Raw genomic sequence first — 72,089 nt, 5'->3', positions numbered from 1 at the left:
TTCTTTGAAGTGTTTTGCTACAATGAAATAATTATAAATTACTGTCATTATAATAACGATGCTATTATTGTTTTTCTTGCTATATATTTCTTCTTTGAAATATAATTACATATGGATACAAGGAGACAGAAATACATCGACACAAAATCCATTAAACACATATGAATAAATGAATATGTATGTTATTATTGGAAATTAAAGTAAACATATTCCACTAAAGTATTTGTTTGCAAGTAATATAGATTAATAGACAAATGAATAGAGAAATGCAGCAAAGTTTCGACTTTTTATTAATTTGAATTAAAACTGAATATTTTGTTCCGAGTTTGATGTAAGCTAAAATAGTCTTTAAAGAAGTAGCGTAGATCACCTATGATTTAGATCAATTGGTCTGAAGGATATGATCGTTTCAAATAGGGTTAAAAAATAGAGTCGTTCGGTAAATCAGCATTCAAAGTTGATCACACTTACCAAAGTTATAGGAGCAATTTAAATTTAATATTGTAAAAAGATATCAAACAAATAAATAACAGGGCGGTATAATGAAACATACCTTTACAAGTAGCACCAGTAAAACTCGATGTGCATGCACAATTATAAGTGGTAGCCCCAGTGTCAGTACATGTCCCTGCATTGTAACAAGGAGTTGGAGAGCAAGGGTTTGCTAAAACACAACCAAAGACATTCTTCAATCAGTTTAATTGAAGTCTGGAGCTGGCATGTCATTTAACTGCTATTAGTCTTTTGTTATTTATGTATTATTGTCATTTTGTTTATTTTCTTTGGTAACATCTTCTGACATCCAACTCGGACTTCTCTTGAACTGAATTTTAAATGTGCGTATTGTTATGCGTTTACTTTTCTTCTTTAGCTAGAGGTATAGGGAGATGGTTGAGATCTCATAGACATGCTAACCCCGCCGCATTTTTGCGCCTGTCCCAAGTCAGGAGCCTCTGGCCTTAGTTAGTCTTGTACTATTTTAATTTTAGTTTCTTGTGTACAATTTGGAAATTAGTATGGCGTTCATTATCACTGAACTAGTATATATTTGTTCAGGGCCAGCTGAAGGACGCCTCCGGGTTTGGGAATTTCTCGCGTCACTGAGGACCTGTTGGTGACCTTCTGTTGTTGTTTTTTTCTATAGTCGGGCTGTTGTCTCTATGACACATTCCCCATTTCCATTCTCAATTTTATTTATTTGAAAATATATATGAATATAAAGAAAAATGAATTTGAAAATTATAAAAAATCATCGTTGTTTTGTTTTGCGCAGCTTGTCTTTTTATTTGCTTATGGGCATAATCTATAGAGTGTCTACATGTCATTTTGTTGTTCTTTATTGACATTTTCGGTGTGCAGCAATAATATTACAATGTTGTATTCTGTACCCATATTTCTTACCCAATTTACCTTTCACGTCTGCTTGGTTTTTTTCAAACGTTCTCAATACACTGTCATACAAGTAAGATGTTTATCTAGCGATAAAAACCAGGTTTAATCCGTAATTTTCTGCATAAGGAAATGACGGTACCAAGTCAGGAATATGACAGTTGTTTCCATTCGTTTGATGTGTTTAAGCTTTTGATTTTGCTATGTAATTCTGTTAGGAATTTTCATTTGGAGTTTTGTAATTTTGTCATTTTAATTTTTATACTTACAAAATTTACGCTATACGTCAATGATTCTGGAATACGTTTCAAATTGACGATGAAGCAATGAACAACTGGTCTAAATACTAACTAGAGGCTCACGTTGGTCTATGTTCATATTAAACAAAGAACACAGATGGATTCATGACAAATTGTGTTTTGCTGATTGGTGAAGTGTTTGTAGATCTTACTTTACTGAATACTCTTGGTACTTACAATTTTCTCTATCTATAATAAACCTGACCCTTTAGATACAGAGGAAAATGTTAAGTGAAAATTGTTAAAAATTGACTATAATGGGCAATTACTCCTTAAGGGGTCAACTGATAATTTTGGTCATGTTGACTTATATTTAGATCTTACTTTACTGAACATTATTGCTGTTTACAGTTTATCTCTATCTATAATAGTATTCAAGATAACAAACATGTGCTTTATCTTTTTTTTTTATAATTCATATAAATATTTTAAAGAATACTTTCAAATTCTGTTCAATCACATCAAAATTCTTTAAGTCAAACTATAACTTATTTTCGCAATCAAACTTTAAAATATTTCCAGTTTAAATCAACACATGTTATATATGATATACGATAGTGATTTTATACACTGATCTTATCAGGTGTGAAAATCAATTGTATTGGTTACTTTTAAAAATATAACTATGCATGTAAAACTATTGTATAAACTCATTTGATATTTTCCCTGTGTAAGTGAGGCTGTTAAAATACAGGGGCCTAAGTATGCGACCTCGGCTACTTAGGTATTTATATATCAGGAAACGATTGAATATAATATTTGTTATCGTTAAAAAAAAAAAACGGCAAAATTTCTTTAAAATTACCAATTTGGGGACAGCAACCCAACAACATCTGAAAATTTCAGGGCAGATAGATATTGACTTGATAAATAATTTCGTCCTGTCAGATTTGCTCTAAATGCTTTGGTGGGAAAGTGTTCCTTTTTAGCTCACCTGGCCTAAAAGGCCAAGTGAGCTTTTCTCATCACTTAGCGTCCGTCGTCCGTCGTCCGTCATTGTCCTTTATAATCAATTATTAACAATATTCATAAAATTTGTAAATTTTTACTAACATTTTCCACTGAAACTACACGGACAAGTTCATTATAGATAGAGATAATTGTAAGCAGCAAGAATGTTCAGTAAAGTAAGATGTACAAACACATCACAATCACCTAAACACAATTTTGTCATGAACTGTCTGCTTCCTTTGTTTAATTCACATATACCAAGGTGAGCGACACAGGCTCTTTAGAGCCTCTAGTTTTATTTTTCATAGATTTATCATCGACAAGTTAAAGTTCTTAAAAACTATATAGAATAACAAAGGTTTTATAAGACTTTTACAGATGGCTTGTAATTGTACATATAAAAGATTTATAAAAATAAAAATGGTTGTTAATGGAGAAAAAAAATTAAGGTATTCAAATGGATAAGACCAGAGAATTCCGAAATTCTAACAAAAATCCCGAAATACGACAAGCGAACATCCTTAAATCATATTACTCTACTGTGTATATATCTTATTAAGAAGAAATAGTATTGTGTTTCACTAAGTTTTAATCTTAATGAGTATGAATGTATAATGTATTTCAAATTTAAATGTGTAAAAATGTGTTTATTATATTGCGTCTTAAAAGTCTCTAATAAATCTTTTTAAGATTGGTGCATACAATGCAAATGTTTTCATGTGAATCTTTAATAATTTAGACTTGACACTTTTACCTGAAAGAGTATTATTTAAAGATCAAATTAAGCTATAAAATATTGATAGGTCATGCAGCTCCTTTTCGAGGTATTTGATTTATAGAATATGGCGGGAAAAGCCTGACTCGGACTTATTCCTTATATTTGCATTGGTTTTATTTGAGTCTTGAATTAAAAGAAAGAAAATCAAGAATCTGCTTGATATTTGTCAAATGACTTTTTATGAGCTATTAATTATTATATTAAAGATAACAAGGTGTTATGCGGCAAAATATTTTACATTGTATCATATTGAAAAAATACCAAGGAGTCCGAACATTTGACACAAATTCCAAATTGACAAAACTTCACCTAAGTACATCCTTAACTAGATTGGTGGTAATTATAGCTAAGAATATCAACATTATGAATATGAACATAGCATGCTAGTATATATGCATTGCGGGTGCAAAGTGCCCGGCAAAACAAGTACACAGTCACGATTTCTTATGGTTTAAATAGTTTAAACTGTATTATTCTGTTGTGTACCTGATGACACGTTCAGTTATTTGGACTTGATCTGAAATGGAATACTCACAGTTACACGTTGATCCATACCATCCAGATGAACATGTGCAGCTGTAACTCGATCCACCAGTAGATGTACAACCACCTCCATTTAGACATGGATTTGGTAAGCAAGAGTGAGCTGAAAACCAAATGCAATAACAAGTATAAACTTTAAAGCTTAGATCAAACTAAACTTTACATTACGAACCTACAAATCTTGAAAGACAACTTCGTACTTTGTTCTTTTCCTGTATATTGACACAGCTAAACATTATTAAACCATGATAGAATATAAGTTAAAATTGACAATTTCAACTTTCCAACTTTCACTTCATCAACAAAAATCTAAATATCATGTTTTTTCCTTCTTTATCTTGCTTATTTGAGCAAAAATCAGAAGATCGGCAGTTAGAAAGTCATTCAAAGTATTGAATTGGTAGCATGTTTGTGCTACAACAGAACACATTACAATAATCAAATAACCTACTATCATTATACATGTTTATAAATCATATATTGAGCATTTATATCATTAGGATTATTCTGATGTGACAATATTGAATTTTTAAATTAGAAAAACACAGTTGCATTAGATAATTCATCGTCAAAAAGAACACGTATCGGGAAAAACAAAATATCAACGAATATCAAAGAATGAGTTTCAGTTATTGAATATGATATCAATATATAAGTAGAATAGTATTTTGCTGGTCAATGTGCATTCTGGTTCAAAGCGTCCGAAAAAAATTACACATAATTTAGTCTACTTAAACTAGCTTGGTAGTTACAATAGCAAACAATATCAACATGAATATCACAATGATATTATTTAAAATAAAGATAACATGCTAGGCTATATAAATCGCGGGTGCAAAATTCCCGGCAAAACATAATTACAGAGTCCTGATTTTGTCTACTTTTACCCATTTATTATCAATTTGACCAAATAATACAGGCATTATGAAAATCACTCGAAAACTTGAATTGCAGTGGTATTTTGTTGTTCACAATTGGCCATTAAATAAAGCCAACAGTAGTATACCGCTGTTTGAAACTCATAAATCCATGAACAAAAAACAAAATCGGGGTAACAAACTAAAACTGAGGGAAACGAACTAAATATAAGAGGAGAACAACATTAAAACGTAACACACACAGAAACGGATTAAGCATTTATTTAGACAAAATCCTATGAGAATAACAAATATAACATCACAACAAAATACATGAATTTGGGATAGATAAGTACCGTGACAAGTCTTATAGTAATGTGAATTAACACTAAAAAAAATAAGGGAAAACAAACAACACAACGGAAACACAACGTTAAAATGTAACACACACAGAAACGAAACTATAATATAACAATGGCCATATTCCTGACTTGGTACAGGATTTTTTTAAAGGAATATGGCGAGTTGAACCTGAATTTATGGCATGCCAAACCTCCCTCTTTTATGGCCATGTGAAATATAACATTAAAATGACAACACAACATTACAGAACTACAATAAAAAAAAAGGAGAACACAATTGACAAAGAAACACACGAATAATAGCTAACAAAAGACAACACATTTAAAATTTTAATACGCCAGAAGTGCATGTTAATCCATTTAAAAAAAAATTCTAAGAGCAACAGCTAGATGCTCCTAAAAAATATTACATGGATTTATGACCGATTGTTAACAACAAAATACCACTTCAATATTTAAGGTTTTCGAGTGATTTACATGATATAATTTAGTTATATCTATCTTTATTAATGGGAATTGTTGAATAGGTATCAATAGACGCGTCAATATGGTATCATATACAAGACAGTAGGGGTCCGAGTCATTGTTCCAGCTTATGTTGACGAAACGCGAGTCTAACGTACTGAATTATAATCCTGGTACCTTTGATAATTATTATTTGCACCACTGGGTCGATGCCACTGTTGGTGGACGTTTCGTCTCCGAGGGTATCTCCAGCCCAGTAGTCAACACTTCGGTGTTGACATGAATATCAATAATGTGGTCATTTTTTTTAATTTCCTGTTTACAAAACTAAACAGGCATAGATTAACTTAGCCGTAATTGACACAACATTTTGGAGTTTTGGATCCTCGATGCTCTTCAACTTTGTACTTGTGTGGCTTTATAAATATTTTGATATGAGCGTAACTGATGAGTCTTCTGTAGACGAAACGCGCGTCTGGCGTACTAACGTACTTAATTATAATCCTGGTACCTTTGATAATTATTTATTCAACCTTATGTAAATGCATTAACAAAAGATGATGAGCACAGTTATATTAGTGCTATCGCTGTGCAAGTTCATGAAGTGGAAATTTACGTGTTATGAATATTTTCATATCTATTAACATAATTCTTTTACGATATTTAAGTGAAACCCATCTCAGTTACTTAAAGTAGACAACTGTTTAATTGGGGTTGTGCATGTCCAGAGTCGGTCTTTTTCATGTATATTTAGTTTTTTTCTTGAAGAAAAATATTAATGAACTGTCAATAAATTCATTTAGAATTGGATCGGGATGCAGCAAAATGGAAACACTTTATGCAGCAAATATAGGTAATTACTGGCGTAACAATTGTATTAACTTACACTGGCATTCTGTACCGTAATATCCGTATGTGCATGCACAAGAGTAAGTGGTTCCAGAGAAGCTGCATGTTCCTGAATTTAAACATGGGTCCGACGAACATGGTGTTGCTGAAATATTAAAGTATATCATGTTCTCGTACAACAAGCAATTATTTCAAACTCCTTTTCAAAAAGAAATTCAGTAAAATTGTAGTTACATGAAAACTAAATAAACTGTTTTTTAAATAAAGATATATTTTTCATTTGAAGTTTATTATTTGCTTTAATGTCTTTAAATGTAAGCAAACGAAAAAAAACATAAATAAAAGAATGATATAATACTTTCACAGTACGTTCCAGATATTCCAACTGTACACTGACACACAAAAGAAGAAAGGCCATTTTTACACATGCCACCATGTTGGCAAACTATTCCTGTGCAAGGTGGTACTGTAAAGAAAGAAGAGAATGCTTATAGAAATAATATTTTCGCTATCAGTTTATGACTGTGTCAAGAATAAACAATTGGAACACCATTTTATAAATTGCGTGCGACCGAATAGCTTTTGTGGATTTGCCTTAATCACTAACGCTGAAACACAAATATTTGAAAGCCAAGCAAGAAAAAGAACAGAGACAGTTGCTACAGAAAATAGTAAAAACCGAAAGTTCTTCTTCGTCAAACGTGTCAAAGTCATTGCACTATTGGTTATATTTACCCTATTTTTGATATTTTTACATATTGTGTTTGCTTGTTTTGTTCACGCATCGTTGTCAATATGATTGAATTTAATGCGACTGTCATACAAGTGAGAGGTTTAGTAAGCTGGCTTTAACACCAGGTTCAATCAACCATTTTCTACATAAGAAATTCCTGTACCAAGTCAGGAATATGACAGTTGTTATCTATTCGATTTATGTATTTGAGCGTTTAAGTTTGCTGTGAAATAAATAGAAAAAAATCCACATATTATAAAGTTTTTGTAAGAAACTATTGAATATATTTTAATATATTCTATTGATACATTCAATTGTTTAAGTACAGACGATCCCAGTTTATTAGGGATATGAATAATAGAGTAATACAACTCTGTGTCATTTGTTATTCTGCAATCTTTCTAATTTCTTGAAAAGTTTCAAAATCGACGTTAAAAAGTTCCTTATTAATATACAAATGATAAAAGACATTTTTCTCCGAGCACGTATATCTTCCTATCGCGATCTTCTCCGCATTAGAGACGACAACAAGTCATAGACACTAACCATTAAGTAGGAGCACATAAAGAGAAAAGATAAAACTCTATTAGGTAAGTGTGCTTCATAAGGAAATAAAGAATCTGAATGTTGCACACGGTTTGGTGTTTTTGTTTTGCTATTTGTATTGTTAAATCCGGAAAAGCGCTTCGGACGCATGAGACAAGTTAACGTGTTGTTATCAATTTTCATAGCAAATGTAGTTTTTAATAACGAGTTCTTTTATGATATTATTGTTTTCTTTCATTGCAAATTAATTATTTTTAGTTTCAAGTGATGACTAGTATAAGGAACTTACAGAAAAAGAACAATGCGGATAAATTAGTCCTGTAGTCGACCCTCATTCTGTGTCAAAATGAATTATCATTGATTTGGTAATATTTATAAAGTAAATGATTACCAAGAAAAATGAATTGCTGGGAATAGTACGGATTTTTTTTCAATAATTCAGCTCGGGCGTTCATGATGAAGGTAAATGCAGAAAATTGCCACGGAAATATGAGATCATAAAGTGATAATTTTTTATCTCACAAAGAAGCCTAATAGTCCGGCGGCTTTGTAAAAAATTGTGCACATCCTGTTACAAGCATGAAATTTGGCATAGACCTTCCTCAACTATTACTCTTTTATTTCAGATAGGGAGGCATTTGAAAAAAATGTCTCACTTCCGGTAAAATCCAAAATGGCGGACGTTATACTTAAATCAGCACAATATCGAAGGCTAGCGTGTAAAAATGTCCTATTATCATGCTACTATCATAATATTTGGTACAGACCTTTGTGTTTTACTACTTTTGGATAAATTAAATAGATTAGATGTCTTCAGAAACCCCACTTCTGGTTAAAATCCAATATGGCAGACATTGTACTTAAATAAGCTTATTTTTTAGGGAGGGTAATTGAAATGTGTTTTAACGTATTGCTACTATAATTACATTGTGTATGAACCTTTCTTTGGTGCTTCTGATGAAGACAATGTATAAGACATATGTCTTAAAAACCCTTACTTCCGGAAGTATCCAAAATGGCGGACAGAGAAATATCAATTTTTTATTCAAATTTTCAACTTTCTTCAAAATGTAAAGAAAATGATTTTATTTTGTGCTGGTCATTAAACTTTTGGCTTTAAGTTATCCCCAAAACCACTTATTCTAGCATGTTGTAAATGCTAAAATATAAAGTTGACACTTCCGGTAAAAATATGACGTAAATTTTAAAGATGAGTCCTCAATCTATTTCTTCGATGTAGAGTTTTGTATAGATTGATTTAAACAAAATAAAATCACTATAGAACTGAAAAATATTTAAAACTACTTCTATTTGGCCAAGAATACATGCTTATTCACAATCACCACCACATGCACACAAGGCAGTGCACGGGAGACCCGATTTTACACATTAAAAATAACCGCGGCATCCTTTCTTACATCCATAATGTACAAGCTTCTGACAAAATGATGAGGTCTCAGAAAGAGTTTTTGTTTAAAGGGACCCTCTTTGTTCCTTCGCAATCCATTAGTGACAAGACTAGGTAGCATAAGAGTCAATCCATAGCTCGTCTCACTAAACACCTGCATTAGTATATTACACGTTTTACATGCTTGAAAAGACTAGAACAAGTCGTGGGAAAAGCCTCACTTAAAATGAGATTTCCCATTTGTGCAAAAATTGACTTTCTTGGTTCGTTAATCATGTTAGATCTGATAAGTTTGTACAGTACAACCCCGGTGATTTAGGCTGATCAATCATCATTCTTTATGTTAAAGTCACATCTTCAAATACCATTAATGTCTCCCACGCAGTCTTTTTTTTTCTTTTCAAGCAAAGAGAGAACAATATCACAACCCGTCATAAGGTATTGGTCAGAAATAAAAGTGTGTGATCACTCATTGCCTAGTGCATTTGAAAGGCCATTGATAGATATTAATCCAAAGATTTTTGCCTCCCCAAATACAATCAATAGTTCGTCTGCCCCTTTGTTACGGAATAGCGAAATACTGGTAGTTTTAAAGCTGCTAAAAGAAGCAAGGGCAACATTTAGGGGAAAGGGAATACACAGACTAACCCAGGATTAAAAACATCCTCAAAGATGGGAAAGTTTTCTGAGAGATGACGACAGTAAGAAAGAACTTTTAAGTTTTCATTCACAGGAGCTTGCTCAATACAATTTTGAGTACAAGGTAGTTGAAGCAACAAATGCTCAGGATGTTTAGTGTTATCCACCACTTGATGATGTTTCAAGTTTATCACCATGTTTACACGAAGAGACTGACACTAGAATCAAGATAGATGTGTCTGATGCAGTGAAACATAGACTTAACTGAGTCATGACTCAAACAGTCGATACTGATGTCATTGCTGTTTCGTTATTCCGTGACATAGGGCAGACAAACTTTGGTTTGCATTTAGAAAGGGAAAAGTATAAGATATATATCAATCAATGACCTTTCAAATGCACTAGGCATTAAAAGATAACACGTTCGCTGGAAAAGGAACTGCGTTGGTGACATTAATGGAGTTTGAAGATGTGACTATAGCATTTAGAATGATGATTGACCAGCCAACATCACCATATGGATTTGATGTTTAATGTCATTGAAAACGATACGTGGTTTTGTTGGAAGATAAAAAAAAAAAAAGAAACAGATTAGGTTAAAAAGGCAAGAAAATATGTGTTTTTGCAGAATTTATTAAGATGTGAGAAACAATACCACAGTCTTTGTAAATGTTGGAAATCAGCTCTCCGATTGAGAATTGCAGCCTACTGAGTATGCTGATTGGGTATTATGTCCTTACCTAAATAAAATACCTTGAAACTGAAATACGAGTGGATGAAGTCTTGGATGCGTATGGTAGTTATAGCAACAAATGGTCAGGATATTCTATCTTATCCACCACGTAATGTATTTCAAGTTCAGCACCAAGTTCACATTTAGACGCAGACACTAAAATCATGGTGCATGTGTCTGATGCAGTGAAACACGCACTTAAACGAGTCATGATTCGAACAGTCGTTAATGATGATGTTGTCAATACTGTTTCGCTATTCCGTGACATAGGAGTAGACGTTGTGTTTGGGAGGGCAAAAGACTTTGGATTAATATCTATCAATGGCCTTTCAAATGCACTAGGCAATGAGTGATCTGGGTGATCTGAAACACTTATTGTTATCCATGTCTTTACCTGTTGTGATATGGTTCTCTCTTTGCTTGAAAGGGGGGAAAAGACTATGTGGGAGACATTGATTGCATTTGAAGATGGGACTTTAACAAAAAGAATGATGATTAATCAGACTAAATCACCGGGGTTTTACTGGAAGATCGCACAAACTTAGCAGATGGGTATAACATGGTTAACGAAGCAAGAAAATAACTATTTGCGCAACAGGGACGGCTTTTCGAGGCTATTCCCTCAACTTGGTCTAGTCTTTTCCAGCATGTAAATAATGCAATATACTTAGGCAGGTGTTTAGGGAGACGAGCTTGGGATTGGCTCTTATGCTACCCACTCCAGGCGGGGACAAAGAGGATAACTTTTGAAAAAAACTTTTTGAGGCCTCATCATTTTGTCAAAAGCTTATACATTGTGGATGTAAGAAAGGATTCCGCGGTCATTTTTAATGTGGAAAATCGGGTATCCCGTGCACTGCGATGTGTGCATGTCATGGTGCCTGTGAATAAACATGTATTCTTGGCCAAATAGTAATAATTTAAAATTATTTTTAGTACTATAGTGATTTTATTTTATTTTGTTTTAATCAATCTATCCAAAACTCTAAATCGAAGAAATAGATTGAGGACTCATCTTTGAAATTTACGTCATATTTTTAACCTGAAGTGTCAACTTTATATCTAAATATTTACAACATGCTAGAATAAGTGGTTTTGAGGATAACTTTAAGCCAAAAGTTTAATGACCAGCACAAAATAAAATCATTTCTTTACATATTGAAAAAAATGAAAATTTGAATAAAAAATTGATATTTCTCTGTCCGCCATTTTGGATATACCCGGAAGAAAGGGTTTTTAAGACATATGTCTTATGCATTGTATCCATCAGAAACACCAAAGAAAGGTTCATACACAATGTAATGATAGTAGCAATACGTTAAAACACATTTCAGTTACCCTCCCTAAAAAATAAGCTTATTTAAGTACAATATCAGCCATATTGGATTTTAACCGAAAGTGGGGTTTCTGAAGACATCTAATCTATTTAATTTATCCAAAAGTAGTAAAAAACAAAGGTCTGTACCAAATATTATGATAGTAGCATGATAATAACACATTTTTACACGCTAGCCTTCGATATTGGGCTGATTTAAGTATGACGTCCGCCATTTTGGATTTTACCGGAAGTGAGACATTTTTTTTCAAATGCCTCCCTATCTGAAATAAAAGAGTAATAGTTGAGGAAGTTCTATGCCAAATTTCATGCTTGTAACAGGATGTGCACAATTCGTCTGAAATATGCTTGTAGCCGCCGGACTATAAGCTTTATTTCGGATTTTTTTACTAATAATCGTACTGCTTCTTTTTGCTTTTTTATTCGAATGTCACGGATGAAAACGCACTTCCGGTGTATAATGTATACGCCTTGTATCTTGTATGAGTTAATTTTAGGTTAGCGGAACAAAGACTATATAATCTTGAATTTGTTTCTACATACAAGGGTTACTTTCATGGGGCATGGGTTGTTTTCATACGGCATCGGTTGTTTCATACGAAATGAAAGCATACGAAGCAATCAAATGACTCGTCTTTCAGTCAATATGGCATCATTTGGCCCGTTTTAACTTTTTTTTATTCAAGCGTCACAAATGAGTCTTTTGTAGCCGAAATGCGTCTGACGCAAACACAAAATTACAATCCTTGTATCTATGATGAGTTTATTTGTATGAATTGAACACTTACACTTATTATATCGTCATTCATATCTAAACGCGAATTGGTTTGAACAGATATCTCAATTTAATCTTCTGATTTGTTAAAAAGTTTCAAACGTAACTTCTGTGAACGTTTACTCACGTAAGGAGTGACAATTGTATCCACCACTAACTGATAGCATGCATTTAGACTCCTCTGTACACGGGTTAGGATTGCAGGGATTAGTATCCTATATTCAGATGAAAAAAACAAGTTACTATGAGTGCATTTCTTTCTATCTCAAACGAGGCAAACGACTAAGCGCGCACATGTTATGATCATTTGTTTTTAACATACGTTAGCAAAGTTTACATAAACTTTGACAGCCTATACACTGGCTCAAATACGTGTCACATGGGTCGTTAATGTTGATGACGGAATTTCTACATCATTTATAAAACTTGTAAAGTATATTAGGAACTATGAGAAACACTTGTTACAATTATCGATCAACGTTTATAAGCAAGCAAAATGATACTTCATATGCAAAGATTAAAGTGTTTAATGCAAGTTCACCAAAACTTAATATTCGTAGTCTTTTTCACTTGATAAAAAATAAAAATACACGTGATATTTGTTAAAAAGAGCCTGAAGTTTCTTTAAACAAATATACAATTGAAATGGTTATGTTAACTTATTACCCTTTTTGATTACCTCCCTATATATTTTGCTTCTAAACCTAACATTATGTCACACAGTCTAAACATAAAAAAAAAGACAAAAGCATTATTCATAATAGAACACTGCACAAGAGTAAATATGACAAACAGCAACTTACGACAGCCTTGAATAATTATCTCCCGACTAGGGATAGGTCTGATACAACATGGCTAGATAAAACACTTTTGTGTGTGCTAGAATGCACATTAATGATGTAAAAGCACAACATAAGAATTTTAAAAAAAACAAGCAACGTTTTAACTGTAAGCAATTCATTGCAAATAGAATGAAAACCTCAATAAATATACGGCGTTTGTTTATGGACAGAACCGAACTGGGGGTTTGTTATCTACTTAGGTCTTTCCACTTTTCTGTGGAAAGATCTATTGTATTTTTTCTGATTATTTTTTTCTTCATAAATGTGACATGCGACATGTTGTAACACCTGAATTTTGGTTGAAAGGGTTAGCTTACATTGAATAGGAGTTTTCTCCCCTCTTATATTAAAAATTAGGCATATAGTGATATAACTCATTAATCATATATTAAAACCTATGGTGTTTTAATTTGATGCCCTTGGTTGATGACCTTCAAATTGACCTCAAGGTCAAAGGTAATTTTGGCGTTCTAGATTTTGACCTCATATGTATACATGATAAAGCAATGGGACTTTTTGCATTACGTTGCTAGCCATTGACCATGGATTAGTAAACCAGGAGTGACCTGGTGTAAACCGGAAGTAGATATTTTTTGTACTTATTTAATGTAAAAGTATATTGAACAATATATTTTTGAATCAGTATCAAGTAAACTATCAAATAAAACCGGAAGTGACATATTTCTCAAACCGAAAGTAACAATTTATCTCCCTTAATAAAAACAAATGTAAGTTTATATTTTCCTTAACTAAATATGCTGAAATAATCATAGCAGATTGACCTTTTCTAGATTCATTTTTCAGTTTACGAGTTTTGAATTATGAATTTTGAATTTTGAATTTTGAAATTTGAATGGCTTCTCGGCTTTCGTGCTCGTCTACTTTATTCGTTCTTTTGACCATTATCGTCAAAGTTCAAAGTTCAAAGTTTAAAAGTTTCAAAGTTCATGTTATGCTATTAGAAAAAATAAATATAAAATATAAAATAGGAGATGCTCAATATGTTTTGTCAATGAATACAGAACTTAGTTGAAAATCAAATGTATGAATTAAAACACTATAGAGTATAGTGCACATTATGGTTTCATATGAGGCAAAAAAAACAACAACTTTGAACTTATAAAATATTATCTTCTAACTAAATTGGTGTTTAAAAATATCTGATATATATTCATATAAAGTCCTCATATCTAATGAGAAAGTTAAATATGCTGAAATAATCATAGCAGATTGTCTTTTTCTAAATTAATTTGACTTGACCAAATTGAACCAAATTTGGCGATAACCATTATTGGGGTATCTAGTTTAGTTTAGTTTAATAATCCCGCCTATCAAGCAAATTGGCCGCCATATAAATATAGAATGTAGGGATAACAAGTAGTTTTGTGCTAATATCTCTGAAACTAAGGCATATTTAAAGGGGCACTAGCTGCCAAATTCATATTCACCGATTTGACTCAAATTCTCATATTTTATTTTTAAAAATATAATTTTTTTTCTTCCAAACTATCAAAAGTATAAAATAAACCATTGACAAAACATGGTCTTAATTTTAAAGATGTAGCTTCGTTTCATGTGAATTTTAGCCAAGACGACATCTTACTTATAACTATCTAGTTGACCTTCTATGACCATATAAGCAATGTAAACATAAACATAGCTATAGAAAGATTAAGCAACTCGTGGAATTGGAGTTTCATAGGTCTGTTTAATTTTGTATTGTAGATTAAAAACTTATGTTGATCTTCATTTGATCTTTATAAGAATGATTTTTTGTGGATCGAATCAGTTAATCAAATTATTTACCTAGTTCCACTTTCAATGTTGATATTCTTTTCTTTAAATACCCAGACACGGACAATGCATGCGTGAATCTATCTCGTTCTACGGGGTTAAATTGGAGTTCACTTGAAAACGGATTTAATGAGGTCGAGTTATTCACTTGTAAGTGAAAAAAAGTGTTTGCTAAGCCCGCCTGCCAACGTGGATAAACATAGAAAATATGGTGAAAATGCAAGTTTTGTCTTTTAGGAGTTGTCCTTAATGTCAAATTGTATCACTCTTGAAAACTATTATATTTAAGTTTGAATTGCAAAATGATCAGAAGGATTGATTTTGCAATCTGTTCTTATATCTAAGAAAAAACTTATTACAAATAGAAAGAAAACTTAAATAAAAACAAAAAATTTAGTATTGATGTTTGGCTGTGACTGCAGAAAAATTATTTCAGACATAATAGCACATCTTAGCGTTTGGGCCCGTTAGTTTAGATACGATACGTACTATTAATTCGACACTTTGAAGGTTACCAAGGTCGTCACTGTAATACGGTAGGTAAAGTGTCCGGCTAGGATCGAGGTTTTTCGAGTGATTCGGTCCATTTTTTTTCGAGTGTAGCTTGGGCTTTTTCGAGTGATAACCCATGCGATAAGCTCAATTAACTGCTATTTCGTAATTATATTTTTATTCAAATTACTACTCATCTTATATTGAATACTTTACATGTTTCGATCAACAAAGAAGCACAATTTCCTTGTATTTAAACCGAAAATTTAGTGTTTGGTATTGTCCGGGTTTTCTCGAGAGCTGTGAAATTGTCCGGGTTTTTGGATAAATGGTCCCGTTTTTTTACAGGAAATTTGAATACGAAAAGTGTATTCTAGACTTTAAAAATGACTTTTCTAGATTATACCTGTAATTGAATGAATAAAAATATTATCTTTTCCCTCGTGCTGTGACACCAGTAGATCAAATTAAGATTTTCGTATTTTCATATCACACTCTGTGCAGTGATGATACGAGAAATATTCATTCATGCAAGAAATAGATAATAAGACACAACCATGCATAAGAGAAATGAACTTTGAAAACGTGGCAGGTGTATAATGCGACAATGGCGCTGCTGTTTATTAAAAAACGAGGTAAGCACCCTCAGTACTGGAAAGCGAAGAAGAATCAGAAAAATGCATTAAAACACATTTTACTAATGAAGGCCTGACACAAAAAAAAACATGAATGGAAAATAAAAATAAAAATACAGGACCCAATTAATCCGCTTGATTTTTATTCCAATTGACAAAATCAGTTGAATTAGATTTATACATGTACGTCTCAATCCAAATTATGTAGAGTACTTTTTATTGTTGACATCACGGGTATGTACTGTACATGAGAGTTTTAAAATATGTCAAACAGCAAAATATATAAAAATGAACGAATGTTTATAACATGTAAGTGTTAAAAACACCATTATTAAACTGACGAATGCATAGGTGCATGCCTGGAAAAGTGAAACTTTATTATATGTAATCGTAAATACACTGACAAAAAGCATTTTAAACTATAAGCAATTTGTATAATCACTCGAAAACAATTGTACGCACTCTAAAAAAAGCCCGGACTGTACTCGAAAAAAACCTAACATTAATAAATGAATTTAGTCTGAAAATTTCGTTTCAATGCAAAAACAAGAATTTTTGTAAAGTGTCTGTATTACTAAGGATATATAGATTCCATGTATGCATTTCCTTCAATATTATCAGTGTTATGTTTATAAAAATGGCTTAATTATTTATTTTGGAATTAAAGAATTTTAAGGCTTATTTTAACTTTTTTTAACAAAAATAATGTCGGGTTAGTAATATCTTTCTATATCAAGTACTATCATACAAAATATAACTTTATATATTAAGCACAAGCGTCTATATCACGTCTTGTTAGAGATGAAGTCTGTTTGTTTACATTTTTGTTCATATTTACTCGAAAAAAAAGTGGTCACACTCGTAAAAGCCCGATCCAATCACTCGAAAATCACGATCCTAGCCGGACACTATACCTACCGTGTGTTACCGATCTTTGAATATTGTTTTTATATCGGTATTAATATTTATTTCATTATCAGTTAATTGAAATTCAACTTTATACATTTAAAACATATGTACCTTTACAGTCTTATAATATGTCGTCATCTGTATAATATGTCGTTACCTATATTTTTCTTTAACTGTTAATGATGTCTTTACACACAATCCATTGCATGTATTTTGATTGATATTTAAGTCTTCGATAGAATATTCATGTTTTAGTTGATATTGGCTTTGAAGTTGTTATCAGTAACTGCGATTAATCTCAGATCTGAATTGTGATTCTTTTTTATCAAATTTTTTTTTTAAGCTTTGTATCGATCTAATTGGTTTAGCCCTCCTCGACTGATTTTTTTTATAGTTTGTATGATGTACTGTTACACTACTATCTAGGGTAATTGTAAAATTGTTAAACCCTTTCTGCATGTGTGACGAAGTCAATAATGATTAAATATATTTTATTACGTAATTACAAAGGCAAGAATGTTTCTAAAGTTCAAATGTTCGAATGTTCACAACTGTCTTTAAAGTAGAAAAGTTCGAATGTTCAATATCTCACACGGGCACGTGATCGTATAGTTTCAATCCTGATGGAGTACGTTTGGATATTAAGCGCATATGTTCCAGCCTACCCATGATGGGGGAGACCTTGGCGGAATCTCCGGTACCAATCTCTTGTACCAATCCGTCCTCCTCAAGTCCAAAGCTGGATCTTATATAGTCCAGTAGTCATTTATTGGCTGCAGGGTATACATGGTATGTCTATAATATTTGAACAGATCGTTATTTAAAAGTGTCCAAAGCGTACATGATTGTCATTGAATTATTTAATTCCTTTTTAATAAATTCCTAATTAATACTCCTTGATAATTAATGATATGAAACACAATTGTGTTACATTTTCCTTTCCTCCTAAATAAAACGAAAGTTCAATAAAATACGGTAGTTTTTCTTCCTGTAGGTTATTGTGATAGTTCATTGCAAAGTTTCCGGTAACCATCATCACACATCTAAAGTTTATAATAAGTTCATTACATTCACCAAGTCCAATAGCTGGATATATTTACACATAGTTCATTTGAATCACCAGTTAAATAGTTCGATATACATAGTTCATGTTTTATTTCCGTCACCATCAAAGTATAAAGTTCATCAACTGCTGGAAAGGGCGCACATCTTTGTACAAGTGTCGTCATCATCATCTCCATTACGTAGTATTTGACGCATCTAGCTGATTGGTTCGTCCTTCTTAAGAGGCTGTTAACATCGGCAATCAATTAAGTTTTGTCCATGACCAATGGTGCGGAGGAAGACATCTCTCTGTTATCAGTAACATCTATTCCAACCAATTGCGAAGACACCATTTGTTTTTACCCAATTGTTCGTGGCATTAGAACCAGAACTCACAACATTCTTTTTGGATAACCAAGATATATTCTTAATTAATTAACAGTACAAAAATATGGCTATTCCAATGAAGATCGCACCTAAACCCCACTGATAAATTTATCTCAATTTGGACGAACTAAAACTTTTTTTTACTTCCACTTATTTCTTTTTTTTATTATTATTTATCATCTATCAGATTATTGATAGTTTGTTCACTCGCCTTGAGTTCGCATGATTGTCCAAGCCTAGCAATATTTTGTACAATTTCTACATATAAATCAATACGTTCTTTTTTTTATATCGAATTATCCATTAAAACAAAAGATAAATAAAATCGGGAATCTGTCGTATACAACTTCTACAAGTTTACAAATCCTACATAATAAAAAACAAAAATATGTGTATTTACACAAGACGTAAAAAAAATCATTAATTTACGATCAAAATAGTTCAATTCGATCATGTTATATAACCCCTACACCTACACCTACATGTACATGATACCTATAACAAAAAAATATATACTAAAAATTATATGTGTTACTTTGTTCCCAATTGTAATACTTTTACAGTTTGAAATTGTGTTTCATTAATTAATCTTAACGTTAAATATAGACCACAAATTTATCTCCTTACTCTAAAAAAACCGTTTAAGATTCCATTAATAAAATTTTAACTACCTCTTGCGCAATTTGTTACTGACTCTACATTTCATATTTGACAACAAAAACACCTTATTGCGAAAAATTGTCGTTCTCTGTAATGTATTACATTTTTCTAAAATTAGTATATAGTTTCCTTATCATATTATTTCCTTTCTTTTTTATATATCTATTTTTCATTTGTTTTAAAATTCCAAACCTACTGCCTATCCCTTTTATACATTTCAATACGACTTAGTGTTAGGGTATATGTTGAGATCTGAGTTTAAAAATATTATATACATTTAAAACTTAACTAACCTCTTAAAAACTAAAACAATTAAAAAAAAAAATCTATGCCTACTTATGAACAAAACACATCGTTAAGATTTTTTTTTTTAACTCCTTAATTTTAAATTATTTCCTTATTTTTAATTTCTGACAATGATCCTCATAATTGTTTACTTTTCAATTTCAATTTTATTTGAATGCTAGTTTTCCCTTAATATCAATTATCTATTTCACTTAAATTTTGTCATTAAGTTCTGAAGTTCATATGTCTCTTATTTTTTCTTTACAAATATCAGTCTACTAAAACAATACTAGTAAATCCCTAAGGGCAAACATATCCATGTTTTTCTTTAATGTGCTACTTTATGAAGATACTTCTCTTAATCTATTAACAATATGTAAATATGGCATAATCTAACACCATAAACAACTTGCACCATTTAATAACTTAACATCACTTATGTTAATCATCCGAAGAAGGGGTTGGAATCTAAAATTATAGACTATTTGTTTTCTCTTAACAAATGTGCATACACACTACCCAACTGCATAAACCCATTAATCATCAAATGGCTAGAATACGCAAACAATGTATCCTAAGTGTACCCTTAACTTCATCTACCAAAGGTTCTAAATCAACCTTAATTTACACCGGTGCTCTACTAATTTTACGTAAAACATATGTTTTCTAGAATAATTGAATGTATCTTCAAAAAAAAAATAACCCATCATATGACCAGAAACCACCATTAAATACGGAAAAAATGCTAATGTATCAGACATTTTATCTTTTTACATATTTACTTTAAACGAAAAACTAGCTTCTCTAAACTTCACAAAAAACAGTTTATTTTGAAGAATCATAAGTTTAATCTATCCTATCCCTTAAACAACACCTACAGCATAAAAAATAACACAAAAAAAATAACCTTTCATTCTAATGAACAAAACATGTGTATTCATAATTTTTAAATTGACCTATATATATGGTACCTAAAAATACCTAATAACAAAAATCGTGCCAACCACATCTCGTGAACAAACATCAGATTTTAAGCCTTTTAAAAGTACGGCCTCAATCCCTTTAAAATCAAAAACTTTACTTAATATGTGTGCCATCCCTTGAAAAGTCTTTTCTTCTTTTTGTACTGACATAGAAATATCTTGATTTTCCATTAAGAAAAATGAAAGTAACTGAGTTCTTACCTTTTGTATTCCTTCGCGTTATTTTAGACAATCCAAGTCGATCGTGGTCAAACGGCATCAAAACGTGACTTATGTGACGAAGTCAGTAATAGGATAAATATATTTTATTACGTAATTACAAAGTCAAGAAAGATTCTAAAGTTCAAATGTTCGAATGTTCACAAACTGTCTTTAAAGTTGAATTGTTCGAATGTTCAATATCTCACACGGGCACGTGATCGTATAGTGTTATAACTGTTCGTTTCTGTTAGAGTATTTCGGATATTAAGCACATTTGTTCCAGCCTACCCATGATGGGGGAGACCTTGGCGGAATCTCCGGTACCAATCTCTTGTACCAATCCGTCCTCCTCAAGTCCAAAGCTGGATCTTATATAGTCCAGTAGTCCATTAACAACGGCCCATAGCTGATGGCCGGTTACTTAATAGTCTGGATGTTAGATAATTCTAGTCTGTGGTTAATTGTCAAACTAACCCCTGAAGGATACATGTTATTTCACAGTAGACATGGTCATTTATTGGCTGCAGGGTATACATGGTATGTCTATAATATTTGAACAGATCGTTATTTAAAAGTGTCCAAAGCGTACATGATTGTCATTGAATTATTTAATTCCTTTTTAATAAATTCCTAATTAATACTCCTTGATAATTAATGATATGAAACACAATTGTGTTACACATGTGCTAGTCGCAAGTCACTGGATTTGATGCAGTATATGATACTTGATTCTCGTTTATTATATTGTTCATTAATAAGGCAGTTAATATCTCCTTTCATTATTTGTTACTTTGGGGATGTTTATAACTTATTTGCGGTATGGGTTTTGCTCATTATTTAAGGCTTAACGGTTACTATAGTTATTAACGTTTACTTCATTTGGTCTCTAGAGAGTTGTCTAACTGGCAATAATACCACATCACCTTATTTTCACACAGAACTTAAATAAAACGTTAAGAAACCTACCATCGACCAGCTGGAAATATCTGAGCTATATAAGTTACCGGCTCTTGTTATACTAGTTCCACCTGCCTTCAAAAGCTCACACACCAGAGTCTCTGGGTTATAGTTGATACTAACACAAGATTCCAGAGTTTTACAGTAACGTCCACACATTTTTAGCCCTGTTTTGTCGTAAACAATTATAACGTAGGCATCTCTGTATGTATTACTTGTAAGCGAGCCTACTTCGATGTTCGCTGTACAAACAGCAATCAAAGTTATTAAAACAATATAACTTGTCATCTTATTTTTGTGTATTCCTTTTTCGAAATAAAAAAGAAGATATATTTGATCTGGTCTACAGAAATAAAAGTAGATGTTGCAATCATATGTTCAGGTTTTGAGTGACGCAAATCGAAAAAAACAATTGTGTTCAAAGTCATTTTTATCAATTCGAAATAATAGAACTTGCATTTTCAAAGAAAACATACATTAGCTTATCTACAATAGATAATTATTAGCCTTTGCATTTTACTTTTTCTAAAGCAAATCATAAGTGGTAAATTAAATATTAAATATTAATATGGATCAACTAAACAAAGAAGTTGAGAATAATTACTTCTTATAATCAATTCAGTTTCCTAATGGATTTTACGTTCTGAGAACTGTTTTTATTTGTAGACAAGACAAGACAAGACAAGACAATATTTTATTTAAGTCTCACCTCTTCATTATATAAAACATACAAACAGTTGATAAAACAAAATCATAAAACATACAAGAGCCACTCTAAAAAGAGTTATGAGAGACTATCTAAAAAGTATATACAGTATTTACATTAAAATTAGCTATATAAAATACATTTTGTACGTAAATAGTTATCAAATATACTAGGCTTATAGTTAAATACGCCAGACGCGCGTTTCGTCTAAATAAGACTCATCAGTGACGCTCAGACCAAAAAAGTTATAAAGCCAAGCAAATACAAAGTTGAAGAGATTAGAGGACCCAAATTCCAAAACCATACGCCAAATACGGCTAAGGTAATCTATGCCTGGGATGAGAAAATCCTTAGTATTTCTAAAATTTCATACTTTTGTAAACAGGAAATTTATAAAAATGACCATATAATTGATATTCATGTCTGACAACACCGAAATGCTGACTACTGGGCTGGTGATACCCTAGGGGACGAAACGTCCACTAGCAGTAAACAATAGATAAATTATAAGTTATAGATATTTTAAACATTTGAATGTCATCCTTGTTTGTCATCGTTTAATTACATGCATGTGTAAACATAGTTTTAACAATTACAGTCATATTCTTTTTTTACTGTGTGTAAAATTTTATAAATGATATAATATTCTGCTATTAAATCAAGGGAAATGTGCCAAAAAAAATTATATTTTATAAAGTTTTTTTAGGTTTTGCAAGAAAATGTCTTAATTTTGACCAATTTAAAAAAAAGTGTATTATTTTTATGATTTATCAACAAATAGTCTTTGTTGTTAATAGAATCTGAAGAAAGTAAAAATTAAAGTAATGAAATAAGAATAAATTGTCATTTGAATTTCATTTATTTAACTTCTATTTTTTTAATCTTAACAAAACACTTTCCTGAAAGGAGAAGGTTTACAGTAACTTCAGTAAGACCCCTTTTTAGCCCCAAAATATAGCAGTTTTAGAAAATTGTGAAAACTTAATCTTTAGGCTAATTTTTGGAAAGTAGAATGATTCTGCTACATTAATACGAGCTGTTTTTTGACAATACAATGCACAAATATCGCATTCTAGCATCATTAAGTCATGCTAAATTACTGAAATCTTCAAAATTTTAGCATTTTGGTTAATTTTTAGACGGTTTCCGTCTAAAATGAAAGTGGCCGCACTCGGGTTCATTCATGATATTGAAATGTAAGTTGTATTTGATTATAATACAAAACATATATAAAGGTTGAGGTAAAAAACGGATGCGGCCCCTTTCATTTTTGACAAAAACACATCTGAAAAGTGACGTTTTTTGCATATTTGATAGATTTTTCATATCTAAGCTTAAATCAGAGCGTTTTTAATGACTAATTGAGTTAAAATCTTTCACATAAACTAATCGAATCAAATGAAATAGACACTAAAGTGTTTAAAAAGTGTTTTAAAACTTTCGTTAGATGAACCTGAAATTTGAGGCAAAAATCGGCCCTTACCGGACCTACTACTTTGATATAAAAATTATCCAATAAATTTAAACAATTTTTCAGTGGCCCAACTAACAAGTACCACAATTTGAACAGTAAATCTGCATCAATTTAGTAGTTTTATATCTTGATATTCTACCCCACCTTGTTTATGATGTTTGGCTAAAAACTAAGAAGACATTGGGGAAGCTGACAACTTATACGCTACACCATTATTTTCTGATTACGTGATAGGGTTGAAGGATTATGTAATCACTTCTACACAGAATAACCACGCATCACCTTGAAGGATGGCTTAGTTATCAAAGGTACCAGGATTATAATTTAATACGCCAGGCGCGCGTTTCGTCTACATAAGACTCATCAGTGACGCTCATGTCACTTAAGTTTTTGCAGCATTTAAGAGTGGGACATATAATAGATCCTTCTTAGTAAATGATGTAATGTAAACTGTTTCAAAAAGACTTCTTTTTAATGTATATTGTTTACAGAGTTACTTAGATCAAGTTTTCTTATAACAGCCCAATATAGAAAAAAAGGTCAGAAAAAAGCTTCAGAAAGCACTGGCTTGCACTATCTTCTAATATTCAGGTAAGAGACCTATTTCAAGGCAATTTTCCCACAAATATGTTTTGGACTCAATCCGCTGAGAATATCCATGTTTTGCATGTTAAAATTTTGGCATGTCTAATAGAGGGGGATCACATTTTTTAAAAGGTTTTCAAGGGGGGATCAAATCAAATAAATGAAATATTATGGGGGGATCAATAAAATATTCTATGTTATATTTCAAGTCGTACTTTATGAACTTATTAATGGTTTTATTGACATGTTTCTGATTTGGTTAATAAACACAAATACTATAATTGCTGTGCATGACAGGTTATTTTCTTTATTCATTTTTCGATTGACACAAAAAAAAAAATACTAGCGAAGCACATAACCAAGGATCAGGACATATTTTGTAGTCATACACTTTGACGTTAAAGATTTATCTGAGTACTCTAGTACTCGCGAGTATCATGACCGAGTGCACTAGTATTAAATTTCAGATCTTTTTTTACATTTCTAGTGTAAATGAAACATCAATTGAAACCAATTCCATTTAATTTGAAAACCTGCTAGTAATGAAATTAAACCAGTTAAACATAAGACTGTTTGAAATAATAACAAACATAGATTATTGATTTTGTCTTTAATTTATGTATATAAAAAATCATCATAGATACCAGGATGAACATTTTTTGAACGACAGACGCGATTTTCGTCTTCACAACTCTCGAATAAAACGGAAACAAGCCAAATAAAGTCTGAAGAGGTAGAGTATTGAAGACGCCAAATTCATTAACGTTTTGCCAAACACAGCTTGTATATTATTGATGTCATGATGTCTTTTGATTATTTGTTTCTGTTAATATTTTTGATTTCCATTACCATTTCATTCGCAGATTTTATTGAAAATGATCTCTTCACCATTTGATTGTGAACAAATGGTTAGAAAAGCAGTATACTATACTCTCTGTATCAACAATTTGTTCATCCGAAACATTTGAAATTCTGCAAACATTTGCTGAAAGTTGAAAATTCTACACCTGATTTTATGATATATGGAGAATTGGGCAGATATCTTTTAGAAATTGATATAAAACTCCGTATAATTAACTACTGGACAAAACCATTGTCTGGAAACAAGAAAAGCTTCCTCCAATTCTATACAAGTACTCATTTTATAAATATATAAAATTGATATTACTTGGACAATAAATGTCAAATCCATTCATGATGAATCTGGTTTGTCATTTGTGTGGCACCCAATATTTTTTAAGTAATAAATGGCTAAATGATATTGTTAAACAAATTCTTGTTGATCAATTAAAAACGGAAATGGCATACTGACGTGCTAGAATGGCTAAACATTTAAACTATCGTATGTATAAAGAACACTGTGAATTTGAATATTATTTTGAAAATTTAGATGGTAGAAATATAATTACATTACGTAATTGAACACAGAAAATCATTGATTTCTTATTGAGAATAGTAGATGGCAAAATGTTGCTAGAGAAAATACAGAATGCTAAATTTGTAACGCTGGCGATATCGGAAATGAATTTCTTCAAAATTTATATCCTCTGTATTTAATGATAGTCGTGACCAGATACTGAGAAAAAGATATACATATCAACCAAATTCGCTGACATCTAATGAACATGATTGATACTCACACAATTATGGAAAGTAAAATTATTTCTTATCTCAACAGTTTGTGCAAATTTATAAGACTTGTCAATATGCATGTCGTCTCTCCTGGGTGAATCATAGTAGTACATTTTGTACTTGATATCATATAGTTCAATATGTATACTGTAATTTATGATATTTGTTTCTTTCTTGCTTTCGTATATCTTTTGTATGTCTGTACATACATATTATGTAATATTTATTTTGTGTGTCTCTGTACCCATGTAAATAGATTAGAAATAAAGATAACTTAAGGAATTCTCTGTATGCATGTATTGGCCTCTATGTCTCTCTCTCTTTTCTATGGTAGTTCGATAATTCTGATGTTAAGGAGAAACAATTCCTTGCAATTAATAAACAAATCTGTCGAATGCATTATTAATTTGTTTTAAAAAAAGGTTTAGATGTAAATATGTAAATTTGTGAGAATTATTTCCATTGTGTTTCATATTTTGTGTCTTAGCTCTCCTAACGGAGGTAAATCAATAAATGCGCCTCCAAAGAACCAAATTCATTAAGTGTTATTTTCATTTAGTTGAAATTCTGCTGTGGAATATTTGTGTAGATAATCATCACCATCATGAAATTTTATGATTAAAGGTCAGAATTTATTTTGGTTAAAAAAAATGCTGCTTCATACAAACATTATGAATTTAACTAGAAAAATATTATTACGAGTTTTTAAAAATAACGAAACTCGAATTGAATTTCACCACAAGCGCTCAGTCAACATACTGACGTACCCGGTAGTAGAACTAAACAAAACACGTACAGTATGATTTATTAACGACAAATATATCTACTAGACAAATAAATCCATTCAGTATATATTAAAGTTTTGGATAATATTCATCAGAAGAAAGGGTATGTATCTATGCCAATGGAATACAGGTTTCCCGTGGTTGCAGATTTACTTAGTACGGGTGAGGGAAAACTTGGCTCCCTGTATTGTTAGATAAGGATTGATTTCCTTATTGTTGCAATATTATTATGTGCAACTCCATTATTTTCCACGAAACGGGGTTTAGGGTGTATCCGTTTACGTTTTCGTCGATTAGTTGCCGCTCCACACAAACACCACCAACAACAAGCTGTTGCTCCGACTAGTGCTGCCGCTCCGCAAACGGAAGCAATCACCAATGGCCATGTTTCTGAATTCTGCAAAAAAAAAAGCTAGTTAATCAAGTTTTTGATATTATGAATAATCGATTTATAAACATTTATATATTAATATCATTTAGTTTGTCTGTTTACTTCAGAACTTCTACAGGGTTATTTTCTCGATTGTAATTTCACAGAACGAGTTTTCGAACAACAGAATTTGTAATTTCAAAGAGCAACATGGCGAATGTCACTAGTGGAGCAGGATGTGCGTACCCTTACGGCGCAAATGAGATTCGAATAATTTTTGGTAGGAACAATGTTGTTCTGTTTTTTATATTCCATATAGTTGTTTGCGTACTTGTTTATCGATTCGTCTGGGATTGTTTTTGTTTGTTTTTTGGTTGTTGTTTTTTTTTTTTGGGGGGGGGGTATTTTTGTCATTACATTGTTATAGTGTACCTTTTGATTGTAATTTATCAGTGTGTAATTGTGTAAAGATCTGTTAAAAGAGACATTGCTTTGGAAATTAAGTTACCAACAAAACGGAATAGCTTGTACAAACAATTACATAAACCTTTTAAAAAATCACAAACAGTACATGCAATGACGACAATATTATGCACATACCATATGTTGTTGCTCTGGATCTGAAATGGAAAATGAACAAATATATTTTACTTATTTTCATCTTTCTCCTAAAATGCTATTTTTCTCTTGAAGCACATATACCGTCGGGTATTTGATTTAGAATTCCAATCCTTTTCAATAACATTATTAAATGTTCAGGTACTCAAGTTTAGAAGATATCTTCATTTCATAATTTTTTGGTCGACACTTAATTTTAGTAACTTGTTGTCATTAAGACTTAATCATTAAGCATTATATCAATTTAATTTGCCTTTCTGTTATTTAATATTGGATATTATTGAGGCATTGACGATGAATGCTAATTCCGATCGCCTGGTGATATATTGTTGAATTGTCCTTTTAAAAAAAAAGTCAAAATTCAAACTTACTATCTGTGTATTTTATTATGATTATTAAATAGTTTGTCTTACATTTTTTCTACAACGAAGGTAATCTGGAATCGTTTGAAATGTTACGAGGTAATAAAGTGAAGGAAAAGCCCATATTTTAAATGATTTGTACCTATTATAACAGAACAAACAAAACATTAATAGCTATCCATTATTGTTTTCAATAATTGTCTAGATATTGAGTTTTAACAATAGAAAACAAGTTATTGCCTTGTCCCATATACATTTTAATGCTTACCAAAATTGCATGTTTTCCCGGTATAATTTTGGACACAGGAACAAGAAAATGTGTTGATATCATTAACACATCTTCCCCCGTGTTTACATGGGTTGGAAGAGCACTCGTCTATTTCTGTCTCACAGTCAACACCAGTATAACCTAAGTAGGAGTAAATACATCATGTTATTGTTGTTACAGGCAAACTTTAGCTGCAAAATAATGCGTTCCTTTTTAAGTAAACGATTATTTCGGCAAGATTTGAAATTTTAAGCTATTTCCCTAAAAATATATAAAAAAAATACTTTCTATAAAACTCATCCATCAAAAAGGGGCGAAAGATACCAAAGGGACAGTCAAACTCATAAATCTAAAACAAACTGACAACGCCATGGCTAAAATGAAAAACACAAAAAGACAAACAATATTACACCTGACACAACAATAAAGCTTCGTTTGGTTTTTTTTAAATTGGTATTTAGAATGGTCAATAGATCAAAAATATCTTTACAAAATAATGGCATGATCATTTTCCTGTGTACTGATACCTGTTGTTGTTTACTTTAACATGTAGGATGTTTGACAAAAATAATTAAAAAATTAATAAAATATAGATGCTTTTATTGCTACTAACGTATAATATGCGCTCAATTCAATAATACCAACAACAAGAAAGACATAAACACAACGATAAGTAATCAAAACTAAAGGATAAGCTATTACATTGATTCATTGATTCGTTGTTGTTTGCTTAGCATTTTTTAAGATACTACTAAGGTACCAGAGCCGATGTAAATGTCTTTTATAAACTTACGCATTTCCATTATGTCCTTCATTTGAACAGTTGTTGTGACGTATTTTCCTAAGTACAATTATTTTCTTAATTGCGCCATTTTATCAATAAGTTAGATTAGCTACGAATTTCTCGTCAACTATGCACTGACAGAAACAAGGAATTAGTACATTGAAATCTTGATAAAAAATATTAAAACAAAACCGTACGCACTTGAAATAACAATTAGTTCACTAAATTGGAATTTCCGTTGATTGGTTTTACAAGACATATATTATTTACATTCACTAGATACAGATATGCGTTTGTAAGTATACTGTTTAGAAACAGGTGAAGCTCCAAATAAAAATTCGATTCAAAGTGTAATAAATTTTTAAAAAAAACAAACGAAATATAAAATAACAACAAGGTAATTATGTTCGATCACCAGAAACTATGTGTATTTTTAACAATGGCCAAACTTACTTACTAACATTAAAGTCTTGAATAAAATTAATGACTGAAATATATGTTTTGTTAAATTCGTTTTCTTCTTTTATTTTCCCTCTATTTTCTACAGTTGTTGGAAAAATTTAAACAAATAAGTAAAAATAGTCATTCATTCAATGAGAAGTAGACATTCTTTGCCTATTTTTGGATCATGTTTAACTGATGTTTGCTGTTACAGTTTGTCCTTTAACGTCTGTGGTTTTGTACAGTTGGTGGCCAACATGTTTCATCGATGTGTTTGGTTTCAACCACTCATTATGGAAACAATCATCATGCTCATTATGTAGACAAGATGTGGTAGGGAATTTACCAAGCTCTCTTAACAAAACACAAAGTGCATATCCGATAGCACTAACAGTAACAAAATCTTGTTCAAAGCAAAAAACAATTAAACAAAATCATGTACTAGTATTTCAGACTAAAATATCAATACACGTCCAACATACAATGGAGTTAGTGAAAAGACTCATCAACATTCAGAAAATTTCAAAAACATAACCTTATGTCTACCAAGATACAGACATCGACTGATGGATTCCCGACTGAGAAAACAAAATTGTTTTAGACAAAAGCATGTATTTAAACTTTTCCATTTGTGATAAGAAATCAGTTAGTTAGCCAATTCAGACTGAAACCGATGACCATGTTGCCTAAGTAGTTGATGAACTATGTTTATGAAAACATTCTAGATCTCATTTCTTGATTACTGCAGTTTTTCAATAACTAATCTTCTGATATTTTAAAATAAGAAGATAGTTCCCTCCAAGCAGAAACTTCTTTAAGTAAAAAGAAAAAAGAGAAATTCTATTCTCTGTGTATATAAGTGTACTTAGATGACGGATACTTGGGAAGTCTAATTTAACAACGAACAGTTGACGGAAAATGTGTCTCTTGCTTGAAATAAGTGTAATGTCATAAAGGTAAATAAACAGACTTGACTCACACCACATCTTGCTATATCTATTGAACTGTTTTGACTTCATGGGTTTGTTTCCGCAGGAAAAACACATAAATATGAAAATAACGAGATTTGGTATGATTACTATTGAGACATGTATCCATCATAATTCAAATGATGTGGATATAGTAGTACTAGAGGCTCTAAAGAGCCTGTGTCGCTCACCTTGGTCTATGTGAATATTAAACAAAGGAAGCAGATGGATTCATGACGAAATAATGTTTTGGTGATGGTGGTACATCTTACTTTACTGAACATTCTTGCTGCTTACAATTATCACTATCTATAATGAACTTGGCCCAATAGTTTCTGTTGAAAATGTTACCGGTAGTAAAAATTTACAAATTTTATGAAAATACATGAAATAGTTAAAAATTGACTATGAAGGACAATTACTCCTTAGGGGGTCAATTGACCATTTTGATCATGTTGACTTATTTGTAAATCTTACTTTGCTGAACATTATTGCTAATTACAGTTTATCTCTACCTATAATAATATTCAAGATAATAATCAAAAACAGCAAAATTTCCATAAAATTACCAATTCAGGGGCAGCAACCCAACAACGGGTTCTCTGATTCATCTGACAATTTCAGGGCAGATAGATCTTGACCTGATAAACAGTTTTACTCCCTGTCAGATTTGCTCTAAATGCTTTGGTTTGAGAGTTATCAGCCAACAACTGTGTTTTACCATTATGTTCTATTTTAGCCATGGCGGCCATCTTGGTTGGTTTGGCTTGTCACGCCACACATTTTTTAAACAAGATACCCAAGAGATGATTGTGGCCAAGTTTGGTGTAATTTGGCCCAGTAGTTTCAGAGGAGAAGATTTTTGTAAAAGATATATAAAATTTAGGAAAAATGGTTAAAAACTGACTTTAAAGGGCAATAACTCTTAAAGGGGTCGACTGACAATTTTGGCCATGTTAACTTATTTGTAAATCTTACTTTGCTGAACATTATTACTGTTTACAGTTTATCTCTATCTATAATAAAATTCAAGATAATAATCAAAAACAGCAAAATTTTCCCTAAAATTACCAATTCAGGGGCAGGTGAGCTAAAAAAGTGGATAGTGGGCTATAAAATACTTCTGCATGAAAAATATCAGACAATTCAATTGAGACAACTACATGTAATGGCATATTCTATAATAAAACATTTACGAAAAACAAAATTAATATGACAGACATGAACCAACGACAACCTCTGAACTACTCGGACTTTGGACTTTGGACAGACGCATAGAGAATGTGGATGTGTTAAACATGTTTACTGGCACAAAACACTCCCATCAAACTTGTGACAGTGCTGTAACGGAACAGCGTAATACAAACTATAAAAATCAGTTGAAATTGACCTAAATAGTCAGATAGATACAAAGTACAAAAATATTAATAAAAAACACAGAACGGACTTGGCATGGAAGTTATACATCCCTTGCAACAAAAGACAACAGCCAATAACAAAATCATACATTTAAGATAAAATATCGATCCATACACATCCACCATCCAATTCTCAATGAGTAGTTGTACATACTACATTTAGAGAAAATGCCAAAATAGTAGTATCGACAGATTTTAATTTACGGATACATTATAAAGACAATAATAGTGCATTGACTTGACATAGAAACGATATAATGATGAAGCTTATAAACAAGGAAACGTGTAGATCTGTCGTTTGAGTATGGACTAAATTATCATTAATAAGCATAAAATATGGTGGCCGGTTTAGGCCATTTCGCGTTTTCGCCTTTCATATTCTATAAAGTAAAAACGCGAAATCGCGAAGTCATATACTCGAAAAGGAGAAAAAGGCGATAACGCGAAGTCGAAAAGTCGAAAACGCAAAACCCAATTCGTGATTTCGCGTTTCACGTTTTCGCGATTTCGCCTGTTTGCTTTTTAACGTTATACATGTTATTTTACATAACAATTTAAATATAATTAGAGACTTGACAACAAAGTATAAATCATTCAAATGATTGTCATATAAATTTCATATCTGTGGTTTACTTCAAATATTTTCATAAATTAGACAATTTCTTTACATTCTTTGTTGACAATTACTGAACAAATTTTAAAACAGATGCATTTGTATAAAATGCATTTGAGTATGCAGTTTGCTGGAAGTTATAGTTTTGACATTTTAAAATAAATGAAATTAAGCATTGTTATCGCTATGGTTATTTAAATTACATAATTTTTCAGTTAATGCTCTTGTTGTGAATATCAACATTTTAATATATAAACTAGCTTGTGAGAAAAAAGTTTAAAATTTGATACATTGTGGAGATAAGACTTTTGTCAAATAAAGGAGTAAGTTCCGTAAGACTCCTTTTTGGCCCAAAAGTTTTACAAAATTGTGAAATTGTAATCTTTGAGTTATTTATTGGAAAGTAAAATGCAACTGCTACATAAATATAGGCTGTTTTTGACAATACAATATACAGATATCGGGTACTGGCATCCTAAAGTCATGCTAAATTACTGAAATCTTCCCAATTTTAGTATTTTCCGTCTTAAATGAATGTGGCCGCATTCGTGTTCATTCATAATTTTGAAATGTAAATTGTATTTGATGATAATACATAACATATAAAACGGTTGCGAATGAACACGGATGAGACCACTTTCATTTTTGACAAAAAAACATCTAAAGAATGACGTTTTTTTTGGCATATTTGATAGATTTTTCATTTTTAAGCTTGAATCGGAGCGTTTTCAATGACTCAATCGGTTAAAATCTTTCACAAAAACTAATTGAATCAATTGAAATAGACGCTTAAGTGTTTAAAAAGTGTCAAAAATCTTTCTTTAGATGAACCTGAAATTTGAGGCCAAATTCGGCTCTTACCTTTGGAACGGTTTCGCGAAGCTATCATAAGACCTGTTATTAGATACTAGAATATCTTATGACATGTCATTTGATCCTCTTAGGACTATTCAAGACCTCGCCTCAACACTGTCGTAGGTTGATCTAAGCAACGATATCATAAACCTGTCGCATGTTCTTTCAATTTAAACAAAAATTAACCTGGGTTTATGGGAAATTCATGTAATCAAATTTTCAAAGATGAAAATTTGTTCATCTACAGGAGACACCAAAGGTCAAGGGATATACGATATACTGTTGAATGCAGTAGACAATCATCACCGTGTCAGAACCAGATTAACAAAACAAATAGAGAAACTGAATCTGGTCAATTAACAAATATATTTTAAAATGTCAAAAATATGATTTCAAGCAAATTGTAAACAAATGCATCTGTTTTTAAACTTGTTCAATAATAATAATAATAATAATAATAATAATAATAATAATAATAATAATAATAATAATAATAATAATAATAATAATAATAATAATAACAATAATAATAATAATAATTAAAAACCAATTAATCAGAGAACAATTGAAGGTCTTTCCACCAAAAACCATGTAGTTTAAAATGGAAGTAGTAAAATTAGGTTTAAAATGTCATTTCGATCGTCAGATGATAGGTTATTGTATGCTGATGCCAAAAATATATGGATTATATACAATATTTTATTTAAATAAGGGAGATAATTTGTTACTTCCGGTTTGAAAAACGTTACTTCCGATAATATTGAATATTTACTTGCCACTGATTCCAAAAATATCTGGTTCTATATACTTTTATTTTAATGAAGTACAAAAAATAGCTTCTTCCGGTTTACTCAAGTTCACTTCCAAGGTTTTTTCAAGATTAAATGGTTTGATACCTTTTGTCAAAAGTCTCGCGGCTTTATCATGTATACATATGAGGTAAAGCAAATGTCAAAATCTAGAACGTCAAATTAAGCTATGACCTTGAGATCAATTTCAAGGTCATAAACCAAGGACCTCAAATCAAATGAGCATACATATATGGTTAATGAGTTATATCACCATACGCATATTTTTAAATACATAAGGGAAGCAAACTCCCTTTTACTTTCAACGTACCCTTGCAATCAAAATTTACGTGTTACGACATGTTGCAACTAGCAATTTAGAAAAAAAATCGTCGATATTTTTTACGGATTTTGGAAACAAGTGGAAATAAGCCAAATTCAAAATTTAGAATATGACCTTGACCTTTGACTTTGACCTAATTTTCATTTTTTTTTTACCATTGACCTCAAATCAAAAGATCCTAGGTCTCTATTATTTATGATTTACAAGATAGAAATGCATATAACTTATATCAAATGCATAAGGGAAAATAAAGGAGAAGGTTCAGTAAGACCCCTGTTTGGCCCCAAACTAAAGCAGTTTTACAAAATTGTGATAATGTTATCATGAAGCTATTTGTTGGAAAGAAGAATGATTCTGCTACATAAATATGGGCTGTTTTTGACAATACAATGCACAAATATCGGGTACTAGCATCATAAAGTCATGCTAAATTACTGAAATCTTCACAAAATTAGAATTTTAGTTAAATTTTAGACGGCTTCTGTCTAAAATGAAAGTGGCCGCATTCGTGTTAATTCATAATATTGAAATACAAGTTGTATTTGACGATAATACATAATATATATAAAGGTTGAGGATGAACACGGATGCGGCCACTTTCATTTTTGACCATAACCATCTGAAAAGTGACGATTTTTGGAAATTTGATAGATTTTTCATATTTAAGCTTGAATCGGAGCGTTTTTAATGACTTAATCAGTTACATTTTTTCACAAAAACTAATTAAATCAAATGAAATAGACACTTGAGTGTCTAAAATATATCGTCAGATGAACTTGAAAATTGAGGCCAAAATCGGCCCTTACCGGACCTACTCCTTTGTCGTAATGTTTTACAGATGCGAAGGAGTAGTGAACACAAGGAAAACAGCGTTTGGGGAATACCTCCCACAAAGAAAAGTATTCGATTACGCAGGGTAAATGTCAAAAGCGCATAAACTGTTCGATATCATATACCAAATATCTAAACAAACTAATCATAGACACCAGGACTAAATTGATACTTCAAAAGACTCATCAGTGACGCTCGAATCCAAAAAAGTTTAAAAGGCCAAATAAAGTACGAAGTTTAAGAGCATTGAGAACCAAAAAAAGTTTTACCAAATACAGCTAAGATGATCTATGCCTGAGGCAGAAAAGCCTAAGTATTTCATAAAAAATTTAAAATTTTGTAAACAGTAAATTTATAAATATAACCATATCAATGACAATTCATGGCAGTACAAAAAGTGCTGACTACTGGGCTTGTGATACCCTTGGGGAAATAAATCTCCACCAGCAGTGGCAACGACTCAGTTGTAAACAAACTCATCATAGACACCAGGACTAAATTTAGTATATACCCCAGACGCGCATTTCGTCTTCAAAAGACTCATCAGTGACGCTCGAATCCAAAAAAGTTGAAAAGGCCAAATAAAGTACGAAGTTGAAGAGCATTGAGAACCAAAATTCCTAAAAGTTTTGCCTTTATATCTTTGTTTAAAGAGAGTAACTCATTTGGATTAAACCAATTTTAAATAAGGCACTCTAAATACAATATCAACTACATGACTAAAACATAATTAATCTACTAATATACACATGTAAACAATAGATGTATATGAAAAAAATAAAATTACAACAACGAAAACCGCGTATAGTTTACATTGTGGCTTAACCAATTCCTTCATAGCTATCTTTTATTTAATACTAAAATTGAGAATGAAATGGGGAATGTGTCAAAGAGACAACAACCCGACCATAGAGCAGACAACAACTGATGGCCACCAATGGGTCTTCAATGCCGCGAGAAACTTCAACACCCTAATCAAATATCAAAAATTTTACCTAATCAAATATGTATACTAATTCAGTAATATTTGGCATCATACTAAACTCCGAATTATACACAAGGAACTAAAATTAAAAATCATAAAATACTAACAAAGGTCAAGGGCTCCTAACTTAAATGCTGCGGGTGACTTGTTTTTTTTTTAGATCTCAACCCTATTTTTGGTAACAGCATACGATTTAATACTTACTTCATCAAGATATAAATATGATACCATAAAACCTACTTCGGTATACAAAAAAACCAACATTATTTAATCGTTGCTAAGCACTGTTTTGGTTGCTTATCTTTTTATCAGCATGATATCCAATTGGCTTACTTTCATTTCTTACTTCTAGTTATTTTGGCATGTTTAACCTTTCTATAAACCTGGTTTCACTCTAATTTGTACAACTAAAAATCAAAAGGGTTTTTCTGTAGTTCAATCTGATTTCTATCGTTTTCGGCTGTTGCTAAGCAACTTTTAGGTTGTTATGGTCAATTTCATTTTCTTGAAAAATAATGATGACTCAGACATCATATATACGACAGAAAAATCATTCACGGTAGCTAAAAATATTTTTAAATATTAAATATTGCTGTATTTATACCTCATATGGCCGAAATTACAAATTTTTGAACCGTTGCTAGGCAAAATTTTTGTTGCTGGGTTGTTATTAAGCATTTTTTTAAACTGAAATTGAAGTGACTTTTCCTTTGCAAACTCAAGTTATTGTTAAACAAACAATACTATTTTAAATTTTGCTATTGTGCGGAGAAACAATGCATATGTGATAATTTGGTTATTTATAAAAACCGTTGCTAGGCAACCTTCCTTTCACCGGAACATAAAAAAAATCACAGTTTTTAAGACTTTCTATCCTAAGACTATCAATGATGTATATATAAACTTATTTGAGAAGGGGGGCCAAAAACGCCTCTTATCATACCTTGTCCTTTGGCACTTTTAAAAAGATAATGTCTTGTTTATAGCGAATTTGAAACCAAGAATGTCAATTATATTTAAAATATTATTTTGTAATAACATGTATATCGTAAATAGGTTTCGCGTGTTCGACTTCACGTAATCGCGTTTCCGAGTTTTCGACTTTGCAATTTTGTGTTTTCGCCCTAAAGAATATGAAGGCGAAAACTTAAAAAAGCGAAATGGCCTTTACCGGCCACCATAATAAAACATGATAATTTATAGGTTTCAAACAAAAAATATTAACAAGTGAAATATAGTAATCTAAAATTTGTAAAAGAAATAAGTTCCATGCTTCGTTGTATACATTGGAAACAAGAACACGTTGAAGAAGTCCTATGAATAATTAAATATAGTTTCGGCAACTTCTATCTAAATATTTCATAGGAAAAGTGATATCTGGTCATTGACTGTATATGACATAGAAATATACATTCAACGCATTTTGACTGCTCAAATAGAACAATTGCAGTATAAAAATATTTATACCATTTACGTTAAAAGTTAGACGTCAAAGAAAATTGTATTTGCGTAAATCTTATCAACTGTGTGTTATATGTATTATTGGTAGATTAAATATTTAAAGGAATAAAATGAATATATTTTAAGCCTTCGAAATTTATTCACCTGCCATGCAATCACAAATAAATGCCTTTCCAGTATCTACACATGTACCATTGTTCTTGCATGGAAAATCAGCACATGTCACTCCTGCATAATAAATTTCATTCGAATTCAAATCAAATCTACTCATACACAGTTCTCTCAAGGTGGTTCCTATTAAAACACTACAGGGGATAACTCTGTAAATCAGCTAAACGTTTTATTTACGTTGTGTTGTTTAAGAAATATTAAGCTTATCGATGATCAAAATAAGTGTGTGTCAAACTGCTATATAACCAGCTGTGCAATTTTCCTGATAAAACGGTTGATTCAATTTGTTTTGAAATTTTTATGTTTTTGTCAAAGGGTCAAAGTAAGTACTCTGTCAAAATTTTATGAAAATTAAACGAGCCAAATTATGTTTAGTTGAGGTGTTTGGTAGGCCTACCACCATAATTTGAAAAAAAGTTTTTGTAATATCAAAGTTCTGAAATCCTATTCTAATTCAATTTACCAGACGAGGAAAGTAAAACACATGTGTTTACCATAAACAACATGAATATCTGTGAAAGAAATAAAAAAAATAGTTTATATTGGGACTCTTTCTTTTCGTTGTAGTTTCCTGTGTGGTAGTATCTTTTTTCTTTTTCGACCGTTTTGCCTTTTTGTTAGTTTTTCTTTTGGTCATTTGGTTGTTTGTTTTCTTTTGTTAATTGTTTTTGAACGACAAGGGTACATTCTTCCCCTTTTACTGTGATATTAATAGGATATCTTCCATCCGTAAATTCTCTTGGTTTTTTAAAGCCATGTTGACATTGCTTTTGATTGTTTTACAGTGATGACTAAATAAGGATATCTAAAATCCGTAGTCTTTTGAGTGGCACTGATATATACCCCCTGTTTCACAGTGATGAGTAAAATAGGATATCTACTATCAGTACCGTCGTCTGGTTTAAACCCATGTTGACATTTTATTTATCGACATTGATATCTTCCGCTGGTATCACAGAGATAAGAATATGCTACTTACTATCAGTACAGTCTTTTGGTTTAAAGCCATGTTGACATTTACATGTTGTCCTATGCCATAGATTGACGCATGTTCCATTGTTTTTACATACAATATGCTTTCTGTCACAGTCATTAAAATCTTGGAAAAAAACGTAACATCATAATTTCTATATTTTGTTAGTATATATCTCATACATTGACGAATATAATATGATGACTACATGTACTTTGTGTGTGAATATCTACCATTCTTTGACATGATTATTATATCCTACAGAGCTAATGAAAACATAAACAAATAAACCGATACAAAATTTAAACAATCGCAAAACAGCTGGACCTAGCTATCACTGAAAAAACATATAAGCTACGTATCCGCCTTAATATCACAAAGTCTAATTATTACATAAAAGTCGTAATAATTAGAAAAAAATCATTCAATTAACGAAAATAACTGTGTATACGTATGTCGTTTGAAGGCCTTCAGTAAATATTTCAACAATTATTGAAAACATAAGAACTGAGAGCAATGCGTTTTGTGAAAAGCTGAATGATTTGGAAATAGTCTTCATTCGGCATTGTTTTGTTTTCTTACTTGAAATCCTTTTCATGTGTTATCATATAAATAATAGTGAGATCTGGTATATAATATTGAACAAAAGTATATATTTCGGACAGATCCAATTTATTGCATATTGAAACTCTAAATATTTTACGTGAAATTCTTATTAAACTCAATTCGTCTCAAAAAGTAAACTAAACATATCAAGACTGGACCACGCCAATTTTCAAGTATTTTTCATTCTCCCTCATTAGCAACTCTGCAATACCACGTTATATGTTATTCATTATTTGTATTGTTTCCGTTTACATATGATAAAATGAACTTACCATTTATCAATCCAACTACACATCGTGTATCAGATGTTATTCTAAAAGTAAAACATGACCTATACATGTAAATATGATGTGTATGCATTGCAGAATAAGTATCGTCATAATACGCAACACACACTTGGTAAACATAAGGCAAGAAAAGGTCTTTTTAAGGTAACAGGTACGTAAATGGCTTGTCCTGCGATTGTTAAAAGAAATTGTATGCACGTAGAACTTTTAAAAATATAATGAAAAATTGAAAAATTTCATATGGTAACCGATCTAGTTTCCGAGTTCCAGTCATTTGAAAATGGTAATGATACAACATAAAGTTCATAGACATAATGTCAAATTTGAACACAAAAAAAGAAAAGTCAAGCTTAATTTATTCTGCACTTAAAACCAATCCCACGATTTTTCTATAAAAATTAAATGTTTTTGAGGTATTATTTTCCTTTCTTTTGATATATAATTTTGAAGGGGTCACCAAACTCCTTTTTCATATATCAGCCGTTGAAAGGGTGTTGCTGACGGGAATAGAGGGGGAAAATCATGACGTCGCCGAAAGGATTACGCAACGTCAAGGCAATCAGCAGAATTGTCAAGACAACGACCGCTTCATTATTCTTTTCTTCAGAACTACTAATGCGCTTTAGAGAATATTATCATGTCTGAAAAAAAGGACGAATAACCTATTTTTTTCAGTTATTATACAAGATCCTTTGTATTTATAACTAGTTCAAACTGATTTATTAATTTAAACTTAATCTGTGTTAAGCATTGTGTATAAGTTTCCTAACATTTGGTTGAGGCAAAGTAAAGTAAAAAAACGGAAACCAATTTTGGGGCGGACGGACTGACGGACAATGTAAAACTTAATGCCCCTCTGCTACGGCGGGTGAAAAATAAAATACAAAAGTAAAATTCTATTCACCCGGTACTTGCAGAAAATCATGAATATAAAATATATAAAATTATGTTTCAATGGCACAAGAACGGAACACATACCCTAATCACAGCAGACTAGTACTTTAATTGATGTGTTTAATTTATGACACAAAAAGGAGATGCGGGATAAAATTGAATTTTAGGCAAAAGCCGAACAAAATAGTTTTTGAAGTTTAAAGCATATTATCCCTACATTTTTCCCTATCGTCGGTTTTGTTCCATTATTATATTGACAGCAATGCATAGATATGAATACTTAAAATCAAATGTATTTACATTCCAACTTATTTATCTTTTGATATTTTTGTTAGTCGGGGTTTCCGTAAAACTGTACTGTGCGCTATTCGTGTACACCCTCAATACCTCCTCTTTTTCCTGGAAGGATTAGATTTTTGCAAAAAAATACACTTTGAAAAAGTATAGTCAACCTTGGCTTCTCCGAGGTTGACACTGTTTCCTCGGGGTAACAGTCTGCTCTATCCCCCTCTCAGCTATGTGTTGTTTACATATTGTTCAACGCGGACTTTGAATACACATTAGATGACCTCTCTGATAAATGTACTAGTATCCAGTCTAAATTTGTTTGCCAAATTTCATGCTTGTAGCAGGATGTGCACAATTTTTCACAAAGCCGCCATACTATTTGTTAGCTGTAATGACTAAGCTAACAATGAACTGAATAGAAATGCTGCATGTGATTTGAAGAACCGTCTTCGATGGAGCTTTAAAGTATTAACTATCTGTTGCAGCGTTTTGACATCGCCAACGGCATTATGTGCCTCGTAATTTTTGCCAACAAATTTTCTGTTCATACTTCAGAATTATTTGTTTTAAATATTGTGAAATTTTAGAAGAAAATACGTATAGCAAAATTAAAATCTCATATTCTTACTTTTAATAGCAGCATTTGCACTGTGCCACATGTATACAAACAACATCAACTTTAATCGAAATAAGTAACTACGAAATTTTGCGCTTTTTAAAATGAATTGATTGATGCACGCAGAAATTTCTAAATCTTTAGTATAATATTTATATACTTTGCAAATTATTTCATCTTTCAAGTGGAATTAAAAAGTGATTTTCATGCAGCGGAGCTTTATTTTTCCCTTATTACCGCGTTTTCATGCTAGAAGCTTGTAATTCACAATGCTCCATTCAATTCAACTAGAGTGAAAAGCAATGTGTAACATTTTTTTACTAGTACTTTCATTTTCAAATTCTATTTATAGACCATATCGCGGACGTGAAAGAAAGCACTATAAAGAAAGTTTTTTTGTTTGAATGAACATCCATATGTTTATATTTAAATGCGAAACTAGTTATACAACAGGAATATTAAAACAAGAGGATCAGAACTAACCTATTGTCGAAGATTGAATACGTGCTAGACGTTTTCACAATTGCTTTGAGAAATAAATTTATTTCTTTGAATGCAAGTGCATTCACTGAATGTAAGTCTGTGACTACTTTAGCTATAGAATTTCCAAATGATAAAATGACATTTTAATGAGTATGCTTTAAGTTGTTATTGTGTGAGTGTATGTGTGTAATGCATCACGGTACATGTTTGTAATATGCTTATCAATACTACATTTCGTTTTCACGTCCCGTATCAACATTCCTGATTTTCAAGTTAAGTCTCAGTCTGTCTGATCTGTGCCGATTACCGGCGTGTAGTAAGTTAATGTATGTACAGTTACCCCAATGCATATAAAAACTACTTCCGAGACCGATTCTTTGTTCTTTTAAACAGTTTTGTAGTTCTAAACGATTATGGTAATTAATCTTCAATCTTCAATCTTTGTCGTGATGACAGAGTAATCCCTCTTGTAAATTATCCTCTCTTGTAAAATAATTATCACAAATGTAGTTTCTCCTTTGTACTTATATATTGTAGGTGGCGCTTTAAAAATATTATAGAATTATTGTTTATTAAATTTAAAAAATGGTTTATTAGGTTATTGAAATGGCATGAAAAATTAAAAATATAAAAAATTTAAAGAAATTTGTATCAAATTATCCACTAAAACGGTTTGTTTCCTCTATGTACTCCGCTAATAGTTGATTGATATTTTCTGCATTTGGCAAATTGATTGTTGATAAATTGTCTAGATCTGTTGGAATTTGTCCTGTTATGAAGTATATTTGATGAAATAATTTGTCTCTGGCATCTGAATACAGGTCACATTCAAAAAGGTAGTGTTGTACATTTTCTTTTTGTTTGCAGTGATGACAGGTTTCCGAGTTGATGTGCTGGTTTATTATAAATTGGTATGCATTTAATTTAGAATAACTTGTTCGTAAACTGTTGATTATGTTGTACATTTTTTTTGACGGGATGTCTTTTTTAACTTTATCTTTAACTTCAGGATGAAATCTGAAATAGTGACGTCCAGTATCACTATTTTCCCATCTGCGTTGCCATTTTTTTGTAACAGAATTTCTAGCTGCTTTTTTTTACATCTTGTTTTGTAAACACTATGTCATCATAGGCTAGGGTTTCTGCTTCTTTAGCAGCTTCTTTTGCCAAGGAGTCTGCCTCGTCATTTCCTTTTATGTTGGCATGTCCTGGTGTTCAGTTTAAGTTTATTAAAAATCCCTGTTCGTTTAAATTTTTTATTTTCCCTTTGATTTCGTTAATGGTTTGATGATAGCTGTCACTTTTCCAATTGAGAGTTAAGATACCTAAATTATGCGGTCTGACTGTCCGAAAATAAAGTTAAAGTATTAATTTGCTCTTTTGAAAAAGATTCTATGTAATCCAGAACCATTTTTTTGCTATAAGTTCAGCTAGCAAGATTGATCCTTTGTTAGAGACAGGTCTTTTTAATTTTTCTTCTTTATCATTAATGTAAATTATAGCTCCTGCACCGCAGGGGCCTGGATTTCCTAAACATGACCCATCTGTAAAAGCAACTGCTGTGTTTGGTGTTTGAGATTGGAGTTGTTCCGAGATGATTTGTTTTCCTTCCTCTATTTGGGCTGTTGTTCTGGATTTTGAGCTGCCTATGTTACGCCAGTAGTCAGGGGCTCTAATGACTGATACTAGACCTTGGTATTCATACTGCGGTTCTATCTTGTCTATGTCAACCAATTCTGTATCTTTCATATCTTCAGTTTGTTGGTACATTTTTCCTAGTGGTGATATAAATTTTTCTGGATTTTTCTCCTCTTTCCAAATTTCAAATTTTCTTTTAATTGGGATATTATTACTATAAGAATTAATTTTTCCTAACTCTCTGATGACCATTTCCTCTCTTCTTAAATCTATTGGTAATGTTCCACTAAGTACTTCTAATGCTTCAAGGGATGATTGAGATGGTAGATCTAAACACAATGCTAACCCTTTTCTTTGTATTTCATTTAATTTGTCCAGATGACTTGAAGTGCTGGATTGCCAAATACTACTAGCATAATTAAAAATTGAACATACTAAGCTGTCATATATTTGAATAAGTGTCTTTGTTGGTATTAATGCTATTCCCTTGATTTCTCTTATAATTCCTAAAGATCTTTTGGCTTTCTTTACTGTAGAGTCTATGTGACTATTGAAATTTAGTTGTTCATCTAATTTTAATCCAAGTATAACTGGATTAGGGTTGTATTTTAGAATTGTGTTTCCAAGCTTTAGTTTGATATTTTGGACTTTATTTTTTTCTTTACTGAAAATACTGTACTCTGTTTTTTGAATGCTAAGTTTCATTCTCCAATCATTGCTCCATTTTTGTATTTGATTGAGATCTTTTTGCAATTTTTCTTGTATAACTTTTGGATCTGAATGTGAGTGCCAAATAGTTGCATCATCTGCAAACTTACAGCAGTCTGCAGACACGGATTTAAAAATATCTTTTATAAAAATATTAAACAGGATTGGGGAGATAACAGATCCTTGTGGCAGACCAATACTGGTTTGAAACCAAGGACTTTTGTAATTGTTCACCATGCATCTAGCTTCTCGGTGACTGAGGAAGGCATTAATCCACATCCACATTTTCCCTTTGATGCCGTCATTGTACAACTTTACCATTAAACCCTCTCTCCAAACGCTATCATAAGCTTTTTCAAAATCGATAAAAATGACAATAGTGGTTTTGTCTTTGTTAAATCCATTAAAAATAGCTTGTGTTAAAGATAATAAGGCATTTGTTGTACCTCTAAAATGTCGAAAACCTTCTTGTTCTTGGTCCATGTTGTTGTTCATTTCTACAAATCCTTCTAACCTGTATGTTATAATTCTTTCCATTAATTTTGCCACTACACTAGTTAAGCTGATAGGTCTGTAAGATGATGGTAAATTGTAGTTTGGTTTATATAATTTTTTTATAAATTTGACATTTGCTCTTCCCCAATTTAATGGTATAATTCCTTCTTCCCATGACTGGTTAATGATGTCCAAAAGTTTGGACTTTAATTCGCTTCCACCATTGATGAAAAGTTCAGTAAAAAAGAAGTCTGGACCTGGTGCTGATTCTTTTTTTAATTTAAAAATGGATCCTTCTAACTCTTCCATTGTAATATAATCATTGTACTTGATGTTATCTGTATTTTCTTCTTGATTAGAAGTACTAATGCTGATGTATTGCTGTGTGATGTCATCATAGAATTGTTGATTAAAATTATTTGCTTTTAAATGGTAACCTTCAAAGAAGGTTTTTTTCAGGATGTTAGATTTTTCTGATTCAGTGAAAAGAATATTTCCATTATTTCCTTGCAATGGATGTACTAAATTTTCAGATTTCTTTTTAGTTAATTTTTTGAAATTTGACCATTTTTCCCTTAAAGATTTTGCTTCTCCAATTTTTTCACACAAGTCTTCAGACCATTTATTTTGGGCATCTTTTTTTGTCATTTCAAAATCATTTTCTGCTTTTGCAACATTTTCAAAATTTTCTGGTGTACTTCTTAATTTAAATTTCTTTTGAGCTTTGTTTAGTTTTCCTTTCATTTCTCTGATATCATCATTCCACCATGGGGGTGTTGTATTATCGTCTTTTTCTTTGGTTTGACTAAGGGAATGCATTTTGTCATACAGTTTTTTAAAGTTTCTTCAAATCGGTTGTAGTTATTTTCTATATTTTCATTTTGTGGAAAGGATACTTTTGAGAATGAGTCTTTTGCTGTTTCTTTCCATGCATTCCAATCACATTTTTTGATATTCCAATATTCCTCTTCTGATGTATTTTCTTCGTGAGGGTTACCTGCATTAAAATCTAACAATACTGCAATATGGTCTGATTGTACCTTTTCATGAGTTAGGGTTACACAATTTTTAACATCGTTAAATAGTTGCCTTGAAATTAGAAATAAGTCTATTACAGAACTACTTGCTCTTCTTGTAGCCTGATCATCATTAACACAAATCAGCTTAGATGTCGTCATACATTGTTCTAGTAATTCTCCATGTTTATTTTCAACTGCATTGTTCCATTCGAAGGATTTAGCATTTAGATCACCTACCAATATTAAATTGTTTAAATTTTGTTGTTCAATATGTGTACAAAGCTTTTTCATTAACTCTGGTTTTTCTGGTGGGATGTACGGAACCCAAAGATGAAATGTTTTGTTTTTGCTGTCTTTAACCTCGATACTGACCATTTCAATGTCTTTTAGTTCCAAATGTTCCTGTCTTTGTCCTATGAAATGATTGCTTGGCTTTAAAAATATTGCAGATCCTCCCCTTGCTTTATTTGGTCTAGGTGATGTTATTGGTTTCCAATCACCAAAGGAGAGTGGATTTTTTTCAGATTCAAAGGATTCATTAATACATAAGATGTCAACATTATATTTTTCACAAATTTCTTTGAGTCCAGTTGCTGTTTTGAAAGATTGAGTATTAAGGAAAAGGATTTTCATGTTGAATATATATATATGGTTAGATACAGTTTTTAAATTTATGTTGGTTGATAAAGCGAATGAAGGCTGGACAGTGAGACGATGACGATTTATGATTTTGTTGACAGTTTCTACAGGTAGCTGGCTTTGTACAGAAAGTTTCTGAGCAGGAATTTGATCCACAGTTGTGACAATGTTTTTTGTCCTCTAATAAACTTGATGTTTCTTTTCTTTTCAACTTTGATTTTCTGAGTGATGTTATTAGAAACATTGGCAATTTCTATGTCTAGGGATTTATCTAAGTCTGATGGGCTGTCAAAGAAGATTTTAACTACCTTCATGGGACGTTTTGTATCCCAAAAATGGAGTCTACAAATTTCAGAGATATTTCCTCCTGTTTGATACTCAATTTCAGATTTGAGTTTATCCAAGTTTAAATTTAAAGGTATGTTTTTAGCAAAACCTATTATATTTTGTTTATGACAATGACTTGCAGGATTATGTGCCACACTATCTTCTCCAAAAACTTCCTTAGCGTCTCTTTCTTTGAACTTTTTCTTTTCTTCTGATGACGGGAAATGGAGGGCAATTCCTCCTAAGGGAAGTTTATATGAAAATTGAATTATATTGGAACCTTTTTCTTTTTTGCTTATTTCTTTTCTAATATCTGTACTGGTTTTACACTTCTCAGGTTCCTTGATGTTGTCAACAATGAGAATATCACCTGTTTCTTCCTTGAAAGGTCTTTGTTTAGGTTTACATGAAATATCTATTGACTGCTGTGATGATTGATTGGTATCATTTACTGTGGTTTGTGGTGTTGAATATACTTTGTTTGTATTATTCAGTTGATTATCAACTGTTTTAGTGATGTTTGTTGCTCTTTCAAATATATTTTCTTTTCTTATTATGCAAAATGCACAGGAATACTTTATGTGGTATGTAGTATATTTAATAGAGTCTTTGTTGTTGATACCTGCACAGGAGCAGTGCCACCAGCATCTACAAGTATTGCATTCAATCCAATCAGTCTTAGAGTGTGTTTTGTCTTTTCCACATCCAATGCATATTTCGTAGTCTTTTAGTATAGTTGGTTTGTTATTTTCACAGACATTAACGTTTAAATTGACTGTTGTGTCACTATTAGTGTCACTTTCTGGACAAATCTGAGTTATATGTCGTTGTTGATGATTTGTTTTTGAAGGGGTGAAGTGGTTTTTTTCCTTTTTCGTTCTTTGACTTCTTCTTAATATGACCAGGTATGTTATGAGTACATTGTTGTCTACAAATATTTTGTAAATTAAAAGTATTACCTTGACTGGTATTCTTCTGTTTATGGTAATTAATAGCAGTTCTTGCAAGCTTAAAATTGGTCAGCTCACTCTCCGGCTATCACGTAAAGCCAAGTTACTTTATTTTCATGGGAGGGAAGCACTGTTTAACTGTGACAAGATATTTCATTTACATACTTCAATTTTTGATGTATTATGATGAGGTGCATTCAATACTTGACCATTATTGATCATTATTCCGACGAAGCGGAACATATTCCGACATCTTGAAAACTTTTTTGTGGTGTACGGGAGATAACTCCCATAACAACAGACGTCGATTTTCACGTTTTCCGCTAGAGGCGTTCATTTACGTACCTCTCACTTTAAAAGTTTTTGTTCTAAATAAAGGCAACATTAGTATACCGCTGTTCAAAATTATAAATACATGGACAAAAAAAAAATCGGGGTAACAAACTAAAACCGAGGGAAACGCATAAAATATAAGAGGAGAACAACGACACAACACTGAAATTTAACACACACAGAAACGGACCAAGCATCAGACAAATCCCACGAGAAAAACAAATATAACATCAAAACCAAATACATTAATTGCAATGTGAATTTACACTCTAAAAGAGGACAGACCGAGTATGTGCTATAATGTTTATACTTGGTACTTTGGTCACGTTCTTTTCATTATTTCCATATCACTTATAAGACTTAGTACAGGAGATTTTAAGAAAAGAAACTATTTGTTGAACCAGGTTTTATGGCTAGCTCAACCTCTGGCTTATAAGGTAATAGTAACAATATCGCTAAAATAACAATAATACGTAACAAAAATACAGTAAAAACAACACTCTGGATAGATAAATGCATAAATGATTAATATGATACATTGTAGTACATTAGTCTATGAGTTTGAATGTCCCTCTTGTATCTTTCGTCCCTCTTTTATAACCGCTAAGTCGATGTCTCTGCTGGTGAAAATTTTGTTCCTGGGGACATTATCCGCCCAATGGCAAAATTGCATGAATATATTTTCAATCTATGAGTTTGAATGTCCCTCTGGTATCTTTCGTCCCTCTTTTATAACCACTAAGTCGATGTCTCTGATGGTGAAAATTTTGTCCCTGAGGACATTATTCGCCCAGTTGCAAAATTGCATGAATTTATTTTCAATCTATGAGTTTGAATGTCCCTCTGGTATCTTTCGTCCCTCTTTAATAACCACTAAAGTCGATGTATCTGCTGGTGAACATTTTGGACCCGAGGACATCATCCGCCCAGTAGCAAAATTGAATGAATTTATTTTCAATCTATGAGTTTGAATGTCCCTCTGGTATCTTTCGTCCCTTTTTTTATAACCACTTAGTCGATTTATCTTTCTAACCATTACATATAACCCAAATATAAACCATTGGTTTATGTAAATTATCTTAAATCAATTCATGAACGAATATGAACGTTTGAAACAAATCAAAATGCACTATAATTTGATAGATGATACCGTTGCTGACCACAACAGAATAACGACTGGAAAAAAGCAAAAATACATCACAGATATATCTAAAGAAACGTTTTTAGTTAAATCATGCTCTTGACAAACTTGTTCTGAATACATTGAGTGTTGAATCAAAACTGTTTGGGTTAAACTTTGTCAACATTGCCCGATTGGGATATATTACTTGGTGGATGATTTTGTAATAGACAGATAAAAGTCCTCCAATCAGGTTACCAATAAAAGAACACATGACAACAATGTACTTTCAACACAGTACTAAGTCATAACATACTAGGAAGTAAAACAAAAATACTGAACTTAAATGTAAATTCCAAAAGTGTAAGAATTAAAAATGACAAAATCATTTTTTTTAGATAACGAAATGAATTAAATACAACTGTCATATTCCCGACATGATTCATGCATTTTCCAAAAAAAGGGGAAACCTGGTTTTATTGATTGCTGAACCTCCCACTTGTATGGTAATTGTTTATAGGTCACTTATTATATTTGCAAAATTGGTTGAGCAAACAGATATCATATAAATGTTACAATAATTCGGATCCAGCAGTCAAAAATGAGTAAACATAAATCACTGATATACAACAAAACTGACAAAGAATTTCAAACTTATATACAAATCTGATAAAATAAGTCAACAGAAAGATTGATCGCAATTATTTATAGCAAGCCACATTAACATTGTTCAATCCTTCGCGTGTTAATAAGTTATATCGGCTGTTCTGTGATGTCGAATTTAATACAGAAAAAAAAGCTTTTGTAATTCTTGTTAACAATTAGCATGAAATCATTATAATATATTATTCTATGTGACAAACAGTTAATGATATATATATATATATATATACATGATTGGATGATTAAGATAAGTCATGCAAATCAAAGTATAGACACACTGAATACCTAATAATTTATAGACATAACGTATAGCAATATCAAGGTCGTTTCGGTTGGAGCGGAAATATAATTAACTGACAAAAAATAATAATGTTTTCTGTATCAAATAGCAGTAAAATGAGAACTGGTGTGTTCAGAATTGATTGAATGAGTTTATTTGCAATTAATACACATGATGAAACAATGACAATATGTATTGCAAACTAGTCACAGCGATAAACAGCATTAAACAACACACATGGTAATTAGAAAATTGATAATTTGAAATTTCATTATCCTTGAAGACAATTTTAATGTTTGAATTATCGACATCTTTATCGTTGTCTGGATCTGTCGACATAGTTACTACTTCAAAGTTAAGATAATCAACTAACTGATACTCGCATAATTAAATTTATGGAAAATGATCTTTATACTGTGTTTAATTTCATTTCTTTATATGTATACGATAAAGTATATTCTATGGTAATTTCCTTGACAAAAATCTATGAAAGTTTAATTGAATTCTAATAAGGAGAAATAACTTTTTTAAATGTCTGCTTCCCCAGATAAAGTAATGAGAATGTGAAGGCTTTGCTTAGGGAAAAACCAAAAAAAATATTTCTGAAAAAAACAAGAGGTTCACATAGGTAATAGTTTGTAATAATTTTAGCATAATTCATTAAATTCTGTACCAAAAAATGAAGTAGGATCCCGGATACAATTGCAATCTGTAATGTGCATATGGAATAAAGCTCATGTCACGATTAAGTGATCCAAATAATTATAATGAAGAAACAAAATAGAAGATTGAAAAAAATCATCGTTTAAGAAATATTTTGTGATAAGATCAGTAGGGGATAAAACAAAAGAGTGACGGTGGAGTCACAAACAGACTAATTTAATATATTCCGCAAATAGTGGGTGGTATGGATTAAACAAAAGAGTCAGTCTGGGAGCTTATCTGTCAAATACTTACATAGTTTTAACAACTTAAAAAGTAGGGGGGGGGGGGATATTGTCAACTTGTCATTGGTATCAGGCTTAAACATTTGAACGTTATACTTGCGTTCTGTGTAAAAGACTCATCAGTGACCACTTGATTCAAAATATTCAGAAGTGCAAAAAAGAACGAAGTTGAAAAGCATAAAGTTGAAATTTGGATATTTTAGTGTGTTTAATTATCAATTTCACTCAGATGTATTGGCTGAGAGTTTCTGTATATCATTTGTAGGCAAACATGCTTATGGTGTGGAAAAAATATATGTCCTTCAAGATTTTAATTGATAGTTTCATGCATATTGGCATTTTAATAGATCTTTTACTGCTGTTTACAGTCTATCCTTTAAAGTGATTTTAGATTCCATGAAAAACTTGGTCTTTAAAGGCGGTAATATGCCAGATTATATGCCATGGCTGACATTCGCAAGTTATTCCCAATTCAGATTTTCTGTATCGATAACGGGTTTCAAGATGTTAGAATGTTACTGGCATAATAACGTCATATTTCATGTTGTGACATGATTATCATGTTTGATAATTAACAACTACCAATTTCATTTCAACTGGTTGAAAAGTTTCAATGGATGATCTCTGAAAACGTTAACAGACGATGAACTAACTATAAACGCTAGTCATTACCAAAAGCTCATAAAAGCGGTTGGCCAGGTGCAGTATAAAGTCACAACAAGAAGCGTATGTGCTCACAGGACGTTTTTGCGAAAGTAAAGTCCAAATAAATGTTCCGAAAACTATTCTATGATAAGATACAGAAACCTTACCCATTATTACGTTTTCCCCATACACACATTATATTATCAGCTGACTGCTCAAGAGGTGGGTTCCAGCTTATATAGATTCTTGAAACATTATTTCTGAGTAAATCGTCTTTCAACAATTCCACTTGCATCCCTGCTGGAAGACTTGCCATAAATTCCACTGAACTAAAAAACATCATTTATATATAAATGTATGTGAAGTTAGCATCCGGTTTGTTATTCGATATTCGATATTCAATATCCAACCGGCTGCTAGCAGTCGGTTGGATATTCAAAATTTTGTTGAAAATCATAAAAAAAGAAACACTTTATAATATTAAAAACATGATTTTCATAGCTAAAAGGAATGGTAAGATACGTAGGAAACCGTAAAATGACCTCTTCAAGCTGATGTAAATTCTCGTTGTCCTCGAATATAAACCATTTTCTAAGTTGCATATTTGTCTTTATGTAATATAGATTGTTGTCAATAAAAAAACTTCAAAGATTTACTTTTATACATGACATTTCTTAAAACAAAAAGAAAAACTGCTTACTCTAGAAAACATTAAGAAATATAAATAGAAATATTTATGGAAAGCCTAAAAAAGAAATATATAGTGAAAACCTACCTGAGACCGCTTAAATGAGGTTGAGACCCCACTGGTCATTCAATGTCCATAAAATTTAATCAAATCATATACTCTGTATATAAAAAGGTTGTATTAGAAGGATATCCCAGAATATTGTCATATTCGATATCTATGGAGGGCTTATATTGTCACTTTTGAGCTAAAAATTATCAAAAGGACAAAGGGCACAGGACAATGGTGATAGCCCCTTGATCTCTCAATCTGCCTAATATTAAGCAGACATTTAGTCAACAGGTAGATACACACGTTACTAAAAGAAATTTGGGTACACTTTCAGTCTTTCATGTTTACGGAGCGCCCAAAGTGCCAGTTGGATATTCAAAATATATAGTGAAAAACTACATGAGACCGCTAAAATGAGGGTGAGACCCCACTGGTCATTCAATGTCCATAAAGTTTTGACATTTTTTAGCTAAAAAGTGACGATCTAAGCCCTCTGTAGATCTCGAAAATGACATTATTCGGGGAAATCTTTCTGATACAACCTTTATATATACAGAGTCTATGATTTAGTTGAATTTTATGGACATTGAGAGACCAGGGGGTCTCACCCTTATTTAAGCGGCCTCAGGTAGATTTTCACTGATTTGTTTGTTTTGGTTTTTTTTTTACTTACAGCCTTTCCATTAATATTACTATTGGTAATTCTAAATTTTTCTAGAGTTATCAGTTTTTGTTTTTGTTTTAAGAAATATCATGTATAAAAGTACTTCTTTGAAGTCGTTTTATTGACAAACTTTATACCAGATAAAGACAAATATGAAATTTACAAAAGGGTTTATATTCGAGGACAACGAGAATATACAAGAGCTTGAAGAGGTCATTTAACGATTTCTTACATATCCCCTTAACTATGAAAATCGTGTTTTTAATGTAATCAAGTATTTCTTTATTTTTATTATTTTCAAAAAAAAATTAAATATCCAAACGACTGCTAGCAGCCAGTTCGATATTGAATATTGAAAAACGAACAAGCTGCTAACTTCACAAACATTATATATAATGTGCTTGGCAGAAAATCTTTAAAAATTTTACCTTTATTTTTATTGTTTTATTATGAAAGTCAATTAAACAAAAATCAAAACATGTACCTTCATGTACAAAACATGTATATCTGATAGATTCGGTCGAGGGTTTTTACCAGGTAATAGTTTATTGGTTTTCAAAGGTACCAAGCTTATCATTCAATCGCCAGACACGCGTTTCGTCTAATAGAGCTTTCTTACAAATTGACGAAAGGTACGAACGAACGAAAAGGCAGCACGTATTTCACTTCTACAATAACAGTTAAATGAGTCTTTGTTATATCCAGTAAAACAGCATTCTTTTCTAAATCAAGTTTATTTTAAAAAATAATTATATCTTTTTTTTTCTTCATTCACATTTTATTGTTTTGAGCGTTGCAAATTTTGAATCAAGGAAGAATTTGTGTTTCTGTTAGGGAGGAAGACAATGTATTTGCTTTGACATTTTGCTTAGGTTAAACAGTGCAACATTGTTACATCGAAGAGTGGGGGGCGGCCCTTTTTTTTTATGTTCTAGGGGCATTTTTCTCGTCTGACTACTCTTTATTTAGATTTTTGTTTAGTGTTATCTCCTCCGACCTGGTGGAATCAATAAACATATTCCAACCTGGCGTACGTCACAAAAATCAAATCCTAAATATATCTCAAGAAAAATACAATTGAATAAGTGTCGTTGCATGCACGATAATTGTCCGAAGTTCACGACTATTTTTAGATATGTCAAAATAAAGTATCCCTAAAACGAGTCTTACGTATGATTCGTCAAGCATACGTACCTTTCGTCAATTTGTAAGAAAGCTCTAATAAGACTCATCGGTTACGCTCAGATATAAAAAAAAAAGTAAGAAATCCAAACAAGTACAAAGTTTGAAGAGTATTGCGGACCAAAAATTCAATATAATAGTGCTAAATAGAGCTAAGGTCATCTATGCCTGGGATAAGAGAATCTTTAGTCTTTCGAATAACTCATACTTTTGCAAACAGTAAATGTTTTTTTAGAATAAGTCCTATTTTGTAATATATCTCTCTGATTCAGGCAAAACAGTATCCGAAACTGACATTTCAAGGCGCTTGATTTCTTGATTGATAACATATTTGTTACGTTTTGAGGGCGTGCTTTTTAAACAAGCAGATGACTTTCCCATGGGAACCAACTATGTCCCTCTTCCTGTCGACTTGTTTCTTTAATCTTATAAGGCTGATTTCATACAGGAACTTTTTAAGAAGAAAAAGAAAAGAAGTAAGCATTATCCTTTAAAGTTACTTTTCGCTAGACAGATGATGGTCTCTACTTAATAATTTAAAATTTGTTGAATATAGTGAACACATCTATCCAATCGAACTAGAGATAATGGATACATCAGTTACAGTTAAGTCTGTCTCATATCTTGTCTTGCAACTAGATATTAACAATGAGGGTAGGTTGAAACCCAAACTTCACGACAAAAAATATAATTTCAGCTTCCCAATAGTGAACTTTCCATTTCTATGTAGCATCATTTCAGCAGCGCCTGTATACGGAGTATATATCCCCTAATTGATACGATATTCCCGGAATTTTATTCCCTAATATGGTTACCTTGCGGGTTGCTGCTCACAAAGAAGCTATTTAAAACCGATAGTTCTAAATGTTGAAGTTAAAATCATTCCTTCGTAAAATTTACTGACGCCATCACGAGTTCATTGACCGTTGTGGAATATCCGTTTCACAGATGACAGCGGGTATGTTTCTCATGTCGTAACTACAAACCCATTCCCTTTTCACGAATGTGACTCGTCGAATTGGACTTATTATTGAATTTGTACCAAATGAGCAACATGATGGGTGCCAAAACAGGAGCATGATCTGCTTGCGAAGAAATTGAGATCACTCCCAGTTTTTGGTGAAGTTCGTGTTGCTAAGTCTTTATTTTCTGTATTGCATGTTGTGTCCTATTGGTTGTCTGTCTTTTTTTTTTCTTATTTAACCATGGCATTGTAAGTTTATTTTCGATTTATGAGTTTGACTCTTCTCTGGTATCTTCCGAACCTACACGAAAGTCAAAAGAATACCACTTCTGAAAAGTGACATTGTCAACAATGTTTCGAACATCATTCATAACTTCAGTATGTTTTGACAAAAAAAACACGACCGATATAATCCCAATTGAAGATTTAAGAAATGCCTTTAGTTGTCATGAAATTAAAAAAAGTACAAGAAATAACTTGTTCATTTTTTGGATTGCATAATGTTTGGCCTTCACAGGGGTAAAATAAATCAAATGTAATGGATAATAGTATTTAACCATAAATCATGGGATTCATGGGGTGTGGGCCATCAATGAATAACATTTCTGATTTTCAAAAGTAACTTCAATTTGACATAAGTATGTCACATTGTGAACCAATTTTAGATATAACAGAAAAAGACATTTCGAGTAATTACACAAACTAAACCATACAGAACGCGTTTTTAAACTCTATGCCTTGAAAAAATGTATGTTACAGAAGACAGTGACTATAACCGGTTAATATGGACACGGCATATTTTAGTAGGTATACTTATCTAACCTCCTATACATTTCTAGGAATATGATTGGTTAAAAGCGTCATCGTGGAGACCGTGTATATTTCATATAAGGTTAGTAGGAAGACGGTGCTTATTTCATACACGGTTAGTAGTGGAGTTACGTTCCTTTCTATTCCATATTAGGTAAGATGGAAGATGGGGCTTATTTCATACACGGTTAGTAGTGGTGTTAATTCCTTTTATCAAATCAAAACGGTACTGAGAAAAAATCTGAAAGGTTTCAACAGACGAAGAAATGATGATTAAGATAAAAATAAATTCGTAAAACACATTTAAAGCTAACAAGTTGTTAGTGTTGGCTTCTTTTTTGTAGGATCAATGGAAGTAGCTAGTTTCTTAATGCTAACAGTTTTAAAGACTTGCTCACGTCACTACTGAGTCTTTTTTTTAGACGAAACGCGCGTATGGCGTATTTACAAAATTTAGTCCTGGTATCTATGATGAGTTTATTTACTACCATTGGGTCGATGACACTGCTGGTGGAGATTTATTTCCCCGAGGGTATCACCAGCCCAGTAGTCAGCACTTTTGTGCTGACATGAATTATCATTGATATGGTTATATTTATAAATTAACTGTTTACAAAAAAATGTGTTTTTTTAAATACTAAGGCTTTTCTACCTCAGGCATAGATTACCTAAGCTGTATTTGGCAACATTTTTAGGAATTTTGGTCCTCAATGCTCTTCAACTTCGTACTTTATTTGGCATTTTAAACTTTTTTGGATTCGAGCGTCACTGATGAGTGTTTTTAGACGGAACTCGCGTATGGCGTTTTTACAAAATTTAGTCCTGGTATCCATGATGAGTTTATTTGATAGGTCACTGGTTTCAATTTCACACGTTAAGATAGTCGGTAAGAAAAATTCGTTACATAGTGTTAGTTACGTAAAATAGTATATATGGGGTCAGTAAAATTCCATTTGAGGATTCGAGCTTTACCCCATATGGAATTTAATGACCCCATATATACTGTATTAGGTCACTAGCACATTCGGAAAGTCAATAATCACATGGCAAAATCAAATAACAAAACACATCAAAAACGAATGGACAAGAACTGTCATATTCCTGACTTGGTATAGGCATTTTCAAATGTTGAACATGGTGGATTAAACCTGGTTTTATAGCGCTAACTCTCTCACTTAGACAATGTTAGATGACAGTCTCATCAAATTCCGTTATATATACAACGATGCGTTAACTTAACAAACACAATAAGTAAAATAGTCAAAACATGGGTACAGTAGTCATCATCGTGTTAGAATTGATGGACCGGATAGAAAAAATTATTCATTAAGACGTCCATCAATGGAACTTTTCATTTAAAATCTATCCGATTCATTATGGCGAACAACTTAAATAAAAGGAGCTGTTACGATACAAACACTATTTGAAACAGTTGTTTCTGCTCCATACCTTATCGTTTGAAGAATTTGAGACGCCATCATGACTTGGTTGAATATTAAACGTTTATTTGTGCCACAGATAATCAGCAATATTTTCAACCAAGTATATCCTCTTTTCCTCGATGTAGACATTACAAATTGCAGCTTATCACTTACAGACTAATTATGTATGAGGGGTTTATGTGTCAGAGATGTTTTAACGGTGGTAAAAATTGAAAACAACACCTTTAACAATTTCTTGCCTCCGAAGCGCTTTTCTGGATTTACCTTCATCAGGAACGCTCAAAGCAAAACATTTGAATTCCGAAGATGTATAAGTACCGAAAATCGTTTAAGAGCTATATGTAAAAAAATAACTAAAATAAATAACAAAATTTCATATAAAGCCAATCTGCAATTCTATAAAAGTCGTCTGGTATGAACAGTTTACCGACTATATTCCTTATCGTGACATTTGATTTAGAATAAATGGTTAATCCGAACCTCTACCTTTTGTACGTCTTGATGGGTTTTATATTTTCTGGTTCATTGGTATGTTTTCTGAGATAAGTGTGGCGTCCACTAGTAAAAATTACGGACTAGATGAATCCCACCTACAGTATGTGTGCGGATTTTTGTATTTTAGTTTTTATATTTTGAAAGCGTTGAAGACCAATGCTGGCTTTGGGCTGATGTCTACTTTGGTCGAATTGTTGTCTCTATGAAATATTCCTTGTTTCCATTCCCTATACTAATACATAAACAGCATGTAAGAGAACCTGCCTAGTGTCTCAATTCGTTTATAGTGAATGTGATTTCCTCGGATTTCATTTGGTTGTTGTGGTCCAGTTGGATTGGCTACTTTCGATTTTTGATATGCTGATTTTGTTTGTTCGGTTTCTATAAATACATCATAGTAAAAATCAGCCAAATATTAATTATATTTTGATTTTTATAACTGAAACTTACTTTGATAGTTTACTTTCCACGTAAACACCATTTCTGAATTTTCCATTTTTTTGGAAACCCGGATAGGATATACGATGTCCATCATCACGCGTGGGATGTGCAAATGTCATGTCTGTATCGTCGCAACTACTCGGATTATCAATCACTTTCACGGTAAACTAGAAAAATAGTTATACAGTTATGAAACAGTCGTCGTAAGATTGTCGGAGAAAGAAAGCTTAAAACTTTTATCAAAACAAAAATATCACTTCGAATACTTTTATCAAGGTGAATCGTATCATTTCGAGGACATATGAATTAGATATGGTAAATATCCTTGCTTTAGTTTATTCCAAAGCCCACGTTGTACTATGCTCAAGTATATATCGTATATATAAAGTAAGATCTACAAATAAGTTAACATGACAAAAAATGTTCAGTTCACCCCTTAACGAATTGATCTTTATATTTATGTTTCCCCCCCCCCCCCCCCCTATTTTCTCATTTTTCAAATTCTGTTTAGGAAAGCTACGATTCGTGTTAAAGTATTCACGTAGGTTTGAAGTTTGTTTGGCTAAACTTCAAAACCATTAATTTCAGAAAATGGGTGAGGCTTGGGTGGTAGGGCAGCAAAAACGCCAAAATAAGAAAAAAGTTACGATTTTTCGGTCATTGTTTCTTAAAATTCAATAGGGTGCGCCTATGTGACCCAGAGAAAATTACATAGATTTAGACAGCATAAACAGTGCTAATCACATTCGAAAATAAAGAGTGGTTAGGTGATTCTGTCAATATTTCTGAAACAGTAATACAATATTAGTCCACAAACCTGCAGAGGTATTTTACTGATACTGTGGCGTGGGGTTACAGTGTCATTTCCGATTTTTATTGTATAGGTTGGATAATCTTCTATCATGAGCGTTACACGGTATGATTCGCCAGCTTTGTATCCATTCATTGTAGTTGCATCGATGATGAGTTGTCCTAGAGTCTATAATAAATATAGCAGCCAGGTTGGTAATACATGTATAGCGTTATTAAAGGATGTTTTTATATTATTCCGTTATGCTGTTCATGTACAGTCGTATTATATCAAATAGTTATCAAAGGTACCTGGATTATAATTTAGTACGCCAGACGCGCGTTTCGTCAACATAAGACTCATCAGTGTTGCTCAGTTCAAAACACTTGTAAAACTAAACAAGTACAAAGTTTCAGAGCATTGAGGACCCAAAATTCCAAAAAAGGTGTGCCAAATACGGCTGAGGTAATCTATTCCTGGATCGATAAGAAAATCCTTAATTTTTCGCAAAATTCAAAGTTTTGTTACAGGAATTTTATAAAGATGACCATATAATTGATATTCATGTGAACACCAAAGTGATGACTACTGGACTTGTGATACCCTCGTGGACGAAACGTTCACTAGCATTGGTATCGACCAAGTGGTGAAAATAGTTATTAAAGGTACCAGGATTATAAATTGGTTTAAATCATTCATATTACGTCTTCGATTAATATGATGTATTCAATAGATATCAAAGGTACCAGGTTCATAATTTAGTACGCCAGACGCACGTTTCGTCTACATAAGACTCATCAGTGACGCTCATATCATATTATATTATTATATTTATAATATTTATAAAGCCAAACAAGTAAAAGTTGAAGAGCGGCTAATGTAATCTATGCCGACATGTGCTAAAAGGTGGAGTGGAGTGGAGTGGAGTGGTGGAGTGATGGAGTGGTGGAGTGTTGGAGTGGTGAAATAAACTTAACATATTCAAAAAACAATAGAAAATCAAAAATCATATATAATTGTTTTATTGCAGCACACAATAATGTTATATCATTTCACTTGACATATTTAATTAGTCATCAAAGTCGGACAATGTTTAAGTTTTTGGTAGCATTTTATTACAGCCTTGATGGAAAAAAAAGGTGGGGCAATGTTGTTTATCGTGTAATTTATTTTACTGTTATATCTCCAAACAATATTAAAAAAAAAGATAAATGTTAAATGATAGATTTCTATAATTTAGGAGTGGGTCTTCCAGCATTTTTTCCTTATTTAACAACATTCTGGTGTAAATAACTTTAAAGAAAATTAAGACACTGTAGTTCAAAGACATGATTTAAAACAACCATTCCATCTTACCATCATAGCTGTAATAATAAAAGAAAATGATTCGGCTGTGGACAATCATTGTCAGATAAACATAGAAATGTTCCAAATGGTCTTGTGTAAAAAAAGAAATGATCATAGAATGTATGTTTAAGTCAAAGATCTAAAATCTTGAAACAATCTGTTTCTCTACAAAACACATATTTTTATTTAAATGGTGACTGTGCAAGAAAAAAGAATCCTCAGTTTGAATTTTAATCCATAATGACATAAAGCAAAGTTTATCACATGAGCATTTCCTTTTACTAGAATCGCTCGGAATTCAACATTAAATGTTTTGGACAATAGATAAAGTCTTTATTTTACAATAAAATTTGTTGATATACTTATATCTGTTTTGTTGTCATAATATGCAGAACATATAAAGTGTGGTGTGTACTGATTTAACATCTGTTTATTTTATCAAATTAATTAATAACAACAACATTTTTCATCTATCAAAGTTATTTAGTTCTGAGATTATAGTAATGACAGTTTTATGGGTTCTATGGGCAGGAGATGGTGGCTAGATATAATTTCCTCATCTATTTTTAATTGGAAGAAACAGACTATTTTAAATAGTGCAATCATAGATAAAATCAAAGTAAAAATGTTGATTGACAATTTAATTTTATTATATCATTGTCAATTGACAAAACAAATATTGATAATTATATTTTATTTTATCACAAGAAGATTTTTTAGGCTTTGTTAAATTCTAACATATTTTGCTTGGAATAATTTTTTAACTAGGGACTTAACCTACCACAATTTGTAAACATACCTGCCAACTTTTCAAAATGCCAATGGGGGTTTTACGTGCAAGATGGCTCTTATAGTCCTACAAACCCTTCAAGTGGGCCTCAATTATATCTTATTGTTGTTTTTGGCTTCTTTATAATTTTACAATGCTATAGCTACTGTAAAATTTATTGTTTTGTTTAAAATTATGGAAAAAATTGCACTTTCAAAATTTCAATTGCTACCCAACTTTGATGATTAATCAAACATGTCAAATTAAAAAAATATAACATCATTGTCTGCTGCAATTAAAAAAGAACCAATTATAAATGTTTTTTTATTTGATATTGATTTTTTGATATGTTAAGTATATTTCACTCCACGACTCCACTCTAACACTCCAACACTCCACTCCAATACTCCACTCCACCTTTTAGCACATGCCATCTCTACCTGTGTTAAAAAAAATCCTTAGTAAAAATTCAAAGATTTGTTAACAGGAAATTTATGAAAATGACCACATTATTGATATTCATGTCAACACCGAAATGTTAACTACTGGGCTGGTGATACACTCGGGAACGAAACGTCAACCAGCAGTGGCATCGACCCAGTGGTGTAAATCGTTATCAAAGGTACCAGGAGTATAATTTAGTACGCCAGACGCGCGTTTCGTCTACGTAAGACTCATCAGTGACGCTCATATCAAAATATTTATAAAGCCAAACAAAAGCCAAAAAAGTTGAAGAGCAATGAGAATCTAAATTGCAAAAAGTTGTGCCAAATACGGCCTAGGTAATCTATGCCTGTGTTAAGAAAATACTTAGTTTTTCGAAAAATTCTAAAATTGCTTTATGCTAAACGTTCTTCGCAACTCACAAACTTAGTTATATTAAAAGGAAAAAACTGAATAATTGGCCAATCATACCACATTTTCTTTTTTTACAATTATCTTGTTTTAAAATCAAATTTTGTTTGAAAGATGTGATTTTTGGGGGGTTTATTTACAAAATTGATGTACTATTTGTTAATGTCAAAAATGTGTTCTTAGTTCAATATTCAATGTTCGATATCCAACTTGCTGCTCTATTTACGAAGGAAATCGTTTTATGACCCCTTCAAGTTGTCTTCAACCCTTATCAATGATTATGTAAGTTGCATATTTGTTTTTATGTAACATTTATCAATAAAACGACATCAACACTGTACTTTTGTATTTAGTATTTCTTAAATCGAAAACAAAAACCGATAGAAACAGTTTGAAATATCAATATAAGTATATTTTTGAAAGAAGAAATATCTAGTGAAAAGTAAAATCACTAAAATACTGAACTTAGAGGAAAATCTATTCGGAAAGTCCATAATCACATGGCAAAATCAAATAACAAAACACATCAAAAACGAATGGACAAGACCTGTTATATTCCTGACTTAGTACAGGCATTTTGAAATGTAGAAAATGGTGGGTTGAACCTGGTTTTATAGCGCTAACCCTATCACTTTGATGACAGTCTCATTTCTATTTACAATGATGCGTGAACTTAACAGACATAATAATATGGGTACAGCAATCATCATCGTGTAACAATTTTAAAAGGAATAATTTAACAGAACACAAAAACATTTATCTACAAAGACATTAATTGATTCGCGTGTCTGACGTCACAAAATTTATACGTCACATATATTAGTCGTTCAATGTATATACACAAAATTTTAAAATTTCACATAGGCAATGTTAGCATACAGGGTTAAAATTCTACCTGGGACCGATTAAATATAATATATAAAATTACATGTTAGAAATATATATTACACAAAGACAAATATGCAACTTACATATGGTTTTATTTTTGAGGACAACGAGAATTTACGAGAGTTGAAAGGGGACTTTAAACGATTTCCTTCGTATCTTTTCACACCTCTTAACTCTAAAATTCATTCTTTGAATGTTATCAAAAAAAATTCTATGATTTGGCACAGATTTGCAACTAAATTTTATTATCGAACAGTATTGCTAGCAGCTGGTTGGATATTGGATATAGAATAACGAACCTGCTGCTAACTCCACATTTGTATTTATTCGGAAGTGAAGACATTTGAGTTTAGTCAGGAAATTCCGTATTCTATTGTTGGTTAGTGTGTTGGTCTTAATGTTAATATTACTTTCCCTAAAGTCTGTGGTGGGTGTTTCATGTGTTATTCAAAATCGAAATTCGATAATCAAAATCGAAATTCTAAAACTCTTAATTAATTTTCTAAGTCCTCTATCTGATAAAACAGGCTGAGTACGAAGCTACAAAGCTGATGACTTCAGTTTATAAGTTAAATGTCCGAATATAAAAAAAAAGCTGTTTTTTGCATGAATGTTGTATACCTTAATGTGACATCATCTCACTGGTCTTACTTATAACGTACCTTTCTTAATTTCTCCATTATTTAATAAGTGGTTTCAAATTCCTTACGCAATTACTACAGCCATTGTGTCGCGTATTCGAAAGTAACTATAGTTAAGGTAAAATCGTCCTTCTAGTACAACATCAATGAATTATTCTCCGACAAAAAATTGTTTGTACACTAAATCCAGATACTCAAAACCGAATTATAGTACATTCATACATACAAACTTAATTCATGATGCATTAACAGTACTTTATCTCATAATAATGCATTAACAGTACTTTATCTCATAATGCATTAACAGTACTTTACCTCATAATGCATTAACAGTACTTTACCTCATAATGCATTAACAGTACTTTACCTCATGATGCATTAACAGTATTTTACCTCATAATGCATTAACAGTACTTTACCTCATGATGTATTAACAGTACTTTACCTCATAATGCATAAACAGTACTTTATCTCATGATGCATTAACAGTATTTAACCTCATAATGCATAAACAGTACTTTACCTCATAATAATGCATTAACAGTACTTAAACCTCATAATAATGCATTAACAGTACTTTACCTCGCAAGGTTTTAACAATGAAAAAAGTATCCTAAATTGCATAAGGATTCTAACAAATTTAGTTTTAATGTGAGTGGTCGACTAAAAAATTGTGATTATTTTGCCCTTTGATTGCGCCATCCGTAACTCGATATAGATTACATTAACCTATACATACTGGTTTTAATATGAAGTTTGGAAGTGAAGTACAGGCTCCTCCACATTCATCTGGATAAGCTTCTCTTGCTTGTAGATTATCACCATCAGGATCTTCTACTGGTAATGTTATTGTTGTCGGACATCCGAACGGAATTCTATAACAATTCAAGTTATGTAATAATATGTTAATTTTATTTTTAGTATAAAATTTTCTGAGGTTATGAAGTTATCATGATCATAGTGCTTCATTCCTATTTTCTAATAGCATTCATTGTATGATTATAAAAGAAAATCTGCAACTACTCCTATTTATCACATTTGTTGAATCAAATTGTTACAATATGGACATACCGAATTTGTTAAGGGGATGGACAATGTTGGCGGTTTAGGGTTTTTTATTCATAGGCTTTTATAATTGTTTCAATTTTGTACTTTTGTACACTGAGGTTTATTGCATTTTGTTATGCATTAATTTTTATACTGGCTTGCGCAATATATTTTTTTCAGTTTTACAAGGCCAATATAATAATAAAGTCGTGTTTCAGCAATTTTTAAGTGATAGTAAGCTTTCATTTAACTACACATTTAGAGTAGACAAATAGAGTTTGCACTTTATTACTTAACTGACTAAGATAGACAACTCCCCATTATTTTATTTTAAGTGTGTTGTAAGTAATTACGTTTACCGTACTGTAGGTTGATTTTAAGTGTGTTGTAAGAAATATGTTTACCCTACTGTAGATTGATTTTAAGTGTGTTGTAAGTAATATGCTTACCCTACTGTAGGTGGATTTTAAGTGTGTTGTAAGTAATATGTTTACCCTACTGTAGGTTGATTTTAAGTGTATTGTAAGTAATATGTTTACCCTACTGTAGGTTGATTTTAAGTGTATTGTAAGTAATATGTTTACCCTACTGTAGGTTGATTTTAAGTGTGTTGTAAGTAATATGTTTACCCTACTGTAGGTTGATTTTAAGTGTGTTGTAAGTAATATGTTTACCCTACTGTAGGTTGATTTTAAGTGTGTTGTAAGTAATATGTTTACCCTACTGTAGGTTGATTTTAAAATTGTTGTAACTTGTAAGTAATATGCTTACCCTACTGTAGGTTGAACTGCTGCCACAGGACTAGCGTTTGGTAAAGTACTATCATTCCGTATCCTCAAATCTATTGTTGTAACAAGTCTTCCGGGACCAGATGCTGGCACTGCCCATGGAATACCGTCTAGCCTATACCAGAAAAGTATGAGAATTGTTGATTATTGCTCCTACTGTGTATATGTGAGTGTTTAAAACTATTTGTTTAGTTTCCTAGGTGCATCATCATCATCATCATCATCATCATCTTCATCTTCATCATTATAATCGGCATTGTTGTCTTCATTGTGATAGTCGTTTGTTTTTGAAAAACATCTTCACAAATATGGACTATCTACAGTGATAAAAACTTTCTAGTCCACTTATCGACTTGAAAAAACTTTGTGTTACACTTATAAATGGTAAAATATGTGTAAATTCTAATTTCAACGTAAAAAAGGTCATAGATGTAGAAACACAAACTAATAATGCGATGGCTTAAAACATTAAAAGCGACCAAATAAGTTCAATATCGTAGCAGCTACGTAGAGCTTCGTAGATATTGACTATTGAACGTGTAGCTATAGACTAGTTATTACTTAGATTTTGATAGCAGCTACATAGCCGCTACGTAGCTGCTACGATATTGGACTGAACCTAGTTGTAACATAAATATTGTTAGCCGCTACGTAGCCGTACGTAGCCGCTACGTAGCTGTTACGATATTGAACTCGACCCTGCAAGAAGAACGACCCCTACAAACCGGGTGTGATCTCGTGTGCCCCGGAGGGAGAGCAGATCCTGCTATATATGTCACATCCATCGTGTTACTCGTATAAATAATGTGTTGACAAAGTATATCAAATAAATAAGCCATTACCCAATAGCGGAGCCTGTAATTCAGTGGATGTCATTTCTTGCTGTATTAAATCTTTCTTTTCGTTATATTTTTTTACATTGAAAAGGCTGTTAGTTTTCTCTTGTGCTTGAGTTGTTTTACATTTGGGATTTCGGTCCGTTTAATGACTTGCTATGCAGTATAGGCTTTGCTCATTGCACCGTAAATCATAGCTGTGTCATTTGGTCTCTTGTGGAAAGTTGTCTCATTTGCAATCATACCACATCTGTATCATAGACAACTATTTTTGTGTTTCAAAGCTTTTTTCATTTGGTGTTCCAGAAGAAGAATTTGGAAAATATGGTTACCAGCTTGTTCACAGGAAAAAATAGTGTGACATTTTGAAAAGTGCAAATTGAACAAACTTCAACTATTATGGGAAAATCAATGGTGGTATTACACCTGTTAATATGAAGTAACGGAATTAGTTCAAATAAAATTGAACACAAATTAAAAAATTTTAAACATACCGAACAGTATATCTGTTTGTTCCAGGATTAATGTGAAAAAAATTATTTTCGCCTTGTTCCCAGTCTGCTGACTGTTCACTAAATGATGTTAAAATGGTGTTAATATCTGATAAAGTCATTGCTGGATTACAACCGGAGATGCATTTCCATTGCATTGATGATAATGATGGCGGAACGGTTCCTTTTATATACAAGTTACTAGAAGAACAGTTTTGGCCACATGGGCCTGTGCCCTTTTCCCATGTTAACCGATAAGTAAATCGGACCTAAAAAAAAGATATATCAAAATTGTCACCTTTTGCACATTGGAATCAGCTAAAAACCTTAAAAAAATATGTATGAGGCTACGATTTTGACGACACGATACGAGATTGATATGAAATAAAATGAATTATTTTAAAGATATTTGTCATTTTACGTGACGTCCAATCGGCAAGGTGCGTTCGGGACTCCGATCTTAATTTACTAGAATTGACAATTTCCCTGTCTTAAATCGATTGTTGTCTCCATGAAGTCTATAGCTTCTTCTTCTTCAGTTAAAACTGATAGTGGGGTATAATCCTTCAATCATTCGATGTAAATTAACATTGTGTTTTCGTATCATATACATGTACATGTAATACATACATATAAAACTGGCACTCTATCGAAGCAAATTTTGACCTTCTTGAATTACCCTAGCCTATGAAAATAAAAAGATACATGTATGGTAAATTTGCCAATGAGACAAGTCTCCACCAGAGACAAATTGACAGAGAGTTTATTTTTCAGGCATTGCTTTTTAAGAGACCAGATCATCTGAAAAATATCTTTGCTTTGAAAATTTTAAATTTGATCCCCTTAATTTGTTTTATGAAAGTTTAAATTCTTATATTTCACAAATAAATAACTTCAACAAATTAAGTTAGTCATATGTACAATTAAAAAACGCAATTTATATATTCTTGCATTACGTACTCTTGGTCCTCATTGGTAATTGTATAATTTTAAGAAAATAATGTAAAAGCAGGTCAGTAGTTACGTTAAACAGTGACTTTAGAATTCCTGCAGACAATCGGTGTTAGTGCATTTTGTTCATACGTGTATAAAATATAATCACCGGTTTTTTTTGCAAAACCCAATTTAACAGAAGTAAAAATCAGAAAAAAAAATACTACCTTGTTAACATGTGGCCACTTTAACCAACTAATGCTTCCTCCTAGGTAAGCTTGGTTTGAAACAGAAATGAGACTAATAGCAATATATATCCTTAAATGCAAAAGCATTTTCCAGTTCTCAATCTGAAGTGTAGACCATTGACACTAACACTGTACGACAAATACGTTCGTTTAAGTTTTGCACTAAGCTTTATCATACAAAACAAGGATTTAGGAATATTAATCCTTGTAAATTGAAAGTTTTCCAAGTTATCAGTTTCTACCGATGTCATCAATTACACGAAAACCAACTTATTGTCCATTTCTAAACTTTAAAATTAAACTGACATTCTTAATACACTGAGATTAAACCATAATATATCATACGCCGTCTTATCACAGAAAATGAAAAATTTAATAATTTTTGAAATATCACTACAGATATTTAAATTGATATTGGTTAAAAATCAAAACTATTTTATGACGAAATAAAAATATTTGTAATTGTACTGGGTGCTATATGTACAGATCTGACTATATATACTAGGAGTTTTAAAATAAAATTTCCTCAAAGAGTATAGTTAACATACACTATAACAATATATATTTTACCAGACCACGGTTTGCGGAAGTAGTCAAGAAGACAATATTATGTTTTTCAGGGGTTGACAGGATATACGTGATCGTTGTTAGTTTCAACTTCAATATTATTATGCAAGCAGATGTAATAAACAATGATTTCATACATTATTTTTTTTTGGTTTACACTTTATATAGGGCTTTATTTATGATCTTATTCCAGAGTGCACAATTCTTTTTCTACATATTTGACCTTTATCAAAATTAGGAAATCTGTTTGGTCGTCCCATTTTGTTGTAGGGATGTTTAGATTAAGTGTCGAGTTAATATGTATATTATTTTGTGTTGTCTGCGAGAAACAAATCATTTTTCTGATCTAGTAACTAAATTCAAAACCAATATAGATAATGTTAACATATATATTTTATTGAACTGTGTAAATTAATCGGAATGCGAATGACAACATACACCTACAATTCATTTGTGTGTTTCCCGTTTCGGTAACACATGTCATTTGCGCGGGAACTTCTTACATACACATCGTTTTTGGATTATTGAAACATGTGAAATGTACTGTAACAGTTATTTTGGAGGTAATGTGATATTATTTATTATTCAATAGTACAAATTTTACGTCAGGTTTGTACACATTAAGTCTCTGGTCAGTGGCGGATCTAGGGGAGGGGGGATTCCGGAGATAATTTGAACCTCCCTTTTTTGTTGACGATCAATTCATTTGGATAGGGATATCAGTTGGAGCTGACCCTTTATCCTGGGTTAGGATCCCCTTTTAAAAATGGCTGGATCTGTCTCAGCTAGTCAAGTCAGAACCGAAACACATCAGTGGCAGATCTAGCCATTTTGAAAGGGGGGTCCAACCATGTCCCCATTCAAATGCATTGATCACCCCACAAAAGGGGCGATTCCAACCGGGAACCCTCCTGCTAGATCCGCCACTGCACACTACTCGGACCTATGTGATTTAGTGAGTGATGCGAAAAAACTCAATTTATATTCGGTCCCCCTTTTTGAAAAACTACTAAATCCGCCTCTGCTTATCCTGGGTGAGGTCCCCCTTTTAAAAAATGGTTGGATCTGTCTCAGTTACTTTAATCTAAACTGAAACACATCAGGGGCGGATCCAGCTATTTTGTGAAAAGGGGGGGTCCAACCATGTGCCCATTCAAATGCATTGATCACCCCAAAAAAGGGGCGGTTCCAAATTCTTAGCTGTATATATTGTTTAAATTTAAAGGGCTTCCTATCTTACAGTCCACTTTTTTTAATTATAGGTGTGACGGTAGCCTTACCTTAAAATACAAAAAATTAAGCCACAAAAAATCAAGCTCAATTTGTAATAGAATGAAATATAAATCTGTTTAAATAGTTATTGAACATAAGGTGGGTGACATGAAAGTCGCTAACCTTATCAAACTTATTATAGTACTCTCTTATTGTAATAGATATAAATAAAATCTTTTGAAAATGCAGTAAAATCTGATTTGAATTTGTTTACAATATACAATGTCAATGTAAAAAGAAATACATATAAAATAAATAAAATATAAAGCCACAACTTTAAACTAAAAAAATCCCCACCTTGAGGCCCGACCATAGAGGAGACAACAGCTGAAGGCCACCAATGGGTCTTCAATGCAGCAAGAAGCTCCCACACCCGGAGTCGTCACAACAAACCCGTTCTAGAAATAATTTGTGAATGAAATTGGTAAATACAGTTATTCTTGATCTTCATACAATTTAAGGGCATTTCCAAATAGTTTTAAATATAATGCTTTATGCATCTGAAAAGGGTTGAAAATAACACTGAAAAATCATCGTTTTTCCTCTAGCATAGTTTGTACGTGCTGTATAGGTGTATTTTAAAGGCACAACAGTGAAGCCGCTGTATAATACTTCAATCGAACCGATTTACTTTTTGAAGTTTAATTACTATACTATATATAAAAATATTAATTTTCGCGAACCATTTAGGTCACGGAAATTCCAAAATATGGCATCAGTAAGGAGAGTTGTACAAATAATGTGAATACACAGAACCCCCATCCAATTCATCTTAACTAAAAGTATTCATCATTTTCTATTTTATATGTACTAACAATATTCCATTTTTCTATAATTTGGATTAAAATGTGCAAAAATCTGAGTTAGAATAGGTCGAATACCCCAAATAAACATTCCCTGATTGGTTGAAGCACTGTGGCGTCGATGTAAAGCATAGCAAGCCTCGATGTAAAGCACATGCTTCACAGGAATAATTAAGGAGAGTTTTGCAAATAATGTGAATACACAGACCCTCAATCCAATTTATGTATTGCTAAAAATAATCAAGTGTTCATCATTTTCTGTTTTGATTCTGCTAACAACATTCTATTTTTTCTATAATTCCATTTGAAATATGTGAAACCCCGCAATGAAAATAGATGGCCTCAATGATGTGAAAGCAACCCAAAAAATTTTCGTTAATATGTTAACATCTTGAACTTTGACCCTAGGTTCAAAGGGTTAATAAACCGATTCACAAATAGAGATATCCTTTCGCTCAAGTGAAGTATACAGGCAACTTCGTTTACAGAAATATATACACTTTATCAGTAATATATTGTCATGCTTCTGCATATCCACGTTTTTTTTGTATGCTGAACTTCAGTCAAATTTAATTCTATGCAAACTTTATTACGTAAAGCAATAGGAATAAGAATGTTTTTGCGCCAATTTAACCGTGACCAGCATCATCTTCAGTATCAAAATTGTTTATCGTAATCATTGTGAAATTTCACTGACATATATAGGGTTTATTAATATAGAGTAATTTTGGTAAGTATGGCTAAAGTTCTCCAGATGTGCTTCTTTAGACATCTTTGACGGTCAGTTTAATCCCATTTATCTCAATAATATCCCCGATGACAGAAATGTCAACCCGACCTATTCGTGTCAAAAGTG

At 31.8% G+C, this 72,089-nt stretch overlaps 1 protein-coding gene across 1 annotated transcript; it reads right to left on the bottom strand.

Moving 5' to 3' along the window:
* Nucleotides 1–27,040: 27,040 nt before the first annotated feature.
* Nucleotides 27,041–67,646, bottom strand: LOC139498606 (uncharacterized). Its single transcript, XM_071287070.1, has 12 exons — nucleotides 67,414–67,646; nucleotides 66,067–66,198; nucleotides 64,988–65,123; nucleotides 59,776–59,937; nucleotides 58,968–59,125; nucleotides 52,389–52,550; nucleotides 40,162–40,202; nucleotides 39,290–39,409; nucleotides 38,284–38,367; nucleotides 28,653–28,793; nucleotides 28,005–28,024; nucleotides 27,041–27,431 (listed from the first exon to the last, which is right to left on the bottom strand). Exons 1-12 carry the CDS (start codon nucleotides 67,566–67,568, stop codon nucleotides 27,225–27,227), a joined length of 1,518 nt encoding a protein of 505 aa, XP_071143171.1. The 5' UTR covers nucleotides 67,569–67,646; the 3' UTR covers nucleotides 27,041–27,224.
* Between the last annotated feature and the right edge of the window lie 4,443 nt (nucleotides 67,647–72,089).

This window comes from Mytilus edulis, chromosome 12, assembly GCF_963676685.1.
Source record: "Mytilus edulis chromosome 12, xbMytEdul2.2, whole genome shotgun sequence".
Classification (NCBI taxonomy): Eukaryota; Metazoa; Mollusca; class Bivalvia; order Mytilida; family Mytilidae; genus Mytilus; species Mytilus edulis.
Note: the sequence above shows the minus strand (reverse complement) of the source record. Positions and strands in the feature narration are given on the sequence as shown.

Bases quoted from the DNA above. Each gene is read 5' to 3' on its own strand.
- LOC139498606 (XM_071287070.1), bottom strand. From the start codon at position 67,568: ATGCAATGGAAATGCATCTCCGGTTGTAATCCAGCAATGACTTTATCA. The intron at 65,124-66,066 runs GTAAGCATATTA...GAATTGTTATAG, and splicing joins GCAGTTCAACCTACAGTAGG to AATTCCGTTCGGATGTCCGA. The intron at 40,203-52,388 runs GTAAGGTTTCTG...TTTTACTTTTAG, and splicing joins TGGGGAAAACGTAATAATGG to AATAACATCTGATACACGAT.